Source organism: Coptis chinensis, chromosome 3, assembly GCF_015680905.1.
Source record: "Coptis chinensis isolate HL-2020 chromosome 3, ASM1568090v1, whole genome shotgun sequence".
Taxonomy (NCBI): Eukaryota; Viridiplantae; Streptophyta; class Magnoliopsida; order Ranunculales; family Ranunculaceae; genus Coptis; species Coptis chinensis.
In genome coordinates, this window is record NC_141458.1 from 53,998,042 (window position 1) to 54,070,130 (window position 72,089).

Genomic DNA, 72,089 nt, shown 5'->3' on the forward strand with positions numbered 1-72,089 from the left:
CCTTTAACTAACCTCGCTTTTGAAGGATGCAATCTTTGATTTTAATTTTAACTGTGAAATGTGCTTTTGAAACCTTAAAAGTCACTCTAACCATCGCACCTATTATACAGCCTCCCGATTGGTCTAAACCTTTCAACTCATGTGTGATGATAGTGACTATATAGCTTGGTGCCGCCTTTGGGACGTAAACTAGATAATAAGTCCATCGTTATTTATTATGCTAGTAAAACATTAAACGACGCCAACGGAATTATACAACTACTGAAAAAGAATTTTAGCTGTCATTTATGCTTTAGATAAGTTTTCATTCCTTATTTGGTTGGTTCTAAAACTTTAGTTTACACGACCATGCAGCTCTTTAGGTACCTTCTTGCAAAGAAGGATGCTAAGCGTAGATTAATCCGATGGATTCTTCTCCGCAAGAGTTCACATTAGAAATAAAGGACAAAAAGAGGGGTCGAAAACGAAGTTGTCGCACCAATTTATCTAGACTTACAAATGACGATAGTAGTGATTCCGAGTCCATACCGGACTCTTTTCCCCGATGAGCATCTTTATGCTATTTTTCAGCACCATGGTATGCCGACATTGTAAATTATTTAGCAGCTGATGTTATGCCTTATAATTGGTCAAGAAATGAACGTGAAGAAGTTCTTGGCCGAGTTCAAGTTATACCACCGGATGAGCCATACCTTTTAAGTATTTATGGATCGATTATTCGCCGTTGTATTCCCCCGCTGGGAATATAATGAAGTACTATCGCTCGCCATGACAAAGAATGTGGTGGCCATTTTAGTGGAATGAAAACAGCCGCTAAAGTTCTCCAATGTGGATTTTATTGGCCTACCCTCTTTAAGGATGCCCAAGTGCATTGCAAGACGGTATTCGCTGCCAACAACTTGGGCTTAATCACGGGTTTAATATGATGCCATTAAATCCAATCTTGATAGTAGAAATTTTGATGTTTGGGGTATTGATTTCATGGGCCCTTTCCCCGCTTCCCACGGTTATATTTATATTCTAGTTGCCGTGGACTACGGTCTAAATGGATAGAGGCCCTAGCTTGCCGTGAAAGCAATGACCATAAGACCGTTGTATTTTTATTAAAGAATATATTTTCGCCGGGTTTGGCATTCCTAAAGCCATCATTAGTGATGGTGGAACATATTTTGCAACAGAGTTGTTGCATCCCTAGTGAAAAAGTATGGAGTTACACACAAAGTAGCAACTCCTTATCATCCACAAACTAGCGGACAAGTAGAAGTTTCTAATAGGGAAATCAAAAAGATTTTAGAAACAACAAGAAACCCCGATAGGAAAGATCGGGTCGGTTGCCTATCGGATGCCTTTATGGGCATATAGAACTGCTTTCAAAACTCCTATAGGTATGTCTCCCCTTTAGACTTGTATTTGGGAAACCATGTCATTTGCCCGTTGAATTAGAGCACCGCGGCTCATGGGCTATAAAAAGCCTTAACTTCAATATTGATGAGGCGGGTGTCAAACGAAGTTACAATTAAATGAGCTTGAAGAAACCGTGGCGATTCTACGATCTCGCTAAGGATTATAAAGCCAACATGAAACGGTTCATGATAAGCATATCTTGCACAAAGAGTTTGTGGTCGGACAAAAGGTTTTGCTTTTACAACTCCCGCCTACATATTTTCCTGTGGAAACTAAAACCCGCTGGTCCGGGTCCTTTTCTCGTTATCAAGTCACCCCTTACGGGCAATTACCTTGGTAAATCCCAAGGACAACAAGCATCTTTCAAGTTAACGGTCAACATTAAAAACATTTTCACTTAACTTCGCCCCCCGATATAGAGGAAGTCCTTTTACAGACCCTATATATGAGGAATGACCCTTGTCATTGGTACTTTCCTTTCACTTCCATTTAATGGTAAGTGCACCATTAAGGTAACCGGCCCTCCCTATGGAGTGTGTGGCTGTAAGTACCGGATCCTAAGTCCACGGTTCACATATTTCACGTTTTCCACTCTTGCATGTTTTCTCGATTTTGAGTCATGTTTTTCTATGGTGTGAATTATGTCTTTATTTGCTTATAGTTAAAAAAAAAAAAAAAAAAAAAAAAAATATATATATATATATATATATATATATATATAATAATAATAATAATAATTAATAATTGTTTTCATTTTAGATATAGATATATATCTAAACCCGTGAGAACTAGCAATCCAACAAGTCTTGGGAATCGAATTTTAAATCCATCCATGTTAAAACAAATTTTGTGTTTAAAAATTTGTTTGGGGTGGGAAATCAGTCTTTCCATCCGGATTGCTCGAAATTTCTATTTGTGTTCCTTAGGTCCATTAGTATAGTTCATGGGGTTGACGCCATCTAATTTAGTGTTCATTCGCTCGCGATAACTTACGCCATGCACGCACTTCGAGGCGTTTTCCACTATCTTATATGTCACCCAAGGTCGGAATAGAGTAGTTTATGGATCATTGGATTGGAAATTCTCTCCTGATCATTTCCATATCTCATTCGCAAAAATCGGACCGATAACGAAGCGGGAAATTTAGTTTGAAGTTGCGCTAAAAATCGACAAAAGTCGAAAAATCGAATTGGGCTTTGGGCCAACTCGCGCGCACCTACAGCGCGCCCGCGCCCATCCTCCAAAACATAATCGCGACTTCATCTTCTCAAACCGCCTTTCACTAATTAAACCCTAGCAACCAAAAATAAAAAATAAATAAATAAATAAAAATAAAAATAGAATACATCAAAATAGAAAGACCACCCATGCCCTTTGTGAAACACCAACACAATCTCCAACCGTTTCCACCAAGAAAACACCCACCAATTCAACTCTTCAAACCTGCCACCGTACCTACCATAACCACCACCGTCGTGTTTAGTTGGTTTTCATCAAACTTGCATCCCCCACCATCTACAAACCCCAAATCAGTTCAAACTTCAATGGCGCTACGACGAAGAATGTTGCCGAGCACGCACGCTTGAGGGCCGACCATTTCACACCATTTTACGACGCCAATATGATTAAGAGGGATTGGAACAGACTATGGTATTCGACAGAGGAGTTCTATCACTACGATTTGGTAGAACAGTTTTATAAGAAACGAGAATTGGAGGGAAATAGGATTTTCATTAGGATAGCAGAACGAGGAGGAAGTAACGAGACGCTTGTCATCGAGCTATTAGGAATCACCAGAACCAACCTAGATACGACCATTCAGGAATCCCAAGATACCGGAGTTCCAGCTTTGATGAAAGATACGGTCATAGAGGGTGAATACAATACGATATCTCATCATCGCTCGCCAGACGATTCTCGAGAACCAATCAACCGGTCAGAGCTCGCTGGATTGGTAGGAACGCCCCTCTGAAAGACAAAGTCACGACATCGACTTGAAGGTTGACGTGACGTTCTCGATTTTGCAAACGAATGAGTATAATTTCTGCATCCTCGATTTAATTTTGAATGTGATTAGAGGAGTGGGAAAGAGCATGGCGCTTCTTCCCCATATTGATCACTAAGATTATGCTCTCATTTAGAGCCGCCGCTAAATCTGCTCCTATTAAGATCAAATTGCATTCTAATGCAAGTATTTATAAGGAATGCATCCAAGAGACTTGGCCGTTGTCCGCAGAGAATGAAGTTGAGTCGGATAATGAAGGGGAAGATATGACATGGTTGGTCGAGGATAATTTCGATAGTCATTCTAATTTAGAACTAATGATAATATCGCGAAACGGGTTTATGATGCAGTTATCGTGATCCGTGGAAGATATCCGACATAGACAAATTGTAATTCGAATAAGCAAACGAACTTTTCGACAAGAGTTGAAATGCTCGAAAAGCGGGTCGAAGATATCTTGTCTAACTTGGAGATTATCCACCGTAATCACCAAGCCCAAGATGCGACTCAAGATCGAGATGGAAGCACGCTTTGTTCAGATAGAGATGCTAATGACGATGCCACTCGTGGATGAGTCCGTCTCACCGAAGTCCGAGAGGCATGAGCCGCCGCCGAGGCAGCTAGATGGCTCAAGCCATTCTTCACCACGTAACGGGCCTCCATCTCGTGGACCATCTTCTTCACGCCTAGGTGTTCACCATCGGGGTTGGGTCCCGTTATTTCATTGTTTTTTTATTGTTTTGTTAGTGGAATTTTATTTCAGTAGTTAGATTTAAATATTAAGTTGTTTGTTTTAGATTGCTTGGATTTCATATTATTTTAATAGAATTTATTTTGATCATCTTCGTAAGGTTGTCTTGGAGTCAAAGTTGAAAATTAGGCCGACATCGGCATATCTATGATTTTTTTGTAGTGGTAGCATGATATGTAGGAGAGTTTAGAAGTTACTATTCTAAACCAAGTTTAAAAGATACCGTGGTTGTTAGGAAATCAAAACTATGGTTAGTTTCCGTTTTGGTTTGGCAGTTTTCTATTTCCGAAATTGCCTTTAAAACAATTTGGCAACTTGCCGATTCATTTTGGAAACCCGTAACCTATTTAAACTTCCATCATTCTACACTCACAACCCATACTACACCCCACAATAATCTCTCACCTTTCACTCCAAGCTTTTTTCTCGCTTTTGTTTTTCTTGTAAACTCGTTTAGATTCTCGAGATTTTTACGCGCCACCGCTATATACACCGCCATAAATTTTTTGTTTTTGTCGACTCACCCCTACAACATCAGAATCGAAAAATCTTCACGAAAGCCGCTTCAAGCAGCAATGACCACTAAACAAACATCGTGATTTCAAAACCTACGAGCGCTCTATAATGAAGCGCCGCCTTCTTCCCCGTAAGCACAGTGAAATTCGATTTTCCGAGGTTTCTTCTAGGTTTTCGCAGCTGTTCTACAGAGTAGTTTTGAGATGACACCTCCTATAGTGATTCCCCGAACAGTCATTTGAAGACTTGATGGGAACCGATACCTATGGAGCATCGTTCCGAGCCGGATCGCAGATTAGGATGGCATGCATCTTCTCGTGAGTGATGACGATTCTTTTTCACCTAAGCTAACTGAATTCTTCTATAATAATATTACTTTTTTTTTGTACCCAAGAAGGAGAACAAAAATTTTCCCTTGCTATTGATGGCACGACTATAGAATTCAAGAAGCAATTGATAGCTTTGGTTTCGGGGTTGCCATTACCCCGAACCCTATGCACACGTGGGGATATATGACGATAACTCATACCTATATGAATATGCCTATTTCCATGAGTATTATGGGGAGGGGTGTTTCAGATCATGGACCAAGACCAATATAACATCGCCCAAGTAGCCTATCGCTGAATGTAGGCATTAACCATGTTGTTCATCATGATGAACATTCTAGGGGAACGGTAGTTTACTTCGCCAATAATACCGCGGTGACGTTTTCCTTGCTTTAGCCGAGGGACGCCGTCGGTATAACATTGCCCGAAGTTTTAGTTGCTACTTACGTGCCGAAGGCCATACCTTCGAGGCATAAGTACCTTCTTATGCCTGTCTTGGTTTGCCGTGATTATGCCGCATTGCCTACCCATATTCTCAGACATTAATACGCATACAGATCGGGGAAAGGGTCTAAAACCATGAGACCCACCAATCGTGGTGGTAAGATCATTCCGAGCCATGACTTGGTCGGGATGGCAGGTGCAACCACATTTGGTTGCCCCTTACACCCCATCGACCAAGTAACACTAGAGAGGTTAGCACTAGTTGATGATACTACACGAAGGCGTGGCAAGTTGTTATGGCATGGCAGATGCGAAAGAACCTCATATAGAAGAGGAGGATGACGAGTAAATGCGGGGGTGCAGGTAAGTTTTTAGTTAAGTTAGTGTCTGCTTATGTCCCAAGCAATTTCATTCTGTTAACCCCATAATGGGTGGAACTCTTATTACTATATTTGTATGTTTTAACCTTGTTTTGCAGATGTTCCTGAATTTCACGCGCTTCAATGGTATTTTTCCTACCCTCTTTATTTAAATGCTTTGAGGACAAAGCATGCTTCTTGTTGGGGGGGCATAGAAACACGTGTAATTAAGACATTTGTTAGGATATAGATATGTATAATATGCACTTGTTTTCTAGTTAAAATTTCAAAAATTCAAAAATATAAATAAAAAAGTATGCAATACACTTAGGAATATTGGTATTGTTTTCTTTCTCTATGCTCTTAACAATTTAGAAGTCTCACATAGCTTTTTGCATCGTAATAATTGTTAGAAACTTAGGTTAATATGTAGGTAATAATCTTTGCATCTATCTATAAATCTATTACATGAGTATCTGATTGTTAGCAAGAAGTTTCTGAAATCTAGGCTAGAGTACCTATTCTACAAATCCTGTGAGAATATAGCCTAAAAGCCTTATATGAGCTTAAACATTTGAGAAATGACACAAGGGAGAAGTAAAATCCGGATAGAGAAATCACACGCCCACTTGCTTGATCACTATGCCATATCCTAAGCGAGAATTTAGGCCCTCTTTGGATCGATATAGCCAGAAATTCAAACCTATGAATTATTTTCCGCTAGTCGCCCCTCTTAGCCTTTCATTAGCCCTTCCATAAACCACAATTCCTTTACCCTGTTACAAAAACAAAAACAAAATAAAAAAAAAAGTATAAATCAACCTACCCAATTCAGAATAAGTCTGAGAATAGAATGAGGAAGAAAGAAAAAGAGAAAAACCTGTGTAAACAAAAATTAGTAGTTGCTTCAGAAAAAGAAAAGAAGTTTCCATCCAAGAAAGAAAAAAAAAATAAATAAAAATAGAAATAAATAAAAACTCCAAAAATAGAATAAAGGGAGTCAAAAGCCAAAGAAAAGAAAAAGAAAAATATGGCTAAGGATGAAAACAAAGTATAGAAGCAAAAGAAAATAACAAGGTTTTCTCTAAGTTACATAATATGAAGACTCTATTATCTCAGACTTGTCCTTTTGAATATCCATTTCCTTCCTTCTTAAACCATCTCCTAATCCCCGCAACACCTAATAAAGACCTCTAGCTCAATTAGGAATAGGTTAGTGTGATAGTAAGTGGCAGATGTGTTTGATCGACTTCGGCTTCCTTGTTGTCATTGAGATTGTAAGGTAAAGTGTGCCCACTGCACACCGGAGCAAAATAAACTTGAGTGGAAAAATCAGAGTGGTTTTTGTCTTGACTTTTATGTGAGGACCTACTTAAGGACGCTATTCCGAGTTTTCAGAAACGGACCTGCTATTACATTTCATAGTATTACTCATTGTTATATGTTTATTTTAGATGATTGATTATTATGCATATATTAGCTTAGGGTTCTGACTGGGTTATTCTTATGTATTTGCTAGTGAGATGTATAGATAGTTGAGACATGAATGAGAAAACAATAGTTTTATTTCTTAGTCGTTGTAGTATAGATGAAGTTTGTGAGTACCTTCACTGGAAAACTCTCACGAGGCTAAAACTCGTCCACTAGGGAATTCCTAGTGGTTTAAGGCCTTGTTGCATATGGTCAATGCAATCGTGACTCAAATGGAGACGAGAGTAGATAGAACTCCATTTTTGGTCACTTATGTTAATTTCTCATATTTGCTTGAGGACAAGCAAAATGATGTTTAGGGGTGGTTGATAAGAGCCCAAAACTGTAGTTTTAACCCCTTAGCAGTCATACTTTTAGACCAATTATGTGAGTAATAAGTAAGAGTTAATACCGACACGTGTTTTATGTATTTCAGGCTTCAAAGTCAATTATGTGCGTGAATGTGCCACTTTGATGAGATAAAGGAGAAATGGTTGGTTACTAAGGAGTTCGGTGATTAAAGGCCAAGATTCAAGAAGACAGCCTTTGTAAAGCCTAGTCAAAAGATGAAAAGTCAAAGTCCACGCAGTAAACAAGCAAGCACAAACAAAGTCAACAGAACTTCCAAGACCATATCTTTAGACTCAGACCTCGGAATTAGGCCTACCTTATGTCAAAACGACCGGCTCGGAAAGAGCTTTCCAATGGTCCAAGCTTTGACCCAATCAGAGGAGTAGAAGTGGACGAAAAGTCTGTTGAAGCGAACTGCAGCTAAAGAGGCCTTTTGGATCGAAGATTGGGTTTTGGGCCCCGATTTCTCGCCCAAAACATGGCTCCAAGCCCATGCACGATTTTTGGATCTGAATGTATAAAAACCAAAGCTTCACTCTTTGTTAATGGTAGCTAGTTAAACCTAAATTAATATATAAAATTCTAGATCTAGTTTTATTAATTAATTAAGTGTTAGTTCCATTTCAATTCCTGTTTTAGATTAAATCTTTGAATCATTGTTCCTGATTGATTAGATAAATAAATAGTTAGTTTGTCAATTTCGAATTCGGTCATTTCCATTCTAGATCTAATTTCAATTCTTGTTCTTATTTCATTCCAGCCATTAAATTAGATTCATTATTGTTTAAGTAAGTAAATCTTAATTTCTTATATTATGTTTAGTTTAGATTCAATGGGAAATGATTGCATAATGATTCAAGGCTAAACCTCCATTAGAGGGGTTGATGAAGCCTTGATGAAAACTTAGTGGTTAGTATAGAATTGGTTGTAGAATCTATTCCACTCTAGAAGGTCGTGGTTTCGCCATGAGAATGGGTGGACGACCTCACATGCTAGTTAGTATCCGTAGGAATGCCATGAACACTAGGGATTAGAACTCGAAATTCTCGCCGTAAGAACGTGAGAATTGAGATACAACATTCTACGCTAGGTTGTTAAGTTGGATTCGAGGTGGATTTAATTCCCCTCTATTTCTTTATCTAGATTCAAACAATCGTATTTCCGTAGCTTTCGTAGATTAACTTTAGTTTATATTTTATCTTGTTATTTATTATATTATTTTATCTTGTTATTTAAATTAACACGTCTTGTTAGCATAACATTTCGTAAAGCTCTTATTAGACTTAAGACTGATTTCTTAGACTTAGAAAACAATCCATGCTAGGGAACTAGGAGTGGAACGAACTTCCTACTCCACTTAGTGCAATTCGCATCGAGAGTAGAAGCTTTGATAATTGAGATTAGTATAGAATTTTTAGTTTACTTACGGATTGAATTCATCATTCATTTCGTAGGTAAACTATTCATTTTACATTTATCACTTAGCTCAAGATTATTTTAACAACACGTTTCCCGAAAATAATATGTACAAATTCCTTTCTTTTGGAACTTCAGATTTTGTAAATGACTCCTACTTAGAGGAAGTCAACACCATCCTTGAGTCCACACCAATTATAGACCCTTCGGTTGCTCCATATACTGAGTATGAAGACTTGCTACCTAGGCAAGTATTCATTATGCAAAATGAGGACCCAGACGAAACATCTATTGATTTTCCTTCCACCCCAGTGCTTAAACCTCTTCCCCCGGAGTTAAAATATATTCAACTTGATCCGGATGGTAGTCATCCGGTAATTATATCTTCTATGTTATCTAAGGATGAAGAGACACGTTTAATCCGGGTGATTAGGGAACATCGGTCTGCGATTGGTTGGTCCCTAGCCGACATTAAGGGAATTGACCCTAATGTTTGCACTCATCATATCCATTTGGAGGATAACGCGAAGACTTCTCGCGAACCTCAGCGTTGCTTGAACCCTGCCATGAAAGAGGTGGTTATGGAAGAAGTCTTACGATTACTCGATGCGGGTATCATATACCCAATCTCTGATAGTGAATGGGTAAGCCCCATTCATTTAGTTCCTAAGAAATCGGGAGTTACCATGGTACGTAACGGGAAGGGTGACTATGTTGTCACACAAGGTCCTATGAAATGGAGGATCTGTATTGATTCTGACGTTTAAATGCTATGACACGAAAGGATCACTTTCCTTTACCTTTTATAGATCAAATGCTCGAACGCCTAGCTGGTCATGCTTTTTATTGTTTTCTGGATGGCTACTCAGGCTATTTTCAGATTATTATTGATATTGATGACTAAGAAAAGACTACCTTCACATGTCCTTTTGGAACGTATGCCTATAAACGAATGCCTTTTGGCCTTTGTAATGCTCCTAGTACCTTCCAGCGGTGTATGCTTCATATATTTAGTGACATGGTAGAGCGATTTATGAAAGTTTTCATGGATGATTTTTCTATCTATGGAGACTCCTTCACAGACTGTTTGTCTAACCTGTCTAAGGTTTTGACACGGTGTGAAGAAAAGAGCCTCGTTTTAAACTGGGAAAAGTGTCATTTCATGGTGAAAAAGGGCATAGTACCAGGTCACATTGTATCTAGTGATGGCATCGAAATAGATAAGGCCAAACTAGATAAGATAGCAACTCTACCTAAACCACGGACTGTCCGTGATATTAGAGCCTTTCTAGGTCATGCAGGTTTTTACAGGCGGTTTATTAAAGACTTTTCGAAAATAGCAACCCCTTTAACTAATATGCTTTTGAAAGATGCAATCTTTGATTTTAATTTTAATTGTAAGCAGGCTTTTGAAACTTTAAAATCCGCCCTAACCTCTGCCCCAATTTTACAGCCTCCCGATTGGTCTAAACCTTTCGAACTCATGTGTGATGCTAGTGACTATGCAGTTGGTGCAGTCTTGGGACAAAAACTAGATAATAAGTCCACTGTTATTTATTATGCTAGTAAAACCTTAAACGATGCTCAACGGAATTATTCAACTACCGAAAAAGAATTCTTAGCCGTCATTTATGCTTTAGATAAGTTTCATCCTTATTTGGTTGGTTCTAAAACTTTAATTTACACGGACCATGCAGCCCTTAAGTACCTTCTTGCAAAGAAGGATGCTAAGCAGAGATTAATCCGATGGATCCTTCTCCTGCAAGAGTTCACATTAGAAATAAAGGACAAAAGAGGGGTCGAAAACATAGTTGCCGACTACTTATCTAGACTCACAAACGACGATCGAGTGATTCCGAGTCCACTGGGACTCTTTTCCCCGATGAGCATCTCAGATGCTATTTTTTCAGCACCATGGTATGTTGACATTGTAAATTATTTAGCGGCTGATGTTATGCCTTATAATTGGTCAAGAAATGAACGTAAGAAGTTCTTGGCCAGAGTTAAGTTATACTACTGGGATGAGCCCCGCTTTTTAAGTATTGTGCGGATCGATTATTCGTCATTGTATTCCCCGTGGGAATATAATGAAGTTCTATCGCTCGCCATGACAAAGAGTGTGGTGGCCATTTTAGTGGGATGTAAACAGCCGCTAAAGTTCTTCAATGTGGATTTTATTGGCCTACCCTTTTTAAGGATGCCCAAGTGCATTGCAAGACGTGTATTCGTTACCAACAACTTGGGCGAATCACAAAGCGTAATATGATGTCATTAAATCCAATCTTGATAGTAGAAATTTTTGACGTTTGGGGCATTGATTTCAAGGGTCCCTTCCCTGTTTCCCACGGTTTCATTTATATTCTAGTTGCCGTAGCAATGACCATAAGACCGTTGTATTTTTTATTAAAGAATATATTTTCTATCGGTTTGGCATTCCTAAAGCCATCATTAGTGATGGTGGAACACATTTTTTCAACAGAGTTGTTGCATCCCTAGTGAAAAAGTATAGAGTTACACACAAAGTAGCAACTCCTTATCATCCACAAACTAGCAGACAAGTAGAAGTTTCTAATAGGGAAATCAAAAAGATTTTAGAAACAACTGTAAACCCTGATAGGAAAGATCGGTCGGGCTGCCTATCGGATGCCTTATGGGCGTATAGAACTGCTTTCAAAACTCCTATAGGTATGTCTCCCTTTAGACTTGTATTTGGGAAACCATGTCATTTGCCCGTTGAATTAGAGCACCATGCTCTGTGGGCTATAAAAAGCCTTAACTTCAATATTGATGAGGCAGATGTCAAACGCAAGTTGCAATTGAATGAGCTTGAAGAAATCCGTAGCGATTCTTACGATCTCGGGAAGGATTATAAAGCTAACATGAAACGTGTTCATGATAAGCATATCTTGCGCAAAGAGTTTGTGGTCGGTCAAAAGGTCTTGCTTTACAACTCCCGTCTACATATTTTCCCAGGGAAACTAAAAACTCGTTGGTCTGGTCCTTTTCTCGTTATCAAGTCACCCCCTTACGGGCAATCACCTTGGTAAATCCCAATGACAACAGTACCTTTCAAGTTAATGGTCAACGGTTAAAACATTTTCACGAACTTCTGTCCCCTAATGTAGAGGAAGTCCTTTTACAGGACCCTGTCTGTGAGGATTGATCTTTGTCATTAGTGTACTTCCTTTCACTTCCATATAGTGGTAAGTGCACCATCCAGGTAACCGGGCCCTCCCTATGGAGTGTGTGGTTGTAAGTACCGGATCCTGAGTCCACGTTTCACATAATTCACGTTTTCCACTTTTGCATGTTTTCTCAGTTTTTGAGTCATGTTCCTCTACGGGGTGAACTATGTATTTATTGTTTTTCGTTTTTCTTATAATAAACTAATAAAAATATAAAAAAATTCTAAATCGTAGAAATAGCAATCCAACAAGTCTTGGGAATCTAACTTTAAACGACCCACGTTAAAACAAATTTTGTGTTTAAAAATTTGTTTGGGGGTGGGCAGTCGGTCCTTCCATCCGGATTGCTCGAACTTTCCATTTGTGTTGCTTAGGCCCATTACTTGTAGTTCAATTGGGTTGACGTAATCTAAAACTTAGATTTCCTTCGTTCGCATAACTTACGTCACACACGCACTTCGAGGAATTTTTCCACCTTTTTATACGTCACCCATAGTTGGAATTGAGTGTTTTATGGATCATTGGATTGGAAATTCTCTACTGATCATTTCCATAACTCATTTGCCAAAATCGGGCCAGTAACGAAGCGGCAAATTGAATTTGAAATTGTGTGAACAATCTGAAAATTTCGGAATTCAAATTGGGCTTGGGGCCCAAACCCGCACAAGACCGGTAGCAAGACAAGCGCTTCACTCTCTTTCCACGAACAGTATCGCGCTAACAACCCACCACCGCCATTAACAAAGTTTAAAACAAACCTTGAACACCAAAAAAAAAAAAAAAAAAAAAAAAAAGAAAAGAAAACCTAACTACACCCACGCCAAGCAATTCAATCCAACTGAAATCTTCTCAAAACCATTACCACCAACCCCAACTCCAAAAATGGCCACCAATTCAAGTAACCACCACTGCCACCACCGCCACCACCGTTGTTTTTAGTTGTTTTCTTCAAACTCGCCTCCCCCACAGTCTACAAAACCATTAGTTGTCTCAGAAACTTCAATGGCGCTATGACGAAGAATTTTGCCGGAGCACGCGTTTGCTGCCGATAGCTTCGCGCCATTTTACGACGCGGAGATGATTAGGAGGGATTGGAACGTACTGTGGTACTCGACTGAGGAGTTCTATCACTATGATTTGGTAGAATAGTTTTATAAGAAGCGAGAATTGGAGGGGGATAGGATTTTCATAAAGGTAGCAGGAACGAGGAGGGAAGTAACGAGACAGTTGTTGGCTGAACTGTTAGGAATTACGCTTGAAAGCAACCTAGTAATGACAATTCAGGAATCCCAGTATACTGGAGTTCCTGCTTTGATGAAAGATACTGTCGTGGAGGGTGAATACAATCTGACATCTCATTCGTCCGGCCATCAACCCGAGAACCAATCAATTGGTAGCTCGGTGGATTGGTAGGAACGCCCCTCGAGGAAAGACAAAGTCGCCGATATCGGTCCGCAATGTCCGCGACGTTCTCGGATTTTGCAAACAAATAAGTATAATTTCTGCATCCTCGATTTAATGTTTAATGTGATTAGAGGAGTGGGGAAAGAGCTTGGCCTCTTCCCGTATTGATCACTAAGATCATGCTCTCCTTTAGAGCTGTCGCAAAATCTGCTCCTATTAAGATCAAATTGCATTCTAATGCAAGTATCTTTACGGATTGCATCCAAGAGACTTGGTCGTTGTCTGAAGGAAAGGTGGTTGAGTCGGAGGATGAAAGGGGGGATATGACATGTCTGGATGACAATGCATTAGATAATTGTAGTTCTAATTTAGAACGCATGCAAGTGTTGCAAACTGGCTTGCGTTGCGTTTATGGTATTTGTGAAGATATCCGAGATAGACAGATTGTAGTTCAAAATAAGCAAACGAACCTTCAGACGAGACTTGAAATGCTCGAAAAGGTTCAGGACGATATCTTGTCTAACATGGAGACTATCCATCAACATCAACAAGCCCAAGATGCAAAGATTTTCGGGATCGAGATGGGCCTTACGCTTTGTTTCGAATAGAGATGCTACGACGCATGCCACCCGTGGAGGATTCTATTTCAGCCGAAGTCCGACAGCATGAGCGCCGCCGGGCGACGATGATTCAAGCCATTCTCCATCCGGGGCCAATCTCCATCTCGTGGTCCATCTTCATCACATAACTAGGTGTTCACCATCAGTTTGTGTTCGCTGTTATTTCATGATTTTGTTTTATTAGTTGGATTTTAATTCAGTTGTTAAATTTAAATATTAAGGTGTTTGTTTTATGTTGTTTGGTTTTAAATTTTAGTTTTAAGATAATTGGTTATTTTTGAGTTCTGCTTGTTTTTATCATTAATCCCACCTTCCCGACTTGTTTGGGGGTGGTAATATTTATACCGAGCATAATTCGTTATATAATCATCTGCTGTAAAGTTGTCTTGGAGGAAAGGTTGAGAATTTGGCCGATACCGACATATCTATGATTTGTGTGGTGGTAGCATGAAATCTCGGAGAGTTTAGAAGTTACTATTCTAAATCCAGTATGAAAGATACCAGGATTTTTAGAAAATCACGAAAATGGTTTGTTTCCGTTTTCTGGTTTGGAATTTTTCTATTTCCGGAAATTGCCTTAAAACAATTTGGGAACTTGCCGATTTGTTTTGGAAGCTCAGAACCTATTTAAACTCCCTTCATTCTACACTAACAAACCACACTACACCCCACCATCATCCCACACCTTTCACTCCAAGCTTTTCCTTCTCTTTCCTCTAAACTTACGTTTCAAAGACTTCTACGAAAGCGCCAAGGCTTCGCCGAGCTAATCCGTGCCGTATTACACTTTCAGAAATTTTACTCAGAGCGCGACTGTGTTTCTCCTTGATTCGCACCAAACACCGTAATTCCAAAACCCACGAGCGACCCCGCCCCGCCATCAGTAAACACGAAATTTAAATTTTTCGAGGGTCATTCCAGGATTTTTTGAACCGTTCAAAGAGTCGTTGAGATGACATCTCCTATAGTCATACCGAACAGTCTTTTCGAAGACGTGTTGGGAACCGAGACCATGGATATTGGTTCCGGCTACGGGATCGCGATTAGGATGGCGCCATCTACTAGTAAGTGATGACGATTCATATTCACCATAGCTTCGCTTATTTCTACGATTAACGTTAAATTCTATTGTAATCGGGATGGAGAACAAGAATTCTCCGTCATAGTCGATGACACGACACATAAATTCAATAAAAATGTGGTCGCTTTTAGTTTAGTTTTAGGATTACCAATACCGATCCTCGCTCACACATGGGTATATATGACCGATAATGCATACCTTTATGATTATACATATTTCCATGAGTATTATGGGGAGGGTATTTCGAGTAATGGACCGAGGGCTTATATAGCATTGCCCTTGGTAGCCTTTCCCTAAACGTAGGCACCACCATGTTATTCATCCTAATGAATATTTTGGGGGAATGGCAGTTCATTTCTGCAAATAGTACTGCTGGTGACATTTTGCTCGCTTTAGCTGAGGGACGTCGCCGATATGACATTCCCCGAGTTTTAGTCGCTAGTCTTAAGAGAGCCCAAAGCATGAGGCGTAAGTATCTTCTTATGCCTGTTTTGGTAAGCCGATCATCATCGAAGTTGTTTACTCAGATTCGTGCACAATTCACAGATTGGAAAAGGGTTGAAGTCATGAGACCCACCAATGGGGTGGTTCGCTCATTGCGAATAATGACTTGGCCAGGATGGCAGGTGCAGCCTCATTTGGTCACCCCGTACATCCCATCAGACATAATAACACTTAACAGGTTAGCATTAGTAGATGATAAATGGTGGCAAGCTTGGCAAGTTATAATGGACTGGCAGGATGCGAAGGAACCTCATCTCTTTACTGAGGAGGAGGATGTTTAAGCGGGAGATAAGGTAAGTTTTTAGTTTTGTTATTGTCTGCTTATGTCCCAAGCAAATTAATTCTGTTAACCCCATAATGGGTGGAACTCTTATAGAGTTGCATCAGTATTTTTATTTTCCCTATATTAGTATGTTCTAACCTTGTTTTCATAGATGTTCCGAATTTCACACGTTTCCATGGTATTTTTTCTACCCTCTTTATTTAAATGCTTTGAGGACAAAGCATGCTTCTTGTTTGGGGGGGCATAGAAACACGTGTAATTAAGGCATCTACTAGGATATAGATATGTATAACATGCATTTGTTTTCAAGTTAAAAATTTTTAAAAAATATAAATAAATAAGTTTATGCTATACACTTAGGAATATTGGTATTGTTTTCTTTCTCTATGCTCTTAACAATCTAGAAGTTTCACGTAGCTTTTGCATCATAATAATTGTTAGAAACTTAGGTTAATATGTAGGTAATAATCTTTGCATCTATCTATAAATATATTACATGAGTATCTATGATTGTTAGCAGTAAGTTTCAAAAGCTAGGCTAGAGTACTTATTCTACAAATCCTGTGAGAATATAGCCTAAAGCCTTATATGAGCGAAACATTTGAGAAATGACACAAGGGAGAAATAAAATCCGGATAGAGAAATCACACGTCCACTTGCTTGATCACTATGCCATATCCTAAGCGAGAATTTAGGCCCTCTTTGGATCGATATAGCCAGAAATTCAAACCTATGAATTATTTTCCGCTAGTCGCCCCTCTGAGCCTTTCTTTAGCCTTTCATAACCCACAAATCCTTTACCCTGTTACAAAAACAAAACAAAATAAAAAAATAAAAAATTAACCTACCCAATCTAGAATAAGTCTGAGAATAGAATGAGGAAGAAAGAAGAAGAGAAAAACCGGTGTAAACAAAAGTTAGTTAATTGCTTCATAAAATAAAGAAAAGAAGTTTCCATCCAAAGAAAAGAAAAATAAAAATAAAAATAAAATAAAACTCCTCAAAAAAATAGAATAAAAATAAAAAGTTAAAAAAAAAAAAAAGAAAAAAAATATGGCTAAGGATGGAAACAAAGTGTAGAAGCAAAGGTAAATAACAAGGTTTTCTCTAAGTTACATAATATGAAGACTCTACTATCTCAGACTTGTCCTTTTGAATATCCATTTCCTTCCTTCTTAAACCATCTCCTAATCCCCACAACACCTAATAAAGACCTCTAACTCAATTAGGAATAGGTTAGTGTGATAGTAAGTGGCAGATGTGTTTGATCGACTCGGGCTTCCTTGTTGTCATTGAGATTGTAAGGTAAAGTGTGCCCACGCATTAACCGGAGTAGCTTAAACTTGAGCGGAAAAATCAGAGTGGTTTTTGTCTTGACATTTATGTGAGGACCTACTTAAGGACGATATTCCGAGTTTTCATAAACGAACCTGCTAGGCATTTCATGGTATAAATAGTTGAGACATGAATGAGGAAACAATAGTTTTATTTCTTAGTCGTTGTAGTATAGTTGAAGTTTGTGAGTACCTTCACTGGAAAACTCTCACGAGGCTATAACTCGTCCACTAGGGAATTCCTAGTGGTTTAAGGCCTTGTTACATATGGTCAATGCAATCGCACTCAGCGAAACAAGAGTAGATAAAACTCCATTTTTGGTCACTTATTCTAATTTCTCATCTTTGCTTGAGGACAAGCAAAATGCTGTTTGGGGGTGGTTTGATAAGAGCCCAAAACTGTAGTTTTAACCCTATAACAGATCATACTTTTAGACCAATTATGTGAGTAATAATTAAGAGTTAACACTGATTACGTGTTTTTATGCATTTCAGGTTTCAAAGTCCATTATGTGCAGAAATGTGCCACTTTAGCGAGATAAAGGAGCAAAGGTCGGTTACTAAGGAGTTCCGTGATTAAAGGCCAAGATTCAAGAAGACAAAGCCTTTCTAAAGCCCGGTCCAAAAGCTCAAAAGTCGACGCTGGGCGTAAAACAACACACAAGTCAAAGAGAACTTTCAAGGCAGATCTTTGGACTCAGACCTCGGAATGGGGCCTACCTTATGTCAAAACGACCGGCTCGGAAAGAGCTTTCCAATGGTCTAAGCTTTAATCCAATCAGAGGAGTAGAAGTGGACGAAAAGTCTATTGAAGCCAACTACAGCTGAAGAGGCCTTTTTGGACTGAAAGAATTGGGTTTTGGGCCAGAGAATCAGGCCCAAAATATGGCTCCAAGCCCATGCACGATTTTTGGATCTGAACATATAAAAACAAAAGCTTAGCTCCTTGTTAATGGTAGCTAGTTAGACCTAAAACTATATAGAATTCTAGATCTAGTTTTCAGTAAAGTAATTAAGTTTAAGTTCTATTTTCAATTCTTGTTTTAGATTAAGTCTTTGAATCATTGTTCTTGATTGATTAGATAAATAAAATAGTTATTTTGTCAATTTCGATTTTTGTTATTTCAATTTATAGATCTAGTTTTAATTCTTGTTGATTATCATTTCGTAGTTTAAGTAGATTGAAACATTGTTAGTTAAATTAGTTAAGTTAGAATTTTAATATGATGCGTAATTATAATTCAATGGGAAATGATGGGTTGATGACTCAAGGCTAAAACCCTCCATTAGAGGGGTTGATGAAGCCTTGATGAAAACTTAGTGGTATAGTATAGAAGCGTTGTAGAATCTATTCCACTCTAGAAAGTCGTGATTCGCCATGAGAATGGGTGGACGACCTCATATGCTAGTTAGTATTTGGTAGAAATGCCATGAACACTAGGGATTAGAACTCGAAATTCTTGCCGTAAGAACGTGAGAATCGAGATACAAGAATCTATGCTAGGTTATTAAGTTGGATTCGAGGAAGATTTAATTCCCCTCTAATCCTTTATCTAGATTCAAAAACAATCATATTTCCATAGCATTCGTAGTTTAAATTCAACATAATCAATTTCATATTGTATCATAGTATAACACCCTTCGTAAAGCTCTCATTAGACTTAAGACCGATTAATTAGATTAGAAAACATTCCATGCTAGAGAACTAGGAGTGGAACGAATTTGTTACTCCACTCTATTTCGTTAGAATTGAGAGTAGAAAACTTGATAAATATAGGCACATAAGATAGTTTTAGTTTACTTACGTTTTGAGTTCATCGTTCATTTCGTAGGTAAACTATCAATTTTACAATTTATCACAACCCCTATAAATAGTGGACCTAAGCGCCTCATGTAATTTGTCAATTCACTTATATTCTTGTCTCCAGAACTTGAGGCAGAGAGAGATTAATAATAAAAGATTCGGTTTTAACTAGCTGAGTCTTAATAAATTAGTCTTTCTAGTCTTATGTTCTTCAACTCTTCTTCTTCTCGTTCTTCGTGTTCTTCCTTCTTTATGGAAAACTAATCTTCTCCTTCAAGGGAGAAAATGAAGTCGGTGCTTAGGGTTTGTTGATTATTTTGGTTCATGGTGTTCTCCAATCAAGTTAGATCTTTATGTTTTAAGTTATTAGTTATTAGTTTCATTGCCCACACCAGGGGATGGAAGTATAGATTAAGGTTTTTATTTATTGCAATCGAATATCATGCTAATTTAGGGTTTTATTTATTGCAATTGAATATAATGCTATAATAGAGTTTTATTTATTGTAATTGAATGTTATACTATTATTCTCTACTTTTCTTCTAGTTGTGTAGTGTTTTAGAGTAAGGGAAATATTCTTTGTGTTTGCCTTAGATGGTGATTTATTGAATAGCTGCCCAAGCTCACATAAAAGGAAAGAAGATACTAGTAACATGAACATAGGAACACCCTTAAGTAGAGTTATTCGTTAACGATGTTTCGTCCAAGAAGGCATCAGCACTCGCTCGATTGCCTAATTGTAGTCTACTTGTGAGAACAACCATGAAGCAAAAGGTCATTGAATCAAAAGTATTGGTGGATTATAATCTCTTGAATTCCCTCTCTTATAAATTCTCAATAGTTTAGTTTAGTTTAGCATTAGAATCTACAATATCTATAATAATAGTTTTTAATCCCTCAAACCCCCTTTCTAGTCCTGTCCTTCAAATAAACATACACTTAAAAGTGGAACGATACCCAACTCATCCTTTACTTATTGAGGGATAATTAGGTTTTGATATGCTTCTATTTTGTTCAACGACCATCATCCATCTACATCATCTATCTACATCATCCATATATCATCTACACACACAAAAAGAGGCAAGGTCAAATGGCGCCGCTGCCATTTTAAGTTGTTTATGTTTAACATTTTCTTTCAAGATTAGAACTTTGGATCTTGAGTTAATTTTAGCCGCATCATCCATCCTTTTAAGAAAGAAATAAGCTTGAAAAACATCTCGAAGACAAGATCTACCATCCATGTTAGTCGAATCTTCATTCTTTTTATTGTTTTCTTAGTATAGTTGCATCATAGTTTAGTTTTATTGCTTTCTAATTGCATTTAAGACTTTTTCAACAATTGAAGTTGTAAGCCAACACAGCGAAACATCAAACTCTAGTGTTTCTTGTCTGAATCTTGACAAACGGACTATCATCTATGGGCCGTGGTACTTAAGCAATCCAAATGATTCACCATAACCCTAGAAGAGACAGCTTTAGACAACGGACGAGATACTAGTTGCAAAGCCCAACCCAGTTGAAGGAAAGTAGTTTTGCATATTAGTTTAATTGCATTCAAGCATAGTAGGATAGTTTTTCATCATCTTCGCATAGCAAGAATACTAGACAAGATTGATACAATGGCCGCACGCAATGATGGAGGTGTTATGGACACCAATAATCCTGAAGCTATCCCACCCATACAAGCATAATAGAGGAAGAAGCTGAGCGATTTCTATTTGCCAATCATTGGAGACCCACCCAGCAGTATTGTTTTTCCAGAGAGAGAAGCTAACCAGTTTGAACTTAGAGCATCAATAATCTCTATGCTTCCAAAGTTCAACGGTTCAGACAATGTTCAGCCATATGTCCACATGAACAAATTTCTATCAGTCCTCAGAACTTTAAAGAACCAGAATATCAGGGATGAGAGTATCAAGATCATTCTGTTCCCACTCTCACTCGAAGGTAAAGTATCTGAATGGTTAACTACACAGCCGATCAATTCAATAGACATCTAGGAGAAGTTGAGAACAAAGTTTATGAACAAGTTCTACCCACCCCAAAAGACAAATGCCATGCAGCAAGCCATCAACAATTTCAAAGGGAAGGTGACTGAAGAATATCATCAAAGCTGGGAGAAATTCAATAATATGCTAGTCTCATGTCCACATCATGGTTATGATAAGAGCACACTTGCTCATTTTTTCTATCGAGGACTCTCGATGATGAACAAGCAGATGATATAGTCAATGCACAAAGGCAAGTTTACATCGATGGATGGAGAGGAAACACTACACCATAACAGGTTATTTGCAACGGCAAAAAAGCGTTGCTAATAATTTTCGCAACGCTTTTTAAGCGTTGCAAATATGGCGTGGGTAAAGTGTTGGAAATTTTTGCAACGGTTAATAAGCGTTGCAAATAGAAATTTCCAACGCTTTTTAAGCGATGCAATAATGATTTGCAACACTTTTTATAACTATTTTGTATACAAATTTAAAATATTTGCAACGTTTTTTTTATTTCACAAACGCTTTTTAAGCGTTGGTAATTTGTAATGGCTTTTAATCGTTGCAAAGTTGTTAGTTAATTTTAAAAAATAATTTAAAAATTATTTGTAACGGTTATGGACCGTTGCTGATGGGTTGCTGATAAAAAAAAAATAATTTCACATATTTTGTAGCAACTAGCTAAACCTACAAAAAGATGGCCCCTTTTGCACCAAATATACATAAATCATAAATTCTTATTTAAGCTAAATTTATTCGGTACACAATACATTCTCATACTATTTTACAAAGAAACCATAATATACATGGAAAAAAAATCGATAAAGTACAAAACTAATCCAACCATATACATTCACAAACATTCACAACTTTGACCGATTTTCTAAACCTCACAAACTTATTGTTGGACTATGATAAGAGCCCAAAACTTTAGTTTTAACCCCTTAACCATCATACTTTTAGACCAATTATGTGAGTAATAATTAAGAGTTAATACTGATCACGTGTTTTTATGCATTTCAGGCTTCAAAGTCCATTATGTGCAGAAATGTGCCACTTTAGCAAGATAAAGGAGCAAAGGTCGGTTGCTAAGGAGTTCTATGAATAAAGGCCAAGATTCAAGGATACAAAGCCTTTGTAAAGCCCGGTCAAAAGCTGAAAAGTCAACACGGGCAGAAACAGAGCACAAGTCAGCAGAACTTCCGAAGGCCGTATCTTTGGACTCAGACCTCGGAATTGGGAGTATCTTATGTGAAAACGACCAGCTCGGAAAGAGATTTCCAATGGTCCAAGCCTTGGCACAATCAGAGGAGAAGAAGTGGACAAAAAGTCTATCGAAGCCAACTGCAGCTGAAGAGGTCTTTTTGGACTAAAGAAATTGGGTTTTGGGCCCGATTTTACGGCCCAAAACATGGCTCCAAGTCCATGCATGATTTTTGGATCTGAAAGTATAAAAACAAAAGCTTGACTCTTTGTTAATGGTAGATGGTTAGGTTAGAAAATAAATTAGGTTAGGATAAGAAAAGTAGCCATTAAACCTTAGTTCTAGATCTAGTTTTACATTAATTAATTATTTTATTTCTTGAGTATTGAATCATTATTTTTATTGTTCATTAGATTAATAAGTAGTTGTTATTCATTCAATCATATCTTGTTCTTATTGTTCTATTAGATTTATAAAGTTAATTACTTATTCCTTAATGACATGTTCTTATTATTGTTCTTGTGTTGGGAATGGTAGTATAGAAATTTCACATCAAATCATTACTCTCACCATTGTTCCTTTTGGTTTGATTAGTTGAATTAAATTTAAGTCTAGACCGTTAAGAGTGGAATAAATCATTACTCATTATATTGCATGATTATGTTTTGAGAGTAAGAAAAATTGATTTAAACGTAAGAACGGTAGGATTACGTATTAGTATTGTTAACATTAATATTTAGGATTCTATTATTTTTACGGTTATCAGACTATCACCATAAAAAAAGTTTTCATACTATGATCCTAAACAAGAGATAATAGCTTGCGTTGTTGAAAACCGTATGCCCATTTATTTCCACAAATGCTCCAAAAGAGATCCTAGCATTAAGATAAAATAGTCGACCAAGAAAAGATCATGAAGCAGACAATAAGGGGATCACCTGCACAGAATGCAAAACAGTTTTAGAACAATGGCATGGTCCACATTTTTATCTCTCGACACTCCGAGGTCATTTCTCATCCTGACAAAAAATGCCCATGAAGGATCTACGACAAAAACAAAAGCGGAAGGAATATTATCAAACCTTAGTCTCACAAGCGGTGACATCGTGAAAGGAAGAGCCCCTCGCACACGATCTTCCCACTCGCAATCAAGTACTACATGTTAGCTGGATTATAGTTAAAAGTTTATCTTGAATATTAATAGTGCAAATTTTATCAAGCCCCTTTACCTCTCGGAGAAGAAGTGAATCCGAAAGGCAACCGGAGACTCTTGCACCGGTGTTACTACTTGCACCGCTAGTCCTATCGCTCTCGCTAGAACTCCGATTACTTTCGGAGCACTAGTGGATCCTCGTGGTGGCAGTTCAAGACAAAGAGAGGCAGGTGTTGTGTTGAACCAACCATGGAACAATACATTCAGCCGTGATACATATGGTTACATGGCATCTGGTGTGCCGAGTTCCCACTCAAATTTTTCTTTACAAAAGCAGGCGTGTGAATCTGTTCGGAGATGCCTCTGTGAGATCCTTACCGTGGGAATTGCTTCAATTGACGATTGAGCTGATATGAATCCTGAGTTTCATCATTTAACTCAGAAGAAATAGCTTGTAGAACCTTAAGGACTGCAGGCAACGCTTCTTTTATATGCTCAAAGTGACGTCTTTGGAGGGATATAAGCACTGCAAGGAAGAAATAAATGCATCAAGAAACTATCTGAGCTCTCTTGACATTATACTTGTACCTAGCGAATAAGTAATTTCATCTCTGAGTCTTACATGCATAAAATGTGTGAACTTTATAGGGTAGATTCAGTTGGTAAATAGTGAGTAAAACTTTTCAACATTCAACGGCTTTTACCTTTTGATAGAAGCAAAGCAAAAGAGGAGTAAAAGAAGCGGGGTTCCTTGCACATCCCTTTATGAGTATATAATACCTGATTCAATAAAAAAAAAACACAATGAAACATGTTGAAAACAAAGATTACCAACATCGAACAATTAATAAAGATTGACCTCGCAGATAACGGTGAGCATATCTTTTGGACTACAAGTAGATATAAGGTGGTCAAGTATACGTTCACCAATCTGAAATAACTCTTTGGACACGCATTTCGTAAAACACGAAAACTAATTTGGGCAAGACAAACGACAGTGCATCAACAACCACCTGCAGAAAAACACATATTCATTAAACAAACAATTTCATATAGTTAATAAAAACAAAGTGGTCAAAACTAAACCTAGTTTAAAGAAGGAGAGGAAATAAAAGCAAGTAGGTGATTGAGCGTTTTCAGTGCATTTTCTTTTGAAACTTGATTGGCAAGTTGTTGTTGTTCTTCTTCTACTATTGATTCTTGAAGAATAGTGTTGTCGTGAACGTAGTCAATAAACTCGACAAGCTTAAACCGACGTTCGAAAGTGTTTCAATTCCGGTCTTTGACCGTGATAAAGAGTTGAGTATTCCTTCAAGATTCATCATTAATAATTCCATTTCTTTCTTCTGTGGAGGCTTTTTTTATTTATTTTTACTTAAGAAAGATGCGATATTTTGTCTTGCCGATATATAAAATAGTGTTGTCTTTGAGCATCAATTTCCTCTACACAATCTGCAGAGCATACAGTTGAGCCACATAAATATGTTGACCTGTGGCTAAAATATATTCACATTCAGAACTTCATGCCTACCTTGAAGGCCAAGCTCTATCAATTTCAGGTATCCTCCTGGCTGTAACAGTTCCCCAACAATTCTGTCTGGCTCGCTCAAATCTCTCTCAATCATAAGAACTCGACGTCCATCCTGATATCAATTGCAAATAACATTGCAGCTTGAATTCTTCGAATACATAAATATTAGTTTTAACTAAGAAGCAATTTCATCATGACAATTAATAACTCAATGAAACACCTGTTTAAGCAGACACCCAACCAACTCACAATTTTAAAATACAGTGAGAGTATTGAAACTAACTCTTAAGCTTATTCTAAAAGCACCAATGGTTGATGTTTCTTAATCTTTTTCAAGCAAAGGGCCATTCTAAACATGTATTACAATATGAATTCCAACCAAAACAAACACACATACAAAATAATAGAATGTAATACAAGAAGTTTTTTGAATGGAAAGAATAGGAGTACCAGAATCAGAAGAAAGGGTATTGAACAGAATACGCTCAACACTGGCATGAAGAGCCACCATGATATTTGAAGGTCTAGCATGATTAAGTAAATCAGCAGCACTATGTCTTCTCCCCAAACCATCAAAAGTAGACCCACCAATCTTAGTCCCAACAACATGATGAAGATTAAAACCATTATAAGGTGCAACATTAGCTTCAAGAAGTCCATCACGAACTGCGGATTGCCAGTTTTTCAAATGAGGTCTAAGAACAACAGCTTTTTCAATCCAATCATAAGACCTGTTCACTAAATCAAGATTCAATTTAAACCTAGGTTGTTTAAAGAAGTCATCATCAACTCTACTATAAAAACCAGCATTAATAGCACAACTTCCACCAAGAACTCTTCCTCTACCATTCGCAACACCATCTTCTGATGAAAAGATTCTCACGGCAAGTGGGTAGTGCGATGGATTCGAAGTTAATGTTGTTAGAAATCTTTCTTGTGTCCATAAGTTTGGATATTCATGTGTATGTCCACCTCTTTCTAGGACTAAAACCCCAATCAACTTTCAATTAACAATTCCAAACTTACAAATATAAATTTACCTCGACTACAAGCCAAAGATGGTGGTGACTGATTGTTCGAGAGAGCGAAACTGAAAGCCGATTCCTCTTTCGGTCCTTGGGTTCTCTTTCTGGAAAGGAAAGTGTAAAAACAAGTTTTTTCTTCAGAAATGACGATAAACAAACAAACTCGCCAAGTCAAAAACCGTTTCTTTATTTAAAATTGCTTATCGAAACACTGAGTTTGCTTTCTGGAACGAAACCAAACTCATTCTTTATAGAAGGACCATCAAAACAGAAGAATACCCTTCTTCTTCTTCGGTAAATCATCTTCAAAGAACAAAGTCTTTCGGGGCAAAAACTGGTTTTCAAAGCTTTGGTTTCAACACAATCCTTTGTTGGGAATTAGAAAAAGGAAGAAAAAGGTAGGAAGTGATTGTTCTGGAGAAGAGGAGGAGGGGTTGAAGGAGAGAAAGAGGAATGATAAGAAAACCCTAACCTAGCGGCTGTGAGAGAGAAAGAGAGGTTTTCTATTCTCAAATACCGAGCGCGATTTCTTTTTTGTTTCTTTCTTTTCCAAATTTCGATGTTGTTTTGGTTTTTTGGATTTGTAATGTTTCTCAAACGATTTTGAAGCGTTAGCAATTAATTCCGGAAATTCACCAAAATAAACTAACGCTTTACAACATTGCTAACGCTTATATAAGGTTGGCAATTTGCTAACGGTAAATAAGCGTTGCAAAGCAAAAAAGGTGTGTGTTGCAAATATCCTATTATGGTGTAGTGAAACTTACAACTTTCTCAAGAATTTAGCTGAAGAAACACAATAGTGGACTACTAGCAATGAGAATGTCGCTAGCATGGAGGGGGAGTCAAAGCAATTTGGTTACCAAGCACATGAACAATCATATCAAGAACTAAAGTCTACATTGGCCAGCTTAGCCACCAGCATTGAAACTTTGAGTAAGAAATTCAATCAGTTCTCCATGAATCCCTCCAAAATCAACAAGTCTCAAGCTAAATCTCTCCTAGTCATGCAAGCTAGCCGATACTGTGAAGTCTGTTCGGACACTTCCCATGCAACTCTAGAATGTCCTGGTTACTATCAACATGCATCAATTGGAGAGTATAATATAAACTCCTTTCAGAGGCCCAACCAAGGTGGTAATAACTTTCAAGGTAATTATTGGAGATAGAACGCTGGACCACCAGGTTCTCAAGATCAAAGTTATATTCCACAGACAAGTCAAGCTTTACAGTTGGTTCCTCAATAACAATTTTACTCTCAACAGAATTCCAATACAAGTGAAGAGTTAGTGCCTAATCCTATGAGAAATTATGCCGCACCTGCCAACTTGGAGAATGCTATTACTTTGCTATCACAGAAAAATCAGAAGTTTGAAAGTGTTCTAGAGCTTATTGCACAGTCTTAGCTTAATCTCCAGCAATCTCATGCAAGTCAATGTTCTAGAATGGAGTCTCTAGAGGCTAAGGTCGACCAACTCACAACTGCTTTGTCTATAAAGACACAAGCCACTCAACCTAGCTTATTGGAACCAATATTGAGGAGTGAAGATGTATGCCACATTGGGACAACTTCTAGTACTGATCACCTCCATGATCATGTCAGCTCAGTTACTACTCTCAGATCAAGATTGAAGATAGACAATAAGGTTGACTTACCTTCTCATGATAACATTGCTACATAGCAATCGGTCAAGATTTCAAATGAAGTTCGAAAAAGAAGTGGGGGAAATCCTTTCCACTCCCATTTGTCAAAATAACCAAGACAAGATATGCAAGAATGCCAAAGAGAAAGAAGAGTAAACACATGCTGATGTGTTTGTACCAAAGGCACCTTTTCCTATGTTTTTTTGCTCAAAGCAAAAAGAACAAGAAATTTTTAGAGATGAAGGAGGCATTTGAGAAAGATAACATCAATATCCCCTTTCTCAAAGCGATCAAGCAATTGCCATCATATGCTAAATTCTTGAAAGATGCATGCAACATAAAGAGAAGTACTCATGTTCCAAAGCAAGCGTTTCTAGCTAGACAAACAACATCTATTATCCATCAGCAAGCTCCAGTCATGCTCAAAGATCCAGGAAGCCCTATAATATCATGCAAGATAGGAGAAAAATTCACGGGTAATGCTCTTTTAGACCTTGGTGCTAGTGTTAATCTCTTGCCATATCATGTTTACCAAGTGTTGGGCCTGGAGAACCTAAAGCCTACACAAGTCAAATTGAAGTTAGCTGACCGTTCTACCAAGAATCCCAGAGCCATAGTTGAGGATGTTTGTATGCACAAAAATGTGTACCTAGGTCCATACAATTGATTTTAGAGTCGTCACTAATTTTATTAAAGAAAAGTTGAGTAAAACCTATGTGAAGGACTAGCCCTCGAAACTAAATGATTATTGGGTTAAGGAGTCAAGGAAAGATGTGGGAAGGTGTTAGGCACCCACGCTCGACTGGTAAAACCAACCTTACTTCTATTGAGGTGTAATGTATTAAGATAGGCAAACGAAGAAAGTTTGAAAAATTAATCTAACAAGTTGGATGATCTTCTTATTAAAAAACTAATAACTATATGCTATAATAAAACTAAAAAAAAAATAATCCTAATATGCAATACTAATTAAAATAAAAGAGAAAAGAAAGATGTCACCTTGTTTGGAATGTTGCCTCATACTTGATTGTAGATTGATTGATTGATTGATGATCTTGATTGATTATTGATGAATGATGATGATAACCTTGATTTGGAATTGACAACTGTGAATTTTGGATTGAAACAGGTGATTTGAGAAAAAAACAACTTTTGGTAAAAAGAAGTTTCTACTCAAGATCGAAAGAGGGGAAAATAAGACTAAAGACGAAGAACACGAAGAACTTCATTAGAAAAACCTCAAAGTAGAAATTTTACCTTCAACTCTAGATTAAACTAAAGAAATTCTACTTTAGAATGATGAACTAGAAAAGGAAAAAAAGAAGAACCCTCAAGGAAAGAAAACTACTAGGTTATTAGCTCTGAATAGCTAGGTCCAGATTATTAACTCCGAATTCCTAGCTCTAGATATTTTTTGTGGGTGAATGAGACCAATATTTATAGCTTTTGGGCGTGGATTCAAATATGGTAATGAGTTTGATCCAATGGCTAGGTGTTGATGAAGAAAAATCCAATGGCTTGATCTCTTTCTGGTTGCACCTCCTAAATCTGGCCCTTGATTCAAGAGGTGGGATAAGGGGTGCGATCTTAGCCCATGATCTTTGGATATTTCAGATGGATTAGGGAAAAAAATAAAGCCCTACACGTCCTTAATGAGCCTATAATCCAGGGTTTCCAAACTTGGCTCCAAAATGGCATATTCTCTAGAATATTCTTGATTTTAGGGATCAAATCAAATCAAACAGATAAGGAAGGTTCTCTAGGTTTTTGGAGGCTTCAAAATGGGCTATAAAACCTAATGAAAAGTTCCAACCCGAGCTGGATCCACAGCCCACGAGCACAAGTCCAAAATGCATAAAAAACCCCATTCTGACCATATTTTCAATGCTGCAAATTTCCTTTGACTGAGTCAAAATTAGGCAAACTCTTCTTCACAAAAATTGTTCATTAATCCATTAGGAAGGTCCATGAAATCTTAAAAATACCCTTAGGTCAAAATCTTACTCCAAAAAAATGTTGCACTCAATAGTGCGCACAACGGGATGAAACGGGATATGGCAAGATTAGGGTTTCTGTAATCCAAAAGGAACCTAGGAAAGCTTGTACTCATTTTGAAGGATTTTTCAAGGGGAATTCAAATATGAAATAATCTCATCCAAAGAAAGAGTGGAAAAATGAGATTTGGGCTCCAAAGGGTTACAGGGGCATTTTGGTCATTTTCAGCTCAAACTCAGAAAGCAACGAAACTTTAGCCATAGCTAGAACATGAGGAGGAGTGCCTAAAGATGCTAAAAGAAGATGAAAAGAAAGAAGTTTGATGTAGAAAATAAGACTCTAGAAAGCAAATCACCTTATATGATCAAATTTAATTCAAGGTAAAATCGTGAATGAATTATGCCTGGGTGCAAAAATGGGGTGTCTACAGTTGCCCCTCTTTGGCAGAGGTTGCTTATAACTAAACGGCAAAGCCATGGAGACAAACCATTTTTGCCAAGCTCCAACCAAAAGATCTCATGCAATTTTTGAAAATTCGTTTGAAAAATATTTTTGAAAGAGGGCATTTCCCTAGATATTTGAAATCCTCCATTTTTTCCAAGTTGTTTGCGAGGGCTTAAAAATGATTGAATGTTGGTGGATGCATCGAACGGACTTATGCCACGCAACATGGTAACTGGATTATCTGTGGAAGCATCGGACGTACTTATAACACAAGACAAAATATCAATGCTAATGGAAGCATCGGACGGAGTTACACCGCGTAACATGATATTGGTTGATTGAAAAATATTTTCTGAAAATGATGAACAACTTTTTTGAAATCAAGGGACAATTTTTTTTTTTTGAAATCTAATATATTTTTCAAATTCATTTTGGAAAACTGGTGAAATTAAATGGATAGATCAATTCATTCATGATTTTGACTTAAATTAAAGATTCTCATATAATGGTGATAACCAAACACTAACGAAAGACTCACCGGAGAGAGCAAGAAGATCCACTGGAAATGGAAGATTCTAAAGATGAAGGAAGAAGACGCAGACGAACACAGCTGAAGAAGATAAGAGATGTGCTGGAGATGAAAGATGGATGGTGGGGATGATGATATTCAAGTTCAATCAATCAATCAATCAATTACGTTCAAATATTCGGATTGGAAAAGACTGTCACTATGAGTTCAGGCTGATCCATCCGTGAGGCTATCAATAAAAACTGACATTGTTCTCGCGAACAATTTTAATGTTGCACAAATGGAGTTACCGAAATGATATTAATGATCAATTGGTTGGCAATAGTGCGGTGGTGAAAACAAAACTTGATGAATATTTTCTCATACTGGAGGGGGTAAGAACCCCATAGTACTAATATTCAATATTTTTTATTTATTTTTTTTGAAAAGTTTTTGGAATTTTTGGTTTTGTTTTTGGAAAGTTTTTTTTTTGGGTCAAACTTGGTCAACTGTCAAAACTGGTCAAAACCGGGTCAACTGGTGAGAACCAGGTCAAACAGCTAAAACCCGGGTCAGTCTAGACCAACCGGGTCAACCTGGGCCAACCGGATCAAACGGGTCCAAACCTGGTTGAACAGGACCGAACCTTATGCCAAAATAGGTAAGGGGTACCCGACCTTCCTTATCTGGTGCTTGCACCGAATAATTGAATTAGAACAACTTTTTTAAAAAAGGGAAGGAATCTCAGTAAAAGGACAAAAAAGAAACTTCCCAAAATTCAAAATAGAAAGAGAAACCGCCTTATTCCCTTTTCTTACCTCCAAAACACACGAATAAGTACTGAGCCTACAGCTCTATTCCGGCTTTATTCCCTTCTCTTGTTAAGGCCCATCAGCACTTTCCATTTGTGATCCAAGCAAGGACCTGCAACTTCTAAAAGCTGGAGCAAAGGAACGCTATATATAGGCTTGAGAAGGTGCATACGTACCTCACCAACTTTTTCCACAACCGGTACAGAGAGTTAACATGGCAGCCTCCTCCCAGTCATCTTCTTCAAGCCATGGTAAGCTTGCTTTTCTTCCTTTGGATCATGTCAAGTTCTTCTCTCATCTTTTTTTCTCTTTTCCTTTCCCTTTGTCGTAGGAAACCTTATTCCCGGAAAGGTAGACATACCTTGTTGGATAGTGGTGAACTTTAAGGACAGCGAAATGCATGCTTTCACCGGGTATAACCTAGGAAATTCCCTCGGATTACTGCCTTTTGAACTTGATTGGGTCACAATGAAGCTAGCTTTAAAGTACTGGAATTCGTCGTCTCATACTTTCCAATTCGGAGACTCCGAACTCGTACCAACCGTGGAGGAATTTGCAGCCTTGCTTGGTGTTATAGATCAAGGTGAATGAAATGCGATCCTACCCTCGTTCCTCGGAACCACACCGTTACTCGTTTCCATCTGCAGTCATACGAGCACTGTCACAGCCCGAATTTCTAAACAATTACAAAGTGAATATTTGAAATATAAATATCTCAAACATCACTCGGTTCAATTGTCTAAAAACTCAGGCTATGACGGGGTGGATACAACACATGTCAAAACCTAAAACCCCCATCATACAAGAATCAACTTAAATTAAAAATAATCCCAACAATTATCCGCCATTACTTTATTAAGATATCATCCCGTCCAAACAAAACATCAAACAGACTCTCAAAATAAATAGTCCTTACTACCATGTTCTCATGTCATGCTGAAAATATAACTACGTTATTACATCCTTTCAATAAGAATCAAAGCTAACAAAAGAACTAACACTACAAGAAAAAAGGCTTTATATCACTGTTAAAAACAGTGACAAAAAGTCTTTTGTGACGGTTTTTTTTTTTTCCAAAACCGTGACGGAGTGAGAGTCATTTATTTTTTTCCCAAAACCGTCACAAATATTTGTTCCAGACTAGCCTCTCTCTACCATAAAAAACGGTAACAACTACTCAAAAACCGTCACAACAAATCATATCATTTGTGACGGTTTTAAATAAACGGTTATGCATTCATCCTTTTTAACGGTCACAAAATCATAAAAAACGGTAACAACTGCTCAAAAACCGTCACAACAAATCATATCATTTGTGACAGTTTCAAATAAACAGTTATTCATTCATCTTTTTTAACAGTCATAAAAAGTATCATTAGTCATGACTGTTTTGGGTAAAATAAAATTGATATGTATATATAAATATATTTTTTTTATTAAAAATAATAATAAAACGTGAATATATATAAAAACCCCCAAAATTGGGGACCTGCAATAAACTACACACCTGAATAAACTACATATCTGAATATGATCCATTAAATTTCAAATAACACTCATATATATTGCTAATTTCATTGAAACATTCCAATCCCATTAGATAACCAATATATATTTGTACTTAATCGTAAAACGTAATGAAATAAATAACACATTTCCAATCTAATTCATATAAATATAATCAGCCTAATCCAAATCCAAATCCAAATGAAAAATAATCTAATCTCGTCAAATTCGATCACCCATATATATGTCTCTTCAACCTTTATGGTCCATCTTCATCTTGAGGATAGTTCATAATACATTCTTGGATGAACATAACAAAATCCATTCGAACTTCATTTATTTCCTTGTCGGTGAAGGCCTTTTTATTGCTAAGATTTTTTATCTGAAATATAAGAAACAAGTTTAATATTTTGCAAAATAGAGAATAAAAAAAAGTTAAAAACACGGTTGCTAAAGATATCAAAAGCATAAATTAAGTTAAAATGTGAGAGGTATTTTATTTACTTTCAATGACAAAGGAGAAGGATCGCTCATTATGTCTCGCGATAAAGTTTATCGAAAGTGAATACCACATTGTTTACCGTCTGCAGTTGCGGAGGGCCCCGCAAAAATATCAAATTATGAAATTGAATCGGGGGCAAATTACTTATTAGGGGGCAAAATTATATTTTGAACAAATTAGTTCTAAATAGAAAAAATGCAATCGGAGGCAAGGGTTGAGCAATAAGAATTGCAAAGTACAGTATCAACCCGAGTTGTTTGTAATCAGATATTAGGGTCCTACGATCGATGTCAAAATATTGTCATTGTTAAAATGATAACCACACAGGATAGGAACATTGTTAAATTAGTTTCGAGAGTACAAAAGTTACATTAATTATTCAAATGGAAAAGCTAATGGTAAAAGAAAAGAAACGAGGTGATGCCGCTTCACTTCACTTAACCCCGGAAAGAACAGATGATGAGAGACTACGACCAAATATATTGTTAGCAATACGGTTGCATCAAGTAATAAAACTACTTAACTATAGCAAGATTAGGGTTGATACACCAATCGTATTAGTAGTCATATATTAGGTCGATACAGTTACACTACAACTAAACAAACACAACTAAACAATCTATTCACTTCCAAACAAGTCTCCAAACCTTCAACATCACCATTTCCAACACACAAAACCAACAAGGTACCACAACTTGCACGGGGGGACACACAGCATACACCACCTGCACCACACCCCAGCCAACACACACAAGCACCAAGATGGCTTTCTAGCATTGGTCTATTCTTGGTCTTTGCAATGTTGACTTGATCTGTTATAGCACAAGGTCCAACCACCAACTGCTACACCCCCATTGGCTTCACCACCAGCAAGTGAACCTGCTCCAGTAACAACTATTGTACCCACACCATCATCTGCTCCTTCAATGGTTCTAGTCAGTTCTCTACATCACCCTACTGCTCCTGTTGAGCGTATACTGCATTGCAGTGGGGCGTGAGCGTAGTATATCATTTATTTGGCTCAACGAACTGTCTAACTCTAAACATCATAATACTCATGAGCAGATTATATGCATGTCTTGTCAAATCTAATGAGAAATACTATACTGATTCTGCTGAAGATAACCAACTTTTATAGAAGTAAAATATGCATGCAGCAGAATTAAAACTCACGCGCAACTCAATAACTTTGAGGGTTCTTATTTGAATTTTTTTTTATGGGAAATGGTTCCTGGGCAGTGATGGTGATTACAAGCCATGAACTGTTCTCAGTTCTCACTACTGCAGAAGGAATCACGAACAAACTGGAAAGAACCGATTCTGCAGATTTAGCCGTTCTACAGAAAGTTTTCATTTTATGGGCCTGATTTTTATTGATCATGCAGAGGCGTTCAGACCTTCAGGGCCGATAGTTTGAGAACTGATACTTAAATAAAGTGCCAGTGATTTCCTTTGATGTGAGACTTTGAGTTTGGAGATGCACTTGTCATTCATATTTGCCTCTCCAAATTGCATTCGTTTCCCCTCCAAATTGCATTCGTTTCCTCGCACACAAGAAAAACTGTACATAGCCTAACCCATTCAATACAGCATTATATAAATAAGAACTGTTCTTAAGGTACAGAAGATACCCTCTTAACTATGCATGAGGGAAGCAAGGGATTTCCACACTCGTGAACAGCTGAACTTAATTAACTAGTGAGGTTGGCATATGCTTCTACAATCCCTCCTCCCCATGTCGCTTGACTTCTCCGTTTTGAAAAAGAATTTTTTGAAGAATACTTTTGATTGAACAACCTTCATTCCAGTCTTTCATAAAGTTGATGAGCAGGAAGCAACACTCCCTCTTGTCTGCCGTGTATTGTAGGAGTTGCAGCTTAGACAGAAAGGCAAAGGGAGTTGTCCGCTGGTTTGTCTTTGGCGATTGCACCATAGATAGAGCGGTGGTCGATCCGGATTCTACTGCCCTACCCTTCCGACACGTCCGCTCATCCACAGCTCTCTTCCGAGCCCACTATGTTGTAAGGCTGCATCCCCTTCGTCCAATACCGCCTGCGTTTAAGATCAAGGAGGGGCTGGAGCTTGTTTAGAATCGAGTTCACCCGCCGCTTTAGCTGCAGCAGACTTAGCTTAAGGAGGGGTTTTCAGAACCAGCTCTGCCTATCAAGCTTGTTGAGGATCCACTTGAGACAAGAAGGCAGCGTTGGAATTGAGCGTCGCCTCTCGCCTACTTCTACTCCGGGAAATGGGCAGAACAGAGTGCTGTCACTAATACAAATACGGCACCCCATATTAACCTACTTCAGAGGTTACGATAAAGAAAAAATCACTCTTTCTTCAGAAATCGTATCCGTAGCTCAGTCGCTAGTAACGGAGACTGCCCGCCCGAACTCTTGAAGGCAGCTAAGCAGCACGAAGCTCCGTGAGTCCGTGCTCAATACATCGATTCTATTGCTGCTTTTGGTGCTTCTATCGTCATAAAATGAGATCCCATCGGCGATAACTATCGCCAGAGTCCTAAAACGTTGGAAAAGTCTAAGTATAAATGGGCTTATAGCTCGTAAAGTGCTTTTCTAAGGCTGCCTTGAGTTGACTTTGATAGACATATTTCGGTTATTTCGCGTTGCAAACTAATTGAAATCTTGTTTGATTAAAGCTATAAAGCTAGTAGAACAAAGATAGCCGGCTTGAAAGTAAGGAATAAGTGCAGAGGAATCAACAGCTGGGGAGGACTCGAGATAGATAGATAGATAAATAGCGGTAAATCTCTTCCAGCACCTTACCTAAAGGGTACAGCTGCTAAGCAAATATCGTTGTTATCTACAACAAGCCTTCATTCTAACTTGCTATAGACCACCCGGGGGTTCGCGACCACGCCCCCACAATACCAGATACCGTTACAAAAGTTCGGCACTGACCCAGCTTGTTGCTATAGGCAATTGAGACTGACTTGTGCTTGGGCGAGGGTTATGCCAGCTTTGAAAGCATTGATGATGCAGAGACAGCTATCCAGGGTCTGAAACAAAACTATGGTTCGTCCATTAAAGGCCTGTTTGATGCCAATTTATTAATCCACTGCTTCTTGCTAATATGTTTGTTTGTAAGTGATAATATAGAGATGTTCAGGCCTTCAGGGTCCGATAATTGACAACTGAAACTTACAGTGTGAATGACTATCTTTGATGTGAGACGAGGCTTAGAGATGCACTTGAAATTTATTATTGCACTTCTACTACTCGTTCCTCTAAATTGTTTTCCTTTCCTTGCACACAATCCTTCTTATCCGGATTTTGGATGTACTTCTTTATACAAATACTTTGAGGGTTCTCATTGCAAAAAAATTGAAGCAAATGGGAAACTGTATAGATGTGTTGTGCAGAATCAGTAGTTCTACAGAGAAGTTTATGGGAGGGTTATGTATATACAGACTCTTAAACGATAAGACTCAGTGTCAAATAAGGATGGTTTGTTATGGAAAGTAGGAGATGGTTCTAACTTCTTGCCTGTGTTTTTATGCTGAACCTTGGATAACCTATCGACCTATCTCAACAAAACAACCTGTCTAAAAAGCCTTCTCGATTCTATCCTAAATACAAACACAAATCTCAACAGGGTCCCAACAAGTCCAAGTTACTCAAAACCTCACTTGGAAGTTGGAACCAAAGTAGGATAGGAGAGGTGTTTCCTCAGGCTCTCACTAGTAGTAAACTAGTGAAAATTCATCCAGAAATCTCTGATAAAATCATTTGGGTTGCTAACAAAAGTGGTGAGCTTACAGTCAAGTCAGCTTACAAACACATAAACACGGAGGGAGGAGACACATATAGCTGGTGGTTCTTGCCCTCTTGGATCAGTACAAAAGTGTCAAAGACTGTTTTGACAATAGAAGTTGTGAAGGTGATGTAGGGTGTATCCGTTGGTGCTTGTGGTTTGGGTCTGATTTGAACCTAAGAGGTAGAGGAAAACAGGGACAAAACCCTCAGAGACTGACTTGAGGAGGCAATACTATGGAACAACAATGAAAAGAGGAGGCGCTCAGATATGTACTTACCTATTTCTCGCTGATGATGTATGAGATATGTAGCTGTAGAAACAAGCTGGGATTTGGAAACATAGAACCTGAGATAATGTAAAGGGTGATGTCTTTCAAGTGAAGTAGCGGAACTAGGTATATCCGAAAGTACATTATCCAAATTCAGAACTGCAGTCCCACGTATCAATATAAGAGGGACCAACGCAGACTAGAGACTGAAGCACATACAAAAATCCTGTTCATAGATGTGAGCGGATCACCTAATTGACCTAATCTATTATTTAGAATTAGTCATACAGTTAGTAAAACAGAACCTGTCATCACTTTGAACAAAGACCAACTATTTAAAAATAGAGGGAGAATTCACTTCTGTTGGTGGGGTAACAATCTTCGACATGTTAGCTGTTAATATCCCGATGACATGGAAAGGGTCCTACGCATCGATTTTGACCGGTGGTCTATGTAATGTAGATCGGATGGATTAGTTTCCTCTCGTTTTGAGAGGTGTATTCCACAGGCGTCAAAGTGCGTTGATCGGATATTGGTTTGACGCTTAGGCAGGAACTCTTGTCATCATTTTGGTAAGCTAATTTTCTGTGGATATAAAGAAAATAGTCTATGATGATGCTATGGGAATGTGTATGTTAGGATGTAATACAATTTTACAATTATTAATGAAAAGGGGTAGGGGACCTCTCAAACAACCTCGCTTGCTTATAAAAAAAAAATAGTAACTGTAATCGTTTACCTTGATATGGTGCCAACATGGTTTTTGAGAACTTCTATTCACTTGGATCCCTTTTAAAGCTATCAACGCACTACAAGTTAAAAATTTAAGCAATTAATGTCAATATAAGAAATAAAAAGTCTACATATATAATACAAAAAGTATACCAATAAATGCGTATGGAAATAGTTAATGCGTGTTGATAATGATTTCCATGTCACGGTGCATTTACCATGTAATGAATCCAACCAATAAACATCCATACTAGACAAGTCGATGACAATCACAATCCAATGGAAGCTAAAACCAAACAAGTTATTAACTAGCATTTAATATGTATTTGTAACCAAATATGAGTTCAACAAAACCAATATAATATATGTCCATACCTTGGGTTGTAAGGAATGAAAACAATTTCATTCATGTTTGCTTCCCTCGCCTATCAAGAACAAGTTTAGTTTTTCTTTTGAATCCACAACACCTAAGACAGCGGGTTGACAAACAAATATCCATCTCTAGAACAAACAAATTTCTCATACAAGCATCCGAAATGTGAAAACACAACTCATTTTATAAAAGCGATAAACATTCAATAAAATAGTTAGTAACAACGTAAGTTTTATCACCTCATATATGCAACCATACAAGGAGACTCGACAGATTCAAGATTACAAACATCCTTCACGTCATTTGTCTCTATGTATGAAAACTCTATGTTATCTCCGAATAATTCTTGTCCATATGGAAACTTAAGTCGACCACTTTGAATAATTGTACCAATCATGGCACCAAAGGAAGTGCATAGATCGCTTCCTTTGTTGTTGCGGCTACCGACTTAGTTTTTAGCCTTTACTTTTACTCGGTTGCCCTATTTTATCCTGATTGAAACCGAAAAATAAAAGATAAGCATAAAAAATTATAATGTCATGTCTAGCAAGGGTGGCCGTAACATGGTCTATGTGTACGTGGACTGGAAGTGGTCTGTAGGTATCTGGCAGTGGCTTGAAGTGTCCTGCAGTGGGCTGTGTTATGGCCTATGTGTATGTGGAGCGGAAGTGCCAGATGCACATCTACACAAATTGGAGGTGGAATGTTTACTTGTGTAAGGATCATGAGGTGGATTAGAAGGAAGAAATGTATAAATAGAGGGAGCTAGACAGAAAAAGGGAGAGGTCCGATCCTAAAGTGGGATTCTTATAAATTTACAATCATCGATATTTTTACGGTTGGCTTTCACCACTAATTCCCAGGCCAAGCAACGTGTGATCCAATAGCGTCTTCCACAAATTTCAACTTATCACCAACCTGTAGTACGGAAGAAGAGCTTGTTCTTTACCTTCCAAAATCTTCCCAACCTGCTACATGTGAGTTGTATTGCCCTAAGGAACATTGTGCAACTTAGTTTCGGTCCAAGCTCCTCGTAGACTATACCCCCTTAGCAACAATTGGATTTGAAATCCCACCAAACCGCAACTCCGCCCTAAGATGAATTGTAAAGTCATAATGGGTTAATTGCAAATACAACATAAAACAGGGATTCAAGCACTAGTATTCACCTTTCCAAGATCCCATGTATGATTTCAGACTTGGTGCCGCTAATTTGTTACTTCAAAGACATTTTCCTTTTAGAAGTTTTTGGTGGTATAGGAGAATTAGCCTTTTGGTCTTCAACAAATTTTAGGTGAGAATATTTAGAACTAAAAAAAAACTAGACACACAAAAAAATATTTTAAAGTACTTCAAAATAAATTAAAACTTAATGAAATTACCTCAATGCCTTTCAATACTAAGTGCTTTGGCCAAGCAACTTGTGATCCAAGAGCATCTTTCAAAATTACCATTTCATCTCGGTAATAGGAAGAGCAACATGATCTTTACCTTCCAAAATCTTATCAACGATCTGGCGTGCATTGTTTGGCCCTAAGGGAACATCATTGCAACTTAGTCTCGGGTCCAAGCTCCACGTAAACCTTACCCTTAGCAACAATATTGGACTTGGAACCCACAGCCAAACTGCAACTCAGTCCTAATTGTATCTGAGTTTTTAGTAATTAACAATATGAAAATAACGGAAGTGGATTAGAAGATGTGGTGTTAATCAGATTGAACCTATCTATTATATTAAGTAAAATGTGATCCGCAAAGGATTGTGACAACGATACCTTTCCAAGAGGAAGCATAGGATTTGGAAGTGGGGAATGACTTGTTCCCTTAGCATGTACCTTCCTAAAATCAGGTTCGAGTTTTTTCCCGAATGACGACTCTTCTCTTCCTTGTTCTTTGGCTATATATGTTAGAGAATATTTACAAAATAAAAGCGAAATAGGAAACAAAACACCCAATTCTAAAGTAGTGTAAACAATATTTAAAAGCTTACTTTACGCTTGCTATGTGCACCACCTAAAGGGGGATATGGTCTCTATTGTCACTTTTGTGGCTATTCAAGCAATTTTTCGGCGGGGAGAAGTGAGAGGCGATCATTAAATTTTTGCTTCTAACTCCTTGTATTTATTCTTCAATTCTTTTTTTTTTTCCGTTCTTCCTTTCCCTTTTTCTACCCTTTTTCTTTTTGTTCTTCCTTTTTCTTTTTCCTCTTCCATGAGCTTTCGACTCAATGCACATTATGTTTCTTAGATCCCGCTTTATTAAAGAAATCGCGTAATGGGGGTGACTCCATCTCCCACGCCTCTAACACGACCACCGTGTTCGAGTACCCAATGCCGAGTCAAGACGTCTTTAGTACCCTCAACCTCTAAAGTTCCTTCCTTGACTGCGTTTGATAATCATCCTACAAGATAATGAGTGTGGATGTAGACTTATCGATCACCCAAAACCACAAAAGCAGAAAACAAATGCAAGATTTGAATTAATAAGAGGGTTGGTCACAACCATAATCTACACCTTGTTTATTGTTTCTAAGCAAGTATCTCGAGCAACCCATCAAAAGTTTCTCAAAAGTGTTGTCACCCTCTCCGGTTGAACTTTGATTCATACGATTGGACTTAATAATCACACAAATGTTTCTCAAAATAAAAAGGAGTTTTATGACACCCCATTTGAAGTGATTTTGAACCCCCCCCCCCTCTGTATATCCATTCTAGTTGTGCGTGCATGGGGGCAGCATGAAAAGGAGTGCAAGTGGGTAACTTATATATTCTTAAAATTTTCCATGTACCATTCAAGAACTGCCCCTTAGTATGATAAGCTAAGCAACATGATCAAATATAGAAAGTAAAACAAGAGAAGCAAATCATCACCTTGGTCAATGTGGCACCTTTCTGCCTCTATATTGTAACCTTATTATTACTATTAATATAACATTCACACTATACTAGGAAGTATACTAGACTGAAACGCGTACTATTCTCTGCAACTTCCTTGGTAGCATCATTTGCATAGTTACCATCTTTGCCTTGGAGGGAAAGTTGCCACCCATAAGACCTGTCCTTTCCAATAAATGATGCGCCCTCCTCTTGTCTCTGTTTTGAAGTATATAGCACATCAAATAATAACAAATTAGAGGAATGCAATATTACATAAATAAAAACAAATTAAAGGAATGCTATATTACATATCAAATAACAAATTAGAGGAATGCTATATACATTTACTTACCTTTTTCTCCACGATGATTAGCAATACTCATCCCCGCCTCGTTCGGTGGTTAAACTTCTTTTGCTTTCGCCGCGTTGATTGCACTTCGCTAAGATTCTTACAAATTAAAAAATAAAAATAAATACGTGTTATGTACTAGAGCTGTTTAAACCATTTCTTGAAATAATACTTTAGCTGGAAGTAGTTTTGAATGAGAAAAACATTCCTATACGCCCTTAAAGTGATTAACTCAAGAAGATAACTCGTACGTCTATAGGAACAATTACTGATATGGGATTGTAAAATGGCAGTGGGTTATACACTCAGAAAACCTCAATATCCAGCAGACATCCCAGAAAACCTCAAGGTAATAGCATAGTGAGATCATTGAATGCGGTATATAGCAAATAAAGAGAACAAGCATAACAGCCTAACGCGTGAATGCGGACGATAGCTTTCTTGTTCTCTCTCGTCCCCTAGTAGCTAGTTTTGAGTTCCCTTCCTCTAGTAGCTAGGCTGCTTCTAGTAGCTAGATTGTTTTGGTTTGGAGTGGGGTGGGACGATGTGATACTCAAGTATTCCCCTGTACTGGTACTCTTTCCCCGATCGAACAGGGGAGCAGGACCAGCAATGACAAATATGAAGATAGAGGGAAAGAGTACCGTCAAGAAGGTACTGCTTCAGGGGGTCCATCCAGCTCGGCTGCTGCTTAGGCCGAATGGGGGCCACAGTCAGCCTCTGGAGACTGATGCTGGGTAGCTCCTTATATTGGGTATACTCCGAGCTTCATGAGTTGTCAAGGTGGGTAGCCATTCGTTGTCATTCGGGGTGCCTATTGTCAAGTCGGGGAAGCTGGAATATCCTGAACTGTTGGAAGTGGGTAGAGAGCCCCTTAATCTGGTCAAGGTGGGTAGCCATTCGTTCGTCCTTGTACCTATATCAAATTTCAAGCACTTATGAAACCCACTGCTAGTCGACCATTTCATTTTGGCCTCATATTTTCATGCACTAGTAGTAACCCTATTCAAGTATTCAACCAAAAATTCCAGCTGCAAACACAGAAAATTCCAGCTGCAAACACAGAAAACACAGAAAATTCCAGCTGCAAACACAGAAAATTCCAGGATAAGATGACTATGGAGTTTGAAAACCTTTATCAAGGGAAGATGACTGTAGCACAATATGAAGCACGATTCGCAGAGTTATCTCGGTTTGCTACTCACTTAGTGGCAGACGAGGCACGAAAGGCAAAGAGGTTTGAAAGAGGGTTGAATCCTTCTATTCGAGGCAAGCTTGCAGTACTAAAGATCCGTACTTATTCAGAGATTATTGAACGAGCACTACTGGCAGAGCAAGAAATGGAAGACAGCCAGAAAATTAAGGAGAAGAATATCAATCGAGTGCAAACTACCAATCCGAACTCTAACAATCAACATCTAATGCAAAACAAGAAGCAAAGGACTTATGGGAATTCACGTATTATAATAACAACAATAATGGGAATGGGAAAAACTATAGTAGCAGTTCTGGGAATAAGTCAGATGTTCCGTTTGCATGTTACAAGTGTGGTGATCCTAATCATATGAAGAGAAATTGTCCCATTCTTGCAGCAGAGAGAGAAAAACAGCAAGTACCCACAACAACAACAACAAAAGTCACAGGGTGGGCAGTACAGAAACAATAATAGCAATGGACCGAAAACTCAAGGACGAGTATATGCATTGACTAGTGATGCTAATGCCTCGAATGCAGTTCTGGTTCTCAAATTTACCCAGCATGTTGTTGTCCCTGGTTCTGGTTCTCTCACCCTCGAATACCTGGATCAACACACCTGGCTGGTTGTCAGAGTATGTAGAGAAGACCTGTTCCTTCTTGGTGGGGATGGTTGTGTTCCTTGGGATCAAGGTAGTCATGACACCTCCGGCAGTTTCCAACCCAAGGGAAAGTGGAGTGACATCCAGTAGCAAAAGGTCTTGGACCTTCGTTACCCTCACCACTAAGAATAGCAGCTTGAACAGCGGCACCATAAGCAACAGCCTCATCAGGATTGATGCTCTTGCAGAGCTCCTTTCCATTAAAGAAATCCTGTAGAAGCTGCTGAACCTTGGGAATTCTAGTGGAACCACCAACAAGTACAGCATCATGGACAGTACTCTTGTCCATCTTAGCATCTCTCAAGCACTTCTCAACAGGCTCCATACACTTTCTGAACAAATCCATGTTGAGTTCCTCAAATCTGGCTCGGGTAATGGTGGTATAAAAAGTCGATACCCTCAAACAAGGAGTCAATTTCAATTGTGGTTTGAGCAGTGGATGAAAGAGTCCTCTTTGCCCTCTCACATGATGTCCTCAACCTCCTAAGAGCTCTAGGATTTCCACTGATGTCTTTCTTGTGCTTTCTCTTGAACTCTTGCACAAAGTGATTCACCATTCTGTTGTCAAAATCCTCCCTCCAAGATGGGTGTCACCAGCAGTTGCCTTAACTCCTAAAAAAAACCCTCTTCAATAGTAAGAAGAGAGACATCAAAAGTACCACCACCGAGATCAAAGATAAGCACATTCTTCTCACCAACACTTGTAGCCTTCTTATCAAGACCATAAGCAATAGCAGCAGCAGTTGGCTCATTAATGATAATAAGACATTAAGTCCAGCAATAACCCCAGCATCCTTAGTAGCTTGACGCTGGGAATCATTGAAGTAAGCTGGGACAGTAACAACTGCATTCTTAACTGTAGAACCAAGATAAGCCTCTGCAATCTCCCTCATCTTAATAAGAACCATTGAAGAAATTTCTTGGGTAGTAATTCAATGTATTGTCAGAAACCATATAAAACAGCATAAAACATTATCAGCATAAAACAACACTACCATTTGGAGGGAGGGAAACTTCAGTGCTGATGCTTTGGCTAAGGCAGGAGCATCTCTACAACCGCATGAAGCTACCTGGACAAATGGCAGACCTACATGGTTGGTCGCAGAAGTAGGAAGCACCTTTTGATAGGCTTTTTAGATTTGATTAATTGTATCCTACCCCCAAGTTTGTTGACAATGAGCTGGGAGTCACTGAAGACAGTTAGACTCGAGATGCCGAGCTCCCGAGCCATGTTAAGCCCAGAAGACTTTGTAATTATTCTGATCGTGTGTGCGTAGAAGTAAGGCCTAAGCTTCTTAACTGAGAACACTAATGAAAGGGTAGACAAGTCGATCTAGGAGTACCTCGTCTCTGCGTCGAGCAGAGTTCAGCTGACGAAGTACACCTGATGTTGTGAATACAAACTCCCACAGAATTCTAATCATCTAGACATAGATTTATTTATTATAAATTTAGACGAATATCATTTTGTCACATTCTCGCACACAATTTCAGTCGCGCAGCCCTTGAACTCGGTAAGCATGATTAAACAATGGCAGACTTGAGCGTGAATACAAAGGGCAGCAGCAGAGAAACTCTGACAAGGAATACAAAGGGCAGCAGCAGCAATGAAGACGAACCGAAACCAAATGACAAATCTAAAGTAGAAGCATAGAGAGATAAAGCGAGACTTTTACTGTTGCAGTATGGAGATAACAGGTTTAAACACTTAGTCATGCCAACTGATAACTCGGAAGGGGAGACTACAACAGCTAAGGATGACATGCAACCAAGAACAGATGATGCAAGGGAATCCACCTAGAATCTTACAAGATAAATTCTCGCAAGCTCTCTTGTATAATCAACCCTACTGGAATCTCAAAAAAAAGGAAACCACAAATCAACAAAATCCACTCAAACTAAACTTGGCCTTCTGCCACAAGTCCAACCTCCCCAGCACAGCCTCTTTGCTTGGAATCCACCAAGACATGGATACTAGCTTCTTTAGGACTTTCAAGAAACTAAGGCGGTAAAAACAATAGCTTGCATGCATGTACAAACAAAAGCAAAATAAAATTAAGAGAAATACGCATTCAGAAATTCAGGTGTAAAGTCTACTTTTACAAAAGTATCCCAATCTTCTTAGTGATTACTTTTCTATACAACTTTGGTATTTTCTTGAGTCTCTTGGGTTTATTCTTAAAAGGTAAGATGTACCGCCTAGTAAGGCGAGACTTGAATGCTTTCCACAACCTTGCCCATCGACTTGTGCGAATAGATCTTTTCGTTTTGTGTCCAACTTAAATTTTTCCTATTTGTAGGTAGCATATTAGTTAATCATGTAAACAAAATGAAATTAGCTTATAAAGCATTAGATTAATGTACCTTCAAAGAGATCCACAAATTTTTCTTCAATGTTGGTGATACATCTTTCCAATTAGTTATTGTAATCCCTTACTCTTTGCCCTCACCAAGTAGCCTCCATAACTACCGATGTCGGTTCCACCTTGACCAATTGGTTGCCCCGATTCATTATAAACAACTCCTTGATATTCACCCCTTTTTCAATTTTTTTTATTTTTTACACACTTTGCGCTCTTTGACTTTCCGTTTTTGTTTTTGAACCTTTTGCTACTTTGCCTCGCCAACTTCCATATCTTTTTGAGCCCAACCCGCTTCGAGTCCGAATGGTCTTCAAAGCCATCTTCGAAGTTTGAATGCCCTTGTGAACCATCTTTGAGTTCAATGATCTTCCTCGAGCCATCTTCCGAGTTGAATTCTCTTCGAATTTGAATACTCTTTGTGATTCCTAATGCTCTTACGGATCCATGAGTGTACCCTGTAAAGACCATTTTTGTTTTTGCAAGGTTTGTCAATATATATATATGTATATATATAAAGCTTCCATATATAAAGCTTCCACCAAGTAGGTCTTTTAATTGTTTAGAAATGTAAACATGCAAATGTAAATGACACTAGTCATCTCGGTTTAGCCGTAAGTTTAACACAAAAACTTGAAACATTCTTAAAACGATAAAAAACAACAAAAAATAAAAAAAGAAAAAGAAAAGTCCCATAATGACTAGTAAGAAGTCTTATTTAACTTAAAGAAAAACTTCATTCGGGCTCGACCCAAATCCGCTTCACAATTTTCACGAAAGTAAAAGGCAATGGCAATTCATTAGCTAAATCAAAGGAGTCGATAGTTGGCGGCCTTTGTGCGTAATGGAATCATCATCGAACCCAAAGATCATCGTTCTTATTCGCGATAGTCTCTTTCAGGGAGTTGAAGGACAATGACCATCCCATATTTAGTTGGTCACTCACATAAAAACTTGCTTGGCTTGGGACGCTTAAAATAAAAGGGTCGAACTTGTGGCCAACTTTACCAAGTCGCTTGTGGATGTGAAACCCAATTCATCAACCTTAATGCCTCTTCTTTGTCAACCCAATCACACCTTGAAAATAGGAATCTCGAAGGTCGAAGTAATCCAACACCCATACTTCGATGCACACCATAAAAGCACATATCCGAAATGGGATTCTTGTCCTTGGCACTAGAAATCTGCATTCTTTGAGCCACTATACGGCGACTCCTTTGTTTTGGTTGACTAGTTTAGCTTCTCGGTCCTTTGTGTGATAGCGAAAACCCTTAACTTCATATCCGAATATTTTAGCACATCTAGACTAGGTCCCATGGCCAAAAACTGCAGCGTTTGAACTTTGTTATTTGGTATGTCTTGCTCTTTCCTCATTTTGGGTTCTCAAACAATATTAAAACGATGTTTTAATTTTTAAGTAACAATAGAGTGTTAACAAAACATACCTTTTGGCGGCCAATTAATAATAAAGGTGCGTTATGCTCGCCATCCATTTTACACCCTTTGCGATGATTTTGAAGCCTTTAGTAGTCATATGCTCCCTTTTATGTTAATAATTAAAAGAATACAAGTACTAGGACCAATTATGTGAATAATAAGTAAGAGTTAATACGACATGTTTTTTTGCATTTCAGCTTCAAAGTCCATTATGTGCATAAATGTGCCACTTTAGCGAGATAAAGGAGCAAAAGTCACCAGAACTCCTAATGCCATATCTTTAAGAGGCCTTTGATCGAAGACTGGTTTCATTCCGATTCTCCCCCAAACATGGCTCCAAGCCCATGCACGATTTTGATCTGGATGTATAAAACAAAAGCTTGACTCATTGTTAATGGCAGTTAGGTTAGGTAGATAGTTAGACCTAGATTAGTTAGCCTCCATTAATTAGTTTTAGAACTTAGTTTAATTAGTTTCAATTCATTGTAGTAGATTAAACCTTTGAATCTTGTTCTTCAATTTGATTAGATAAATAAAGTAGTATTCTTTATCAATTTCGATTTTGTCATTTCCAATTCTAGATCTAATTTCAATTCCTGTCTTTATTTCATTTTAGTCATTAAATTAGATTTCATTATTGTTTAAATTAAGTAAATTTCAATGCTTTATATTATGTTTAGATTTAATTTAAATGGAAATGATTATGAATGATTCAAGGCTAAACCTCCATTGTAGGGGGGTTGAGAAGCCTTGATGAAAGCTTGATTCCAATTATCTGAGATTGTCGTAATTTCCTTTCCACTCTAGAAACGCTTAGTTCACCATGAGAATGGGTTTAATCGCTCACATGCTAATTATTAATTGGTAGAAATGTCATGTGTAATTAGGGATTAGAAGAACCGATTGTTCTCACTGTGAGCGCTCAATTCGATTACGCGACTTCGCCGCTAGTGGATTAAGTTGAGTTAAGGTGGAATCAATCCCCTAACTCCTTAACATCGAATCAACGTAGCATTCCCTTTAGTTGTCGATAGTCCACTAATTGCATTTATCGGTGGGTAGTTGCATCGTAGTCTAATTCCCCTTCGTAAAGCTCTCATTGACTTAAGACCGATTTCTTAGACTTAGAAAACAATCCATGCTAGGGAACTAGGAGTGGAATGAACTTCTTACTCCACTTAGTGCAATTCGCATTGAGAGTAGAAGCTTTGATAATAGACTAGTAAAAGAATAGTTTTAGTTTACTTACGTTATGAATTCATCGTTCATTTCATAGGTAGACTATACATTTTACATTTATCAAATGGCGCCACTGCCATCTTAGTTGCACTTTAGCATTGTTTTCCTTGTAGAAGTAGTCATTTTTAAGTCCCATTAAACCCACCCACCCTTGTTTGTTTCATACATCGGGTTGCCCATTTCAGCTTGACAAATTCTGCGAGAAAATATAACTGAGAAGCCTTCACGCTTCAAGGAGAGCGAATTCGCCGCTTAAGTTACCGGAATTTGACTTTACCGAATCGAAACCACGCTTCTAACCAAGCGCCACTTCGCCAAACATAAGAAACTATCGAACTTCGACTTTGAATTACCGCCTGATTTTGAGCTAATTCGCCTTCTAAAACACACCGTAATCTGAAAATTACTCCTGAAGCGCGATTCTATCTCTACGCGAGCGCCAAAGTTTAAATTTCTCGATTTCCACAGTTTGATTCAACTTTGATCTTTCATATTTTTCAGTGTTCTAACCTCGCTATATACACCGAACAAGCGTAAACAAGACGCTTATTCATAAGCCGGGCAAGGACGCAATCGTATTCCTTTCTTCCATACCTCGCATCTCCGCTAGAGGTTTTCTACTAGTATATCGTAATTGTTTGGAGTGTTGCATGTTTAGTTAAGCTCAACTTAGTCTTGCATGAGATTAAGGTCCGGTCGAACAAAACAACTAACGTGAATTACACAACAACAAACAAACAAGTCTATCTTGTACACCACCCACTACACCTCTAACTACTATCACACACACCATACCCCCCATAATGGGTGAAGAAAGAGAGACTCCTCTCTCGACTTCTACAAAGCCTCGAAATGATAGCCCCAAATCTTGCATCGTTCTAGCAAAAACCCAAATGGGGATTTCAGAATCCTCCAAATATTTTAATTTGTTACCCGCTTTTCAAAAACCTTATCAAACCTTATCACATTAATGTAGGATTGAACAAGTCCTAACAACATTCCACCATCCTACTACGGTTGGTACGGAACAAATTAAATTAAGGGTATTCCCATTCACCTTAGCCGATAAGGCTGCCTTGGTTAACTTCCTGTTAATTAATTCTGGACTCGTAATAAACTTGTTCAAATTGCTTATGGAACATTTTTACCCACCCCTAAAGACGGATGAGATGCTTTCCAAGATTCATTTCTTTCGACAAAATCCTCATGAATCATTTTCGTAGGCTTGAATCATTTCACCGATCCGCTTTATAGAGTGTCCACACCATAACTTAGCTTAAAGACACGCTAGTTCGTTCGCCTTTTCAAAGGACTTCTACACCACCATAAAGAAGTCCTTGACATAATGAATGGGGTAGTTTCTTAAGCAAAGGAGCCTCTGAGGCTTATAAATTTTTAGAGGACCAAACTAAGCTTTAAATAATAATCGGGGTAGTGACGATTACTCCCGCCCCGCTTAGTTCTTCTTCAACAGTTAAGGCCTCCTAAGATGTTTGAAATTAAACACGATTCCGAAGCTTAAAACTCTAATCGAATCACTCACTAAAAAGGTAGATGCCATTTCAGACAACAAAAGCCTATCCCCGGCCATGAATGTAAATTCAAACCCATGTAGTTTCGGCTGAGTCCCGAAAGCATCCCGACTTTTACCGCCCTATAGCCTATGAACAGGGCTTGTTCCATTAATAGTGAACCTAACGCCCTTGAGACAAAATCCCAACTCCGGGTTGGAGAAATAACCAACAAGTCCCACCTCAAGGGTACAATAATCAATATGTTAGGCCAACGCATGCCTTTTAACCAAGCTCCACTACACGACAAGGATTGGGTCGTGGTAATTTTAATAATTATAACAACCAAGTGCAACCTCGACAAGGTCAAGCACAAGGTCAAGGTAATTATAATAATTATAATGCTAATAGAGGTATCGCTCCGGTAAATAATAATTATCAAAATCCACCAATAAATAATTCACGCGGAAATAGTTCCAAATACACCACCCGCGACTACTACACCCACACAACCGATCGCCTTTGACACCTTCATACAAGTGAGCCAAAACTTTTTCCAAACCATGGCTCAATCTAACCAACAAAATTTCTACAACTGCTAATAATTTAACCCAACAAATTTGGCTCAAGATAAAGCCCAAACCAAAGGTGTGTTGCCAGTCACGCAATACCTAATCCTAAAACAACAAACAAAGCCTTTGAGGTAACCGATAATACTAGTAATGAATATGAAAATGTAGGTGAGATAAATGCCATCACCACTCTCCGCTCGGGCAGAAATGGTTGATAACAAGGTAACTATGCCTATAGTTACCCCACCAAGAGTCCCCTACACCTACTATTTTACTAGATACCAAAATAGAAACCTCAAGAGCCTACCACCGTAGAGGTACCAGCCACAACACAACCTAAGAAACGTAAAGCCACGTTAAACATCCAGTGATACCATTGCTAAATATAGACAAACCACCGCTTCCACAAAAATTAGCCATGTTAACTAGGGATACAAATTACGAGGAGATTAGGGACGCTTTCAAGAATCTAACTATAAACCTTCCTTCCTCGGCTATTAAAAAGCTACCACATCATGCTAAGTTTCTTAAGGAATTGTGGTACTACTAGCGTAGCACAAATATACCAAAAGACGCTTTTAATGTAACAATTCCCAACCTTATCTGAAAATAATGGAATTGTTAAGTACAAGGACCCCGGGTCGCCCCATCGCATAATGCACCTTAGAGATTCCTATACGACGACCGCAAGTATTAGACTTCGGGGCTAGTGTTAACTTACTCCCATTTTATTTGTATAGACAAATAGGTCTAGACAAGATGCAACCCACTAAAATGACGCTGCAATTAGCCGATCGGTCTATTAAGTATCCTAAGGGTGTAGTCGAAAATGTGCCGTAAAAAGTTCGTGATTTCTACTATCCGACTGGATTTTGTAGTCCTCGATACGTAAGTCGCTAACGACACTGGTCCTCCATCATTTTAGGGCGCCCTTTCCTCGCAACCGCCAATGCGCCATTAATTGCCGTGGATGGTTCAATGTCCATGTCTTTTGGCCATCTTGCCGCTTGAAGTCAATGTTTTTAAAACAAGGACACAAGCTATCCCGATTCGCCTATGGATGGAGAGGGTAAGCATGATCGAAAGCGTTGTTCGAGATTATTTCAACAACACGCCCCTCGATAGTCATATGCCCAAAATTCTTTCCTTTGGAAAGTCGACTCCAACATTTTCATCCCTACACTAGTCGATACACATATTATTGATGAGGACGGATAGATGACTTTTCAAAAGATGTAGAGGACTACCATAGTAATGTGGATATGACCAATCTAGATGAGGAATTCAATGAGTTTCTTCGAGTAGGTGACAATTCACCCTATCAAGAACTAACTTGCACAACATCCACCTCGATTCCCCTCCTTCCACCCTTTCAAAGGAATCTCGAAGTTTGCACTCGATCCTTTTGTTTCTCCCCCAGTGCTTCATAATTTTTAAATCCTCCTAGCAAACAGATACTTAAAGACAAACTATTTGACACCTTCATTTTCATAATCGAGACAGACCCCCACACACAATGAATGAATGAGTTCGGTGCTAAAACCACATCCTCATTGTGGTACAAGCTGCCTTTCTACAACTTATCCATATCCACCATATTCTCCACAACCATTCACTTTTCCACACTTATTTACTAGAACACCCACTCATTCAAAAATTAAAAAGAAGGTGCATGATAGGTTACACAATAGGGTAATCCGACTTCGCTTTTCATTCCACTAGGCTCAAGCCAGAAAAATCTTGGTGCTTGATTGTGTTTGGATATGTTTTCTGTGATATTTATTTATGGAATGATCCACAACTATTTCGGTTGTTGATATATGATCAACTGCATGTTCATACATATGTTTTAGATAAAGTCTCGAAAGTATCCTGACTATAAACCACTCAAGTTCTGTGTTTGGTGCACTTCCTTTCACTTTAATATATTGGTGAGTGCACCATTAAGGTAACCGGGCCCTCCCTATGGAGTGTGTGGCTGTAAGTACCGGATCCTAAGTCCACGGTTCACATAGTTCACGTTTTCCACTCTTGCATGTTTTTCTCGGATTTTTGAGTCATGTTTTTCTATGGTGTGAATTATGTCTTTATTGCTTATTGTTTTTCCTTCTAAAAAAAAAAAAAAAAAATAAATAAATAAAAAATAAAAATAAACATAGTAATCTAGAAAGTCTCGGGAATCTGACTGTAAAAGACCTATCGCTAAAACAAATTTTCTAAGCTTCACAGTAAAAAATTTGTTTGGGGTGGGGTGTTCGTGTTTCCGCATTAAAATGTTTTATGTCCCATTAGAGTTGCTTTTTTAGGCAATTTAATTGTATTACGATTCTCGATTGACATAATCTATTAATTTAGAGTTCATTCGCTCGCGATAACTTACGCCATGCACGCACTTTCGAGGCGTTTTTCCACTATCTCGTATGTCACCTGAAGTCGGAATAGAGTGTTTTATGGATCATTGATAGGAAATTCTCTCCTGATCATTTCCATATCTCATTCGCAAAAATCGGACCGTAACGGCGGAATTTTGAATTGAAGTTCGCGAAAAAAATCGAAAAAAATCAAAAATTTCGATTTTGGGCTTGGGCCCAACCTCACCCAACACCTCAATTCCAAAGTAAGGCCTTTTACCTTTAGCAACAGTTCATCGGTTTTTTCTTCCATTCCGCCATTAACAAAGCTCCAAACCTAAACAAAATAAAAATTAAAAAGGAAATACAATAAACCCACTTCAAAATCAAATCCTAACCCCAAATCTTCTAAAACCAAAACCACCACAACCCCCACCCGATTTAAATCACTAAAACCACCGAAATTTACAAATTTTGGTGCTGCCACCACCACTCCACCACCACCACATCATATTTAAACCCCCACCACCACATCCATTCCAAACACTAGATGGCTCAACAACGCCAATTATACCGAGCAAGTTTTCATCGCCGACCACTTTCGCTTTTTTAATGCTGAAAATGGCTAGTAGAGACTGGGTAGTTTAGGTACTTTCGATCGCCTTCTACCATGAAGACTTGGTCCGACGGTTCTACAACACCAGGAGTGGAGGGGAGTAGGATTTTGTGGATGGTAAGAAAGAAGAGGAGGAGTTGACCATCGATCGTTGGTTGAGATTCTAGGCATTCCGCCTAGAATCCATCCGATGCCACTCTACACAGAGCCCCAATTTGATTCGGTAGAGCCTCCTGATGGACTGGATCATCAATGGGAGCTACAATACAAACTCCCATTGTGTTCGCCAGCATCCCTCAGACCAACCAAATTGGCTGGCTTTCGATGGATTGGTCGGAATGTCCTAGGGAAGGACAAGGTCGATGACATCGGTCCCCCCTTCCTCCCACATCTTATGGGTACTCCAGAGCGTAAGTACGATTTCTGTATCTTGGAGTTTTTGCTGAAAGCATGATTAGGGGGTCGGAAAGTCTTTGGCACCTCTTCCTCGTGTTAATCACCAAGATCATGCCGAAGATGAAAGCAGCCCTGGCCCGATAGGATTTACATTACCCCGCACCGTAACACGCCAGATTCATAGGAGTGTGTCCAACAAGTTTGGAGGAGGGCTGAGGATAGAGAAGAAGAAGAAGAGGATGGTGGAGCTGAGAATGAAGAGGAGGCCGGGGACATCGGATGCCTCCGGTGATGAGGAAGACTTGACCGCTTTGATGCAGATGCCTTCCGTGAGGTGTTGGTCCGATGCGAACGCATGGTCTGTGCTTCATAGGGGCATGCTGCTCACTAAACACTATCTCGCGGCAGACCCTCCTGACTCGACAGCGACTATTCATCACAACTTCGATCCCGCGCACCGAGAGAGATGATGAGAGATGGGAACAGCGGTAGGTCGGAGATGGAAGCCCAGCCCAGTTTAGAGTGGATGCTTGCACGCTTCCCACCTCATCATACGACTCGCCTTCCGAGGACACAGCCTTTAGGCATGAGCGCCGTCGACGGCGATCTCATCGCTCGCTGGACCTTCGAGCCCGGAGCCACCACTAGAGAGGTAGGCCCCTCGCCACCAAAGGGCATAGGTGTTTAGAGAGTCCGAGGATTGATAGTGGTTATTGTTTTATTTATTTTGTTGTTTTTATTGTAATGTAACTTTTATTTTCAGATTTTGAATTTTGTAGTGAAAGGTAATCAATGAAATTTTAATATAAGGGGTTATTTTCAGTATGTGTGGTTGTTTCATATTGATCCCACCTTCCCAACTTGTTTGGGGTGGTTTTATCAATTCAAGCTTTATTTTTATATAAACCCTAGTGTTAGAATTTATTATGGAGTAAGGTGAAAATATGGCCGTTTAGGCATATCTATGAGTGAGAATCATTGTAGGATGAAATCTAGATTAAATAGGTACATTCAATCATAAAATCAACCTAAAAGATAATGGGTTTGAATTAGAATCAAGAAAATGAGTTGTTTCCGCTTTCGGGTTTGGAAATTTTAGGATCTCCTAAACCGCCGAATTAGTTTTGGCAACTTTCCGACCCATTTTAGCAACTTAAAACCTATATAAACTTGATACAATCTATCCTCACAACTCACACTACACCTAAACTCCATCACGACCTTTCACACCCGCGATTCCCACGTTTCGCCTCCATTTTGCAAATCAGCAACTTCGGGCCTCGCCAATACTCTGGAGGAGCTGCTTCAGCGCCCATCTACACATCGACGGAAAATTTTACTCGAAGGCCACGCTTCAAGGCAAGCACGACTTCGCGCTAAAAACACTGGAATTCCAAAATACAAAGAGCGACTTCGGCGAAGTTGAAGGGCCGCCGACTTTCCGTGGACCGAAATTTTCCAGTTTTTCGCCAGAGTACCCGGTTGTTTTGCAGCTGTTCCAGAGCGTAGTTTTGATATGACATCTCCTATAATAATACCGAACAGTCTTTCAAGATTTGTTCCAAAGCACTACTTTACGGTGCTTGGTTTCATGAGGTGATCACATATGTTGGCCGGGAACCTCTTATGGTAAGACCGGGCTGAACTTTATTCTCCAAAGACTTGCATCTTATTTTTATAATAACCGCATTTTCTTTGAGAGACCGGACGGAGAACAAGTGTTCTCCATCAACATTGACGATGAACCAATGGAAATTACCGTGTTCTTGCTAGCATTTGTTCTTGGACTTGCTATGCCCACGAGATACAAGACCCATGGTGCTATTGGGTCGATAATATGCATGTCTACACTTATGAGTCTTTGCACGAGGCTTATGGGGCGCATTTTCCTCAGATTGAGGACCAAGGGGACTATAACGCGTTGCCTTGGTAGCCCTGTCCATGAACATAGGAACTATTATGTTTTGGATTATGCTAAACATTTTAGGGAATGGCGTTTTTCTTACGTGGAATGACGCCACTTGCGCCGTTTTCCTTGCTTTAGCCACGGAACGCCGGTTCTATGACCTTCCCAGAACTTTGATGTCTAGTTTAGCACGAGCCTATACCATGAGGCATAAGTACCTTCTTATGCCTGTTCTAATTTCACGTATTATGCTATGTTTCTTTCCTGTTTTTTGTACACGCTTCACGGATTGGATTAGGGTAGACACGGTGCGACCCACCACCAATAGTCTTATTCGATCTTTCCGCGCAATGACTTGGCAAGGGTGGCGGATACAACCTCACCAGGTTGCACCCTACACCCCCATCGCAACCAAGTGGCACTTAATAGGTTAGCAACCATAGATGATAAATGGCGAAGCCCGGCAAATTATCATAGCATGGCAGATCGCTGCGAGGAGCCTCACTTCTTTATAGAAGTAGAGGATGACCTAATATGACGAATAACAAATGGAGTGGAGGTAAGTTTTAGTTTCGTTTAGTGTCCGCTATGTCCTAAGCAATTTAATTCTGTTAACCCCATAATGGGAAAACTCTTATAGAGTTAAATCGGTTTTATTTCCTATATTAGTACGTTCTAACCTTGTTTTGCGGATGTTTCTGAATTTCACGCAGCTTTCAATGGTATTTTTCCTACCCTCTTTATTTAAATGCTTTGAGGACAAAGCATGCTTCTTGTTTGGGGGGCATAGAAACACGCGTAATTAAGACATCCGCTAGGATATAAATATGTATAATATGCATTTGTTTTCTAGTTAAAATTTCAAAAATTTAAAAATATAAATAAATAAGTTATGCTATACACTTAGGAATATTGGTATTGTTTCTTTCTCCATGCTCTTAACAATCTAGAAGTCTCAATGAGTCTGCATTTAGCGTCGTAATAATTGTTAGAAACTTAGGTTAATATATAGGTAATAATCTTTACATCTATCTATAAATATATTACATGAGTATCTATGATTGTTAGCAAGAAGTTTTAAATCTAGGCTAGAGTACTTATTCTACAAATCCTGTGAGAATATAGCCTAAAGCCTTATATGAGTGAAACATTTGAGAAATGACACAAGGGAGAAGTAAAATCCGGATAGAGAAATCACACGCCCCACTTGCTTGATCACTAAACCATATCCTAAGCGAGAATTTAGGCCCTCTTTGGATCGATATAGCCAAAAATTCAAACCTATGAATTATTTTCCGCTAGTCGCCCCACTGAGCCTTTCATTAGCCCTTCCATAAACCACAATTCCTTTACCCTGTTACAAAAAAAAAAAAAAAAAAAAAAAAAAAAAAAAACCAACCTACCCAATTTAGAATAAGTCTGAGAATAGAATGATGAAGAAAGAAGAAGAGAAAAACCTGTGTAAACAAAAATTAGTTAGTGCTTCAGAAAATAAAGAAAATAAGTTTCCATCCAAAGAAAAGAAAAATAAAAATAGAAATAAAATAAAAACTCCAAAAATAGAATAAAAGGGAGTCAAAAGCCAAAAAAAAAAAAAAAAATATGGCTAAGGATGGAAACAAAGTGTAGAAGCAAAAAGTAAATAACAAGGTTTTCTAGTTACATAATATGAAGACTCTATTATCTCAGACTTGTCCTTTTGAATATCCATTTCCTTCCTTCTTAAACCATCTCCTAATCCCCGCAACACCTAATAAAGACCTCTAGCTCAATTAGGAATAGGTTAGTGTGATAGTAAGTGGCAGATGTGTTTGATCGACTCCGGCCTCGCGTGTGTCATGAGATTGTAAGATAAAGTGTGCCCACTGCATTAATCGGAATAGCTTAAACTTGAGTGGAAAAATCGAGTGTTGTTTCTTGACTATTATTGTGAGAACCTACTTAAGGACGCTTATTCCGAAGTTCTCGAAACAAACCCCGCTAAACATTTTATAGTACTACTCATTGTGTATATGTTTATTGTAGATGATAGATTATTATGCATATATTAGCTTAGGTTTCTGACTTGGTTATTCTTATTCAATTGCTAGAGAGAGATGTATAGATAGTTGAGCATGAATAAGGAAACAATAGTTTTATTTTCTTAGTCGTTTGTAGTATAGATGAAGTTTGTGAGTACCTTCATCGAAAAACTCTCACGAGGCTATAACTCGTCCACTAGGGAATTCCTAGTGGTTTAAGGCCTTGTTGCATATGGTCAATGCAATCGCACTCAGCTAAACGAGAGTAGTTAGAACTCCATTTTGGTCACTTATTCTAATTTCTCATCTTTGCTTGAGGACAAGCAAAATGTCAGTTTGGGGTGTTTTGATAAGAGCCCAAAACTGTAGTTTTAACCCCTTAATAATCATAATGTTAGACCAATTATGTGAATAATAAGTAAGAGTTAATACTGATTACGTGTTTTATGCATTTCGTGCTTCAAAGTCCATTATGTGCGTAAATGTGCCACTTTAGCGAGATAAAGGAGCAAAAGTCGCCAGAACTTCCAAATGCCATATCTTTGGACTCAGACCTCGAATGAGGCCTACCTTATGTCAAAACGACCGCTCGAAAGAGAGCTTTGCAATGGTCCAAGCCTTGACCCAATCAGAGGAGCAGAAGTGGACGAAAAGTCTGTGGAAGCCAACTGCAGCTGAAGAGGCCTTTTTGATCGAAAGAATTGGGTTTTGGGCCCGATTCTCCGCCCAAAACATGGCTCCAAGCCCATGCACGATTTTTGGATCTGGATGTATAAAACAAAAGCTTGCCTCATTGTTAATGGCAGTTAGGTTAGGTAGATAGTTAGACCTAGATTAGTTAGCCTCCATTAATTAGTTTTAGAACTTAGTTTAATTAGTTTCAATTCATTGTAGTAGATTAAACCTTTGAATCTTGTTCTTCAATTTGATTAGATAAATAAAGTAGTATTCTTTATCAATTTCGATTTTGTCATTTCCAATTCTAGATCTAATTTCAATTCCTGTCTTTATTTATTTCATTTTAGTCATTAAATTAGATTTCATTATTGTTTAAATTAAGTAAATTTCAATGCTTTATATTATGTTTAGATTTAATTTAAATGGAAATGATTGAATGATTCAAGGCTAAACCTCCATTAGAGGGGTTGAGAAGCCTTGATGAAAGCTTGATTCCAATTATCGGAGATTGTCGTAATTTCCTTTCCACTCTAGAAACGCTTTTAGTTCACCATGAGAATGGGTTTAATCGCTCACATGCTAATTATTAATTGGTAGAAATGCCATGTGTAATTAGGGATTAGGAAGAACCGATTGTTCTGCATAGCAGTTCAATTCGGATTATGACGACTCGTCGCTAGTGGATTAAGTTGAGTTAAGGTGGAATCAATCCCCCTCTAACTCCTTAACATCGAATCAACGTAGCATTCCCTTTTGGTTGTCGATAGTCGACTAGTTGCATTTAGGTGGGTAGTTGCATCGTAGTCTAATTCCCCTTCCTAAAGCTCTCATTGACTTAAGACTGATTTCTTAAACTTAGAAAACAATCCATGCTAGGGAACTAGGAGTGGAACGAACTTCTTACTCCACTTAGTGCAATTCGCATTGAGAGTAGAAGCTTTGATAATAGACTAGTAAAAGAATAGTTTTAGTTTACTTACGTTATGAATTCATCGTTCATTTTGTAGGTAGACTATACATTTTACTTCTATCACCCTCTGATGAAAATGTTACTGTTTGTTGGCTGGTTAGGGGCATGAAAATTACACTAGAGACTGACGACGCGGTGATAGAGTTCTTTGCCAATTCGGCTCATCATGAAGATGGGCTCGTTCATATTTATGTGGACTTTGTGCAAGATCTGACAGAGACGGTCCTGCCAAGAATTCAACCAACCAGCCAAGATGGTGAGTATTCCTTTTCCATCTTCACTTGTCATTGTCACATGATTTTCCTAAGTTCAGTGGGTGAAACTGAGAAGGACTGAAAGACTAAGAGTATGAACATTCAGTGTTCAAAGTGTATGAACACTGATTGTTAATAGTCCAACAAGAGTATGAACATTCTATGTTCTTAGTCCACTAGGAGTATGAACACTGATTGTTCATAGTTCAAGAAGAGTATGAACATTCAATGTTCATCTATGTTCTTAGTCCACTAGGAGTATGAACACTGATTGTTCATAGTTCAAGAAGAGTATGAACATTCAATGTTCATAGTCCACTAAGAGTATGAACACTGAATGTTCATAGTCCAACAATAGTATGAACATTCAGTGTTCAAACTCCTAGTGGACTATGAACACCGAAAATGAACAACAAAGGAAAGGAAGGAGAGAGAAGAAATGGGACCCATGATTGTCCTTAACTCATTACTAGTTTCGCTCTTGAAGTTCTCAACTCAAGCTCAAAGCCATATTCCTTCCAACAAAGTACATGGTCATCCACCTAATAAGCAAAAAAACGCCATTAGATTAATTGATCCGACACGCTATTTAGAGTACGAAAGTGAGTAAACCAATCCCTTCCCTATATCTATATTTCTTCACTCGTTTGAGAGTCAATTGACGGTGAATTTGTTCTTTACTTAAATAGTTCAATTTGTTATTTCGGTATATTAGAGGACATCTGATATATTTGACAATATAGCTAAAGACAATATAGTGTTCTTAATTGTATTTTATTGTTTTTCACATATATATACTGATGTTCTGAGGCATCCAGCTCCATTGCCTAATTCCACAATTGTCAAGGAAACACAAGCAGGTGCAACGACAGTGCGAGGGGCATCAGATTTTCAGCAAGAAGGACCCTCGGTTGTGAGAAGTTTGTGAATGGATGTGGCCTTTAATGCCAGGTGCGAGAAGAACATTGTTGATGGGAAGTGTTTGTGTTGATACTGATGCAATGCTAACGGGTGCACGATCTAACTTGATTACACTGATCTACACCAGTATCGTCAACAGACACTGTTGCAGCCCCACTTTCAACTGACATCTTCAGGAGCTCATACCTACGATCTAGATCTAGATAATCATCTACTAGAACGTAAGTGTGGATGTTGGTTATTTTGGGACTACGACCTGATGATTTGTTGGATAGGAAGTGGCTGCACTCTTCTTGGGATAAGAGTTGCCCTACGTATCAAGTTTCTCGGGGGTAAACTTGAATCAAGCCTTACCTTTTACGTAGTTCATCTCTCTCTATTATAGATGTGTGCTTGAACCGTTATGGATTGCGATCCCCCTTGTGCTATCTTCATGATTTGTCATTAATGTGATGTTACGAAGTTAATGTTTCCTTGATTGTGGCATTGATTAAGTTCCAAGATTGTGCTAGTTGATATCTTTCTAGATCGGTGTTTCTTACAAGTTGTGCAAATTATCGAACTGCCACTTTCGTGGGAACCAGCTCGTTGAAGTATCTATATCAAAAGGCGAACTGCTCAGGCAAGCTTGAGAAACCAGTTCTATTGTTTAAACTCTCTCACAGAGAGAGCAACTAGTCGAATTTTCAAAAAAAAATCTTCACTTAGAAGCAGACAAATCAATCATCACCAACCACATGCTTATCAGTAGGAGCGGTGATGGTAGAAGGGAGATGACTCGCATCGCGAGCTACGACAAGTGCAGCAGTTTCTTCAGCTTCCCGATCCTACTTCTCCCGTAGCTCAACGTACAACTCCGCCAGCACAGCATGATCTTCACATGTTCGATCATACTCCTTTTACGCTTTACGAGCCACTACTTGACACTGCTTGGCGTACTCAGTCACCGACGCCAGCTGTTTCTGCAGGTCCATCATTGCCTTCGCCAAGATGCCTTCTCCCGCGTGTTTCTCGATGTTTGTTCCTCAGGGACGTCAGCTTCTTCTTATCGGCTTCCCAGTCCGCAGCACGCATCCTAGCCAGCTCAGCCATGCCACCATCGCCGCTACCAAGACGCCGCGGTTAAGCTTCAACCTATTGTACCCGCCAAAAACTGCACAGAGAACAGTACTGTTAATAGTCCTCATTCATGTCGCAATAAAACTAGAAAACTCACCAAACAACAAGCCGCGTCGAGGTCTTCGAGTCGTTTCCAAACTTTCACTCTCCAAATTAATCTTTATCACCATCTAGCACTATTCCTCCAAAAGGCAGCTCGCTATAGAGGCTGAATGGAAACCGCAATCGAATGCTTCACCATCGCTTCTTCCCCCTGTTTTCCCAATGTAAGAAGTCCCCCACATCACCAAGACGCGTGGACGAAGCCGCCACCGCAGCATGGTGATTTTTCCCGTGTCGTCGCCCCTCCACCACTTTCGGAGACCTGAACACGACACCTCCGTGTCGCCCACGTCCCTCCATCTTCGCGACGCTTTACACTTCCTAGAATCAGACTCATCAGCTTTACACTTACCATGGTTCCCAAGAGAATGGGGTCTAAATTCCATCTCCTCCATCACTAGGGGAGAAGCTTCCCTCGTCCCCTCACCACCACCAGCAGCGTCTCCACGTCGCCTAGCCATACTCGAATCTACAAACAAAGCTAGAAGATCAGTGAACCATTGGAAGTACAAAGCATTCGTCCCCAACGATAAGATAAGTCAAGAAAAGCACGTACCTTAACAGATCAGCAAAGGTGAGAAAGCGAGAAGTTTGGAGCAGAACAACTTGGAGAGGAAGCAACGCAAATACCTTTGAACTTCCCCTAACAGTTCTATTTAGGATAGAACTAACCCACATGACCCAGCACAAAAAAAACCTCCAAAGTCAATTCTGGTTGGTGTATTGCATTAAAATAATGAATTAAATTCTCTCTCTTCTATTTATGCCCAAGTAACGTACCTTTCCAAGGCAAGTCATAATAGCATCGACACACCAAACGGCAGGCCACCTTGCAGCCATCATTTCATATCTCCCGACCGCCCATATTCCTACACGTGCCACACACGTACTGTAGTAAGCGGAAGCGCAAATTAAAAGGGCACAGATAAAAGATGTTATACTAGATTCATCAGACGACACTTCAGCAGATAGTGAATCTTGAAAATGTGTAACATGGCAGCCTCTTCGGTGCCATTGGGAAGAAAAGAATTTAATTTAGTTGTGGGGTTTTGTTGCTTGTTTGTTTAATGTTGGGATATTTGTAGATGTGAAGGTTACTGTCGTTATCATCTTACTAGTTTATGCAAGTGTTAATGTTTTGGGTCCGTAATGTAAATCCCTAATGTTTTTCCCTTTCCATAATGTAAATGAGTGCTTCAGAATTTATGCATGTGTTTAGGGCTGAATGCAGTGGAATAATCTTTAATTTCTATGTAGGAGTTCATTTCATTCGTCGACAAGCACTAGGCGTTGAATATGGTACTATTGTAGTACAATGTAGTGAAACAAGGAATCTCACCACTCCACAGCATTCATTGCAATCTAGTGACACTTTAGAATGTCTGACTACTTCCATAAGATGTTGTAAGGAAATTACCCATTAAAAATAAGAGACGCCACAGTAAAAAAACGAAATGAAAACCCACAGAAGCAAGACTGGAGACACTATGAAGAGACGACAAGTGATTCCCATTCTTAGAAAGTGCAAGTTTGAAGGAAAGTTTTAGAATGGCAATAATATGCACGTTATTACGAAGAACTTTACATTTTGGTTGTCGTTCTTGCTAACTACATTGTCGTAATGGTACCCATTAAATTTGTTGGGTTATATCTGGTTATGGGTATATTTGTGGTTAATGTTAAGAAGATTGCTAGCGTCCTGCCCATTTTGGGGGTAGGACCATCCTAACCCACTACATGCCAATAAGAAGTGACTAGGTACCGGTGATGTGCGACTGTGCTACAAGCCTACAACTGGATTTGGTGTGGAGAACCTAAGGCAGTGAGTTGAATTTTGGTATTTTGGATCTTTTTGGTACTCATCGCAGACCATAACGGAGATACATTGTCTAAGAAATTGTATAGCATATGATTGAGAAGGTTAACCAAAGAACATAACACAGGTACACTGGCAACAAACTACAGTATATGGTAGGCCTATTAGTAGCTTAGGACAAGTTTTGATAACATATGCTAATGAGCTTTCAGCCTTACGGGTGGACAGAGTACACAGAAGGCATCCAAGTCTAATTAGCAATTCGCTTTAATTTAATGAACAAATGTAGCCTCATGCCCTCATACCATTGCAACTAACATAGATAAATAGAGTTACTAGAAAAGCCTTATACTGTCAGGAATACAACTAACTAGACCAGATTGCCCTATTTTATTCAAACAAGTGCGGATAATCAAAAAGTTTACGACAAACTACAATTTAACCATGATGGTTACAGACACCTCGCAAGGCTTACATTACTGACTTTAAACTTTTCCCCTTTTTATTGATTTTTTTGAACATGGAAGTGACGGAACCATTGGCAACATTGCATTCTTACTGACTTTGGGCAATGCATCAAAATGTTTCCTTTTGGATTTGATGATTTGATATAGAAGTGATCCCGCCTCAGTACCTGCAAATTACTTCAATAAGCGAACTCAAAGCACTCCAACAAACAGGTAATTGCATGATAATATCATCTAAGAGGTAGTTAAAGTAAAATCCATATAACCACAAATCTAATCAACATGAATCAAAACATAAAGAACTACCTAATATTAATTTGATAACAGAACGTGCACCCATTTGTTCTGCCGCCTTTTTGCTCCTAGCGTGAGTACCGGTATATGTTTTACCATGGGAAACCAAAGTTGAGATGAACACTGGAACAAGACAATTTGAATGGGTAGTTGTATAAATAGGCATTTCCAAACCAATCTTCACAAAGAAATACATTAAGGATGGATTTCCAATAGGTCATATCCTGCAAGAGTGACAAAAACAAATAAAAATATATAACCTGAGTTACATTGACACGGACACACACATGCATGCAACACACCTCATCTATTATTGGACATCCCTCGTCTTTGACCTTCTTCAATATCGATTCCAGAGCAACTTTAGCAGCATTCTGTTCCGCCTCTTTCTTATGTAGAAATGTCTCAACCGACATATAATTTACCCCATCAACCGAAACAGAAGATCTAAATTATGGCACAGTTCCCAAGCTTTTAGTAGTATAGGTCGGAAGTAGCAGTTTGTATTTCTGAGCATACTCTTGCAATCGGTTCTTATGCATGCATTCATCTGGAATACCTACACACATAGTACAAAATATCAGGAGGATATAGGTGTTTATCTATCCTCAATTTCTTGATATGTATCGTGGATGTCAAAATTGAGCCAAGTATTTGAACAATGTAAACGTTGAGAATGTACCACTTGTGTTCATCTTGACTTCAATTAGTCCACGGGGTGTTCCAAATCAGACAAAAAAAAAATCCATGTCAACAACTTTTTTGCACTGAGTTAAAAAGTAGGATCTAGACAAACAAATCAGAAGGGAAAAAGAAAAAAACCATCTCACATGGCATCTGACATCAAAACTTTGTGCGTGTGGTAAGTACAATAAAGTAATAAACACAGGATTCATCCTACCACCCCTTATTAAGGGGCGCGGTATTGGCACCCTGATAAATGAGACTAGCACCCCTTTGACAAAAAGTAAAACAATAAGAGCAGCCAAACAATAATGGTTATTTCTTATATGTCCTTTTACACCCCCACATGCCCATAGTTCTACGGTAGGCAGTTGCTGTGATAAAAGATAAAATTGAATAGTCTACTTACGAAATGAACGATGAACTCAAAACGTAACTAAACTAAAACTATCTACGTGTCTATTTTTATCAAAGTTTCTACTCTCAATTCTATCGAGATAGAGTGGAGTAACAAATTTGTTCCACTCCTAGTGCTCTAGCATGGAATATTTTCTAATCTAATTAGTCGGTCTTAAGTCTAATGAGAGCTTTACAAAGGGTGTTATACTACGATACCTATATGAAATTGATTATGTTGAATTTAACTACGAATGCTATGGAAATATGATTGTTTTTGAATCTAGATAAAGGATTAGAGGGGAATCGAATCCACCTCGAATCCAACTTAATAACCTAACATAGATTCTTGTATCTCGATTATTACGTTCTTACGGCAAGAAATTCGAGTTCTAATCCCTAGTGTTCATGGCATTTCTACCAAATACTAACTAGCATGTGAGGTCGTCCACCCATTCTCATGGCGAATCACGACATTCTAGATTGGAATAGATTCTACAATGCTTCTACACTATACCACTAAGTTTTCATCAAGGCTTCATCAACCCCTCTAAAGGAGGTTTTAGCTTTGAGTCATCAAACCATCATTTCCCATTGAATTATAACTACACATCATATTAAAATTCTAACTTAACTAAATTGACTAACAATGTTTCAATCTACTTAAACTACGAAATGATAATCAACAAGAATTAAAACTAGATCTATAAATTGAGATGACAAAATCGAAATTAACAAAATAACTATTTTATTTATCTAATCAATCAAGAACAATGATTCAAAGACTTAATCTAAAACAAGAATTGAAAATGGAACTAAAACTTAATTAAAATACTGGAAACTAGATCTAGAATTATCTATATTGTTTAGGTCTAACTAGCTACCATTAACAAAGAGCTAAGCTTTGGTTTTTATACTTTCAGATCCAAAAATCGTGCATGGGCTTGGAGCCATGTTTTGGGCCAGAGAATCAGGCCCAAAACCCAATTCTTTCAGTCCAGAAAGGCCTCTTCAGTTGCAGTTGGCTTCAACAGACTTTTCTTCCACTTTTGCTCCTCTGATTGGGTCAAGGCTTAGACCATTAGAAAGCTCTTTCCGATCCAGTAGTTTTGACATAAGGTAGGCCCCATTCCGAGGTCTGAGTCCAAAGATACGGCCTTCGGAAGTTCTGCTGACTTGTGTGCTATTTCTGCCCGTGTCGACTTTTCAGCTTTTGACCGGTCTTTAGGAAGGCTTTGTCTTCTTGAATCTTGGCCTTTAATCACGGAACTACTTAGTAACCGACCTTTGCTCCTTTATCTCGCTAAAGTGGCACATTTCTGCACATAATAGGCTTTGAAACCTGAAATGCATAAAAACACGTAATCAGTGTTAACTCTTAATTATTACTCACATAATTGGTCTAAAAGTATGACTGTTACAGGGTTAAAACTACAGTTTTGTGCTCTTATCAAACCACCCCCAAATAGCATTTTGCTTGTCCTCAAGCAAAGATGAGAAATTAGAATAAGTGACCAAAAATGGAGTTTTATCTACTCTCGTTTCGCTGAGTTCGATTGCATTGACCATATATAACAATGCCTTAAACCACTAGGAATTCCCTAGTAGACGAGTTATAGCCTCGTGAGAGTTTTCTAGTGAAGGTACTCACAAACTTCAACTATACTACAACGACTAAGAAATAAAACTATTGTTTTCCTCATTCATGTCCCAACTATCTATACATCTCACTAGCAAATGAATAAGAATAACCAAGTCAAAAACCTAAGCTAATATATGCATAATAATCAATCATGTATGATACGAATATAAGTACTATGAGTAATACCATGAAATGCCATGAGTAATACCATGAAATGCCTAGCAGGTTCGTTTCTGAAAACTCGGAATAGCGTCCTTAAGTAGGTCCTCACATAAATGTCAAGATGAAAACCACTCTGATTTTTCCGCTCAAGTTTCGCTACTCCAGTGTGCAGTGGGCACACTTTACCTTACAATCTCAATGACAACAAGGAAGCCGGAGTTGATCAAACACATCTGCCACTTACTATCACACTAACCTATTCCTAATTGAGCTAGAGGTCTTTATTAGGTGTTGCGGGGATTAGGAGATGGTTTAAGAAGGAAGGAAATGGATATTCAAAAGGACAAGTCTGAGATAGTAGAGTCTTCATATTATGTAACTTAGAGAAAACCTTGTTATTTACTTTTGCTTCTACACTTTGCTTCCATCCTTAGCCATATTTTTTTTTTTTTTCTTTGGCTTTTAACTCCTTTTATTCTATTTTTTTTTTTTTTGGAGTTTTTATTTTATTTTTATTTTTATTTTTCTTTTCTTTGGATGGAAACTTCTTTTCTTTATTTTCTGAATCAATTAACTAACTTTTGTTTACAGCGGTTTTTCTCTTCTTCTTTCTTCCTCATTCTATTCTCAGACTTATTCTAGATTGGGTAGGTTTTTTTTTTTTTTTTTTTTTTTTTTTTTTTTGTAGGGGTAAAGGATTTGTGGGTTATGAAAGGCTAAAGAAAGGCTCGAGGGGCTTACTAGCGGAAAATAATTCATAGGTTTGAATTTCTGGCTATATCGATCTAAAGAGGGCCTAAATTCTCGCTTAGGATATGGCATAGTGATCAAGCAAGTGGACGTGTGATTTCTCTATCCGGATTTTACTTCTCCCTTGTGTCATTTCTCAAATGTTTCGCTTTCATATAAGGTTTTAGGCTATATTCTCACAGATTTTGTAGAATAAGTACTCTAGCCTAGATTTCAGAAACTTACTGCTAACAATCATAGATACTCATGTAATATATTTATAGATAGATGCAAAGATTATTGCCTACATATTAACCTAAGTTTCTAACAATTATTCTGATGCAAAAGCTACGTGAGACTTCTAGATTGTTAAGAGCATAGAGAAAGAAAACAATACTAATATTCCTAAGTGTATAGCATAAACTTATTTATTTATATTTTTGAAATTTTTTGAAACTTTAACTAGAAAACAAATGCATATTATACATATCTATATCCTAACAGATGCCTTAATTACACGTGTTTCTATGCCCCCAAACAAGAAGCATGCTTTGTCCTCAAAGTATTGTAAATAAAGAGGGTAGGAAAAATACCATTGAAACTTGTGAAATTCAGGAACATCTGAAAAACAAAGTTAGAACGTACTAATATAGGAAAATAAAAACTGACGCAACTCTATAAGAGTTCCACCTATTATGGGGTTAACAGAATTAAATTTGCTTGGGACATAAGCAGAAAATAACATAACTAAAAACTTACCTTATCTCCCGCTTAAGCGTTCTCCTCCTCAGTAAAGAGATGAGGTTCCTTCGCATCTTGCCGGTCCATTATAACTTGCCAAGCTTGCCACCATTTATCATCTACTAATGCTAACCTGTTAAGTGTTATTATGTCTGATGGGATGTACGGGGCGACCAATTGAGGCTGCACCTACCATCCCGGCCAAGTCATTATTCGCAATGAGCGAACCACCCAATGGGTGGGTCTCATGACTTCAACCCTTTTCCAATCTGTGAATTGTGCACAGAATACAGGTAAACAACTACGCATGATGCGGCTTACCAACACAGGCATAAGAAGATACTTACGCCTCATGGTTTGGGCTCTCTTAAGACTAGCGACTAAAACTTCGGGGAATGTCATATCGGGCGACGTCCCCTCAGCCTAAAGCGAAAAAAATGTCACCAGCGATCTTGTTTGCGAAATGAAATGCCATTCCCCAAAATATTCATCGGGATGAATAACATGGTGGTGCCTACGTTTAGGGAAAGGCTACCAAGGGCAATGCTATATAAGCCCCGGTCCATTACTCGAAATACCCTCCCCATAATACTCATGGAAATATGTATAATCATAAAGATATGCATTATCGGTCATATATACCCATGTGTGAACGGGGATCGGTATTGGTAATCCTAAAACTAAAGCGACCACATTTTTATCGAATTGATGTGTCGTGGTCTTCGATTGCGATGGAGAATTCTTGTTCTCCATCCCGATTACAATAAATTTAGCATGGTCGTAGAAATAAGCGATAAAGTTGTGGTGAATATGAATCGTCATCACTTACCGGTAGATGGCGTCATCCTAATCTGCAGGATCCCGTGGTCGAAACCAATGTCCATAGGTCTCCGTTGCCAACACATCTTTTTGAAAGACTGTTCGTGGTATGACTATAGGAGATGTCATCTTAACTACTCTTTGAACAGTTCAAAAAATCCTAGACCCGACCCTCCGAAAATTGGAATTTCCTGCGTTAACAAAGGCAGTATGCGGTCGCTTCGTGGGTTTAAGAATTACAGTGTTTTGGGCACGGGTCGCGCTCTGACTAAAATTTGGGAAAGTGTATGCGGTAGCGGGCTTTCGCTCGACGAAGGCGGCGGCGCTTCGTAAATCTTTGAAAACAAAATTTGGAAGAAAAAGAAGGAAAAGCTTGGAGTGAAAGGTGCGGGATGATGGTGGGGTGTAGTGTGGTTTGTTAGTGTAGAATGAAGGGAGTTTAAATTGGTTTTGAGCTTCCAAAACGAATCGGCAAGTTCCCAAATTGTGTTAAGGCAATTTCCGGAAATAGAAAAATTCCAAACCCGTAAACGGAAACAAACCATTTTCGTGATTTTCTAAAAATCCTGGTATCTTTCATAATGGATTTAGAATAGTAACTTCTAAACTCTCCTACATTTCATGCTACCACCACACAAATCATAGATATGCCGATATCGGCCAAATTATCAACCTTTCCTTCAAGACTACTTTACCGCGATGATCATATAACGAATTATGCTCGGTATAAATATTACCACCCCAAACAAATTCGGAAGGTGGGATTAATGATAAAACAAAGCAAGACTTTCGAAATTAACCAATTATATTAAAAATAAAATTTAAATCCAAACAACATAAAACAAACACATTAATATTTAAATTTAACTACTTAATTAAAATTCAACTAATAAAACAATCAAAACCATGAAATAACAAATAACACAACCGATGGTGAACACCACCAGTTGTGTGTGATGAAGATGGACCCCGAGATGGAGATTGGCCCCGGATGGAGAATGGCTTGAACCATCTGTCCTTCGACGACGACGCTCATGCCTGTCGGACTCGGCTGAAACCGATTCCTCCACGGGTGGCATGCCTTGTAGCATCTCTATTAGGAACAAGCGCTGTGCTTCCATCTCAGTCCGAAGTACTGCATACTGGGCTTGTTGATGCTGGTGGATAGTCTCCATGTTAGACAGGATATCGTCCTGAACCCCTTCGAGCATTTCAAGTCTCGTCAAGGTTCGTTAAGCTTCTTCGAATTACAATCTGTCTATCTCGGATATCTTCACAAATACCATAAATGCAACGCAAGGCAGTTTGCAATACTTGCATGCATTCTAAATTAGAACTACATTTATCTAATGCATCGTCATCCAGACATGTCATATCCTCCCTTTCATCCTCCGACTCATCCATTTTTTCTTCAGACAACGGCCAAGTCTCTTGGATGCAATCCGTATAGATACTTGCATTAGAATGCAATTTCATCTTAATAGGAGTAGATCTTGCGACAGCTCTAAAGGAGAGCAAGATCTTAGTGATCAATACGGGAAGAGGCTCCAAGCTCTTCCCCACTCCTCGAATCACATTAAACATTAAATCGAGGATGTAGAAATTATACTTATTTGTTTGTAAAATCCAGAGAACGTGCAGACATTGCAGGCCGATATCACTACTTTGTCTTTCCTGAGGACGTTCCTACCAATCCAATCGAGCTCTGACCCGGTTGATTGGTTCTCGTGGTCGGGCGGACGAAATGAGATGTCGGATTGTATTCACCCTTCACGACGGTATCCTGCATCAAAGCGGGAACTCCGAGATCTTGGGATTCCTGAATTGTCGTTACCGTGTTGCTTTCAAAGCCGTAATTCCTAACAGTTCACCAACAACCGCCGTTACTTCCCTCCTCGTTCCTGCTACCTTTATGAAAATCCTATCCCCCTCCAATTCTCGCTTCTTATAAAACTGTTCTACCAAATCATGGTGATAGAACGCCTCAGTTGAGTACCACAGTCCATTCCAATGCCTCATAATCATCTCCGCGTCGTAAAATGGTGCGAAGCTGTCGAACTCAAACGCGTGCTCCGGCAAA

The 72,089-nt window shown here is 38.5% G+C and overlaps 1 protein-coding gene, 2 long non-coding RNA genes and 1 pseudogene across 3 annotated transcripts; all 4 read right to left on the reverse strand.

Annotated features, from left to right (window-relative positions):
- Window positions 1–24,884: 24,884 nt before the first annotated feature.
- Window positions 24,885–27,831, reverse strand: LOC147510024 ((R)-mandelonitrile lyase-like). Its single transcript, XM_086597986.1, has 5 exons — window positions 27,824–27,831; window positions 26,183–26,271; window positions 25,593–25,880; window positions 25,143–25,254; window positions 24,885–25,063 (listed from the first exon to the last, which is right to left on the reverse strand). Exons 1-4 carry the CDS (start codon window positions 27,829–27,831, stop codon window positions 25,229–25,231), a joined length of 411 nt encoding a protein of 136 aa, XP_086454112.1. The 3' UTR covers window positions 24,885–25,063; window positions 25,143–25,228.
- A 5,282-nt stretch (window positions 27,832–33,113) lies between these two features.
- Window positions 33,114–33,620, reverse strand: LOC147510025 (uncharacterized). The gene is made up of 2 exons (XR_015216701.1): window positions 33,581–33,620; window positions 33,114–33,458 (listed from the first exon to the last, which is right to left on the reverse strand). It is a non-coding gene; the product is annotated as an uncharacterized LOC147510025 (long non-coding RNA).
- A 1,074-nt stretch (window positions 33,621–34,694) lies between these two features.
- Window positions 34,695–35,448, reverse strand: LOC147510026 (uncharacterized). Its single transcript, XR_015216702.1, has 2 exons — window positions 35,376–35,448; window positions 34,695–35,139 (listed from the first exon to the last, which is right to left on the reverse strand). It is a non-coding gene; the product is annotated as an uncharacterized LOC147510026 (long non-coding RNA).
- Window positions 35,449–43,587: 8,139 nt separating this feature from the next.
- LOC147510027 (heat shock 70 kDa protein 1-like) lies at window positions 43,588–44,738 on the reverse strand (annotated as a pseudogene).
- Window positions 44,739–72,089: the final 27,351 nt, after the last annotated feature.

Coding starts and splice junctions, on each gene's coding strand:
- LOC147510024 (XM_086597986.1), bottom strand. Junction 25,881..26,182: donor ATCTTTGGCTTGTAGTCGAG/GTAAATTTATAT, acceptor ATCTTGATTTAG/TGAACAGGTCTTATGATTGG. Junction 25,255..25,592: donor TACCCTTTCTTCTGATTCTG/GTACTCCTATTC, acceptor AATTGATATCAG/GATGGACGTCGAGTTCTTAT.